The sequence below is a fragment of the Anastrepha obliqua genome, chromosome 1, assembly GCF_027943255.1.
Source record: "Anastrepha obliqua isolate idAnaObli1 chromosome 1, idAnaObli1_1.0, whole genome shotgun sequence".
NCBI classification, from domain to species: domain Eukaryota; kingdom Metazoa; phylum Arthropoda; class Insecta; order Diptera; family Tephritidae; genus Anastrepha; species Anastrepha obliqua.
Window position 1 is genome coordinate 52,794,045 of NC_072892.1, and position 72,089 is coordinate 52,866,133.

Below are 72,089 nucleotides of genomic sequence, written 5' to 3' on the forward strand. Positions count from 1 at the left end.
AGATATAAAAATATATGTATATGTAAATGTCAAAATCATAAAACGCGCCCACTCACTGAAAGACACACTTATGCATGTAATGCGCATATTATGAAAGCTTTAGTACTCATAAAATAATTAAATAAGTAGCTATTTAGATAACTGAAATCTTAAAGTTCAACAATGATTTGAAACACCATATTAAAGCTAAACAAACAAGGGTACAGTATTGTGCAAAATCTTAATATAGCAACTTTTGAATGGATGGAGAATCACGCCAACACATGCCAACAAGATAAGGTGCGGTCGAGCTGTTCAATAATTAACGCAATAGATGCCTCTGTTGCTTACGCTCAGCTGATAACCTGAGCGAAGAAGTTACTATGCGTAGGATGTTATAATTGCACAAGTTGGAAGAGGTAGGGAAAGAAGTGCCTATTTAATAAGAACTTTAATAACTACTGGGATACACAGCCCGCGAAAAAATTTAGCGCTTCAACATTTTGGCCAATTCAGACTACTTTCTTTTTTTGCTTTTGACTGTTTATTAATTTTTTTAATATATAAAATTATAGCTCATTACCTAACAAAAATTATATGAATCCGAATTTTAAACTTTACACAAAAATTATAAAAATTCGACAAATTTTCAATCAAATTTCCAACTTTTTAATCAAATTTAAAACAAAATATGTACATGTAAACTGTAAGTTTCAAGTGGCTCAATAATCCTGCTGATATTTTGCAATTTTTTTCCTTGACGATGTTGAGCAATTCCTCCATATACCACAGAAATTTCTCGCATTCGTTATATGGAGAAAAATTTATATAACCATCAAGGGAAAAAAATTATAAAAACTCAACGGTATTCTTTTGCAACTAAAATTGAATAAGTTATAAAACTGCGTACCAAACCTGTTTTATAAGATTTCGCATTAAAAACTTTGTGTGCTATTGTTGAGGACACAGGTGCGCACATGTTTGAGTTCAAAATGGACTTCCTAAGACCCAGTTACCTATCAATCATCATCATCATAGCATCACAGTTCGGGGTAAACCATTGCTTCCGTTGCAATTCGCTTCTGGGTTACTCGGTCATCAGCTTTTCTTTTGATAACAGATATGTCCATAGCTCCAAGGTCGCCTTCAACGTCATATCTCCACAGTTTTCTCGGCCAGCCTCTTCTTCTGCCGCCTTGTCGATTTGTTTCGAAGATATTTTTTTAGAGTTCTATTGTTGCTCATTCGTAAAATGTGTTCGCACCATCGAATCTCTTGCGCTTTGACGTGCCTGATTACATTTAGACCCCTGATAAATGCGTCTAACTGGTCATTGCACCGAATGCGGTAAGAACCGTCTTCAAGTTATACGGGTCCACATATTTTTCTTAGAATCTTTCACTTTACTGAATTTCAGAACCCGTATGTGAGTGTAGGTCTTATACCGTTGTGTAAATTGAAATTCATCAACTTTGTATGCGCCAAGGAAGACTTATTTGCAGCTTGTATCCTGTCTTGTATGGCACTAGATGTATATTTCTGTGTGATCAGCATAATTTCAAGATACTTAAATTCATTGACCATTTCAAAGCTATTGCTGCCAGTTTGTAAATTATGTGCTGCGTTGTGGGCTGCACCTTCCATATATTTAGTTTTTTCACCGTTAATGATAAGTCCTTTCATCCTAGCAGATGATTCTAGATGCATAAATGTTTCTTGTACAACCTGTTTGTTTCTGGCTATTATTACGATGTCATACGCTTAGGCACAAATTTATGTGGATTTGAAAAAACTTGTGCCTCCGGGATCTATATCAGCTATAACAGCATGAAAGCGCATCTCCCTGTTTTACACCTGGGATCACTTCAAAACGGTCGGTGACATTACTTTGGGTCCTCACTTTTGTCGAAGTGTTTGCTAATGTTATGCCAATCAGTCGTACTATGTAGTTTACAAGGTATGTCTAACATCTTTAAAATTAGCGTTAAAGCCCGTTAGTATGTTTTACACTTTCAACTGACAAGAGTGAGAAGAAATGTATACTGTGAAGTTTTGTTTCACTTCTTCCGGAATACAATATATTAGAATAACAATGTGCGACAGTACTTTTATGGAGACCTAGCACAACTTGTAGGTATAATAAAACTAAGAAAAATGGTATAGGAGAAATTTCCAATACTCCCCCAAAATCTCATTTTATGGCCAAAAAACCGTTTTTCAGTAGGTTGATGTGAACAATACTTCCTAACTTCGCCAATTTCCATCCGATTTCGAATTTGTTTTTTTAGTTCGAAAGAGCAAAAACAAGCCTTTTTGACAGTGTGTTGACAATTTTTCTGAAATGATAACTGACGAGGCTGTAGACGGAAGTATTTGGCATTTTTTTATTTTTTTCTCTATTTTTTCAACTTTGACATAATTTTTACGATATTATCCGATATTGAGGATTTTTTTTAGTATGCTACTTTTATAGTAAATTTAATTTTGCGTCGAAAGAGCTATATTTGACCGTAATTGAATTAAAATTCATAGAGTTGTGTGAGTTTTAAGATTTTTTTTTTTGTTTTACTAATTTGGTATGTAGGTACAACTGACGCTAAATCGGAATAAGGGCGTGTACTTCTATTTCGAATTTGACGCAGCCCCTCTGAGTCTCAAGCGCACCTCATCGAAAACTCGAAACACAGTATTCTCAAATTACATCTTTAATGGCGGCCGAACACAAAACAAATCTTGAACGATTGATTTAAAATTGTGTATCCATAATTGCATTCTGCAAGAAAGAACGAATGGATGTTTACGATATATTACATAGTTTCAAACAATTTCCGAACGTTTTATAATTTTGAATTTTTTTTCGTTTTTTTTTAAGGCGTCGTTGTACTGCCATGACATGTAAAATATGGATGCATTCATACAAGAAGAAGAAGAAACAAGGTTCGCTGAAAAATTAATCGTTGTTAGATTAAATATGAAAATTTTCCACTTATTCAATTTTTTGATAGAACAAAAAGACCCTAACGATTGCACTCTTTGAGGGGCGCAGTCCGCGTGACGTACCATTGACGTATAATTTATATTTTAGCACTAGGCGAAGAAAGGCAGGAATTTGATAAGTGTCGATATTAGAAATTAAGTATATTCCATAATTAGAAAAAAAATTCATTTTATGATTCAAAATTTAGAGGTGTATCGATAATTTTATATCAATCATTTATTTATAGAGGAAAATTTCGTTTTCATATTAGTTCAAAAGTGACAAACGAGTCCGATATATTGAATGTGCGCGAGTGAGAGTTGCCATCCTGGCATAAGAAATGAGAAGGTTCATTAAGCTCATAATTTGTTTCACATTGTTTTAAAATAAGGTATCAAAAAAGTAGTGATACTGAATAGGGAATATTAAAGTTAACTTCCGATAGTAGAAATGGGGTATAAATCTATCCTGCGAGCACTTTAACAATAAATTAATAAATAAATTATTTTTCTATGACCAGAAAGATTGGGCGGATAAATTAACTTAAGATCGCTCGCAGTAACTCAGTTGGCTCACAGCAACATCACTGTGGCTCGCCTTGACTCACTTACAACAAACACTACATTTTTGGGAGAACGGCACGCAAATTGATTACAGCAAACCTTCACCTGTGCTGATGCCGGTTGGCTCGCGTTGGTTCAGTGAAAATAAATGGTATAAAAATCGATCGCCATATATTTACTGCTAGCTGACGTTGGCTCGCAATCGTACAGCTGTAGCAAACTTACGCATGATTATTAATTAATTGCATTAAATACGAGAAAAGCGAGTTTCTCTGTATTGACAAAATATGTCTCTTACTTGTTTGGTTTATAGAAAACTAGCCAACCCGGCCCGCTTCGCTGGGCACACTAAAATAGAATAGATATGGTTTAGAACAGAAAAGATATGGTTTTCATATTATTTATTTCTTTATTCTTTATTCAAGCGCTTTGGCATAAACAATATTTTTTGTTTTTCTATTTGTTTTTGAGTAAATATATAATGTTGTTGGCTTCCCAACACGCGAACAGCCAACGTATAGTTGACCATGGGTGAATACTGGTTCTTCTAAATTCATCCCGTATATTTCTAAAGTTTGCCCTTGTGATTTATTGATAGTTATTGCAAATGCTAAACGAATGGGCAGTTGCAAACGCTTGAATTCAAATGGCAATTCAGGTGGAATCATTGGAATTCTTGGTATTAGAACGTCTTCATTCTTGAATTTGCCAATTAAAATAGTTGCTTGGGTAACATTATTCATCAATCGTTTGACTACTTCATTTTGTTCTTGACGTTCTTCTGATGTCGCGTTATTCCGGGCATTTCTCATGCGCCTATTATTATTTGTCGAACGACCAATATGATTACGTGATTGTCTTGGCATTTGTATTGTAATAAACATGATTGTAATTATGGTATTCTGAGATTTTAAAACATGTTTTTTTCAATTTTGTTGATTATATTTTCGATGCATATGTGTTTAAAAGCACAAGTCCACATGATCAGGATTATTTTATTTTGTTGTGATTTTCTTAAATCATCTCTTTTCTTCTGAAAATTGTTGACAATTTACATGATAAGACTATTAATTTTTTCATCAAAGTTAATAATTTTTCGTGCTCTTCTTTTGCATCCTTTAACAATTTCTTTTGTTTTTTCATTTTTTTTTACCATTTTTTTCACTCATGGTGTATCGTAGCTTATCGCATATGAACCGAAAAAATAAATCTACAAAACATAATTTCATTTGAACATTCGGATTTCACATTAAATTCTCAAATTTCGCATTAAATTCTCAAATTTCGTAAGAAATTATTCACTGTTCCAAAAACCACTCCAAAAAAATTCACAAAAAATGTTTACACTTTGCACTTACGTCTTCTCCTTATGGCGTCCAAAACAGAAAGAAATATTGACACATTGTAACTCACACTGTCAATTTGACAGTTCAGTTCCGCCCCAAGCGTTAAAAAAGTAAACGACATTATGGCTGGTTCAAAAGAACGCTGTATGCGTTGCCGGTGTTCCGAATTACAACCAAACTTTACGAAACCCATTTTCAATACTTACTTAACAATGTGTGTAAGTTTGGTTTAATTCGGTGCAAAGATACGGCGGGTCCACGTTTTGGCATATATTTCGAGACCCTAGTCATCAGTAGGTATGAAAATTACCCCGTATTAAAGCACTTATCAACAGCTTTCATTTGATACCCATATTGTACATAAACCAAAGGTTACCCGAGTCCACGTTTTGTCCTATATCTCGAGACCCTAGTCACGGAACGGTATGAAAAATACTCTATACTATAACTATATACTATAACAGCTTCCATTTGCTACCCATATTGTACAAACACATCCTAGGGTTACCCAGGTCCACGTTTTGGCCTATTTCTCGAGACCCTGGTATCCGATTCTTAAAATTTTAAAACACAAACCTTCTCCACATGTGTCTCTTCAATGTGGCAAAGTTTGGTTAAAATCGGTTGAGCCATTCTCCGTTAAGTTCATCACAACGCGAAAAACGGCTGAATTTTTATATATATAGATTATATTAAATGAATTGCGATATACAGAATGATTTATATGTAACTTCCAGCATCAATTGAAGTTTCTTCTGCGAAGCACGCATTTTAAAAAATTCAATCATTTCATTTCAAAAATCAGTCATTTACTTCAATAGTGTCAAAACTCAATAAAACAAAATGTTGAGAAAAACAACTTCGAAATTTTCAATCTACGAATGCTATGTATGCATCTTTAAGTAACATTGAAGGCATATTTTAATCTATTCAGTTGCTGTTAATAGATGTGACCACAGCATAAAGGGAGAGTTTGTTGTTGTTGAGTTTGTTGAAGTTTGTTGTTGTGGTTGTAGCAGCATAAACATTCCCCATAGATATGCGGATAATGCTGCTGGAGTGACAGTCCTTGGCCGGATATAAATCCGGGTCGTTCCTTCAACGCAGAACCAAGTGCTGTGGGAACGCATGTCATTATTTTCGCATACTTATCTAGAACAATTTTTTATTATAAAACTATTGAAGTAAATTAGCCTTTTAAAAAATAAATACCGAAAAAAGTGTTGCGAAAAAATTTGCTGAATTTGTTAAGAATTGCGCTAGAAGTAGTCAATTTATATAATATTTATTGGTTAACGAAGTTATTTAATATTTTTTCACTAGACATTAACAGTTAATAGTGATTGCGTTTCTAGCGATAATGTCGTATTTAATTCAATCTGCGCCCATTGTACAGATCCAAGTAAAAACACACTCAACTGGTTGCCAAAAAATGTCCACAGCTAAGCGCTCTTTTCTGTAACATTCAGGTGGCATAAACAATTATTAGATTTCATAAGAATTCATATAAAGAGGTCTAAAAAATGTCGTATAAATTTAGGTATTTTTAAATAAAAAAACATTATTGTAGCTAAGAAATATATGAAAACTTTTTTTATTGCAAATTTTCGAAGGCAAAGATATATATTTTGTCTATTATATTACTTTTAATGTTACCATAAAAATTCGAATTTGGCGTAGCAGCCCCGCCAATACGCTCAAGCAAAAAGAACAAGCACTCGCGCCATAACACACCCAGCTGTCAAATTGACACTTAGGTGCCTGTCAAAAATATAGGAAGAAGAAGGGTGTTTTTACTTGTGATTTAGTCAATGCCTACGGCAGAGCTGTAAAATTTTCGTGCTATAGGTACATACAGTGGCCACACAATTTATTCGTACACCCTGCGTAGTACGTAAAAAACCTTTGCTTTGTGCAAAATATTTTCTGTGACAAAATATTTCTTTTGGGTCACTGTAAGAATGTTACGTTCCTAATGAATTGTCGCAAACAAAACTCCCGTTATTTCAAGTTACACTGAAGGGTTCCATGGAAAGCAGGCAGACGTGGCAAAATGCTGCAAAATATTTATTCGTACACTTTCAGCTCATGATATTGTTGTTGCATAAGTAACAGTAAAAATCGTTTGTAGTTTTACTAATATTACTGAAAACGAAATAATATAGGTTTTTTTAGTTTTTCTCGCTGATTCAGTTTCAGTTGCGGGTAATATCTCGATTGAAAGTGGCAAAATGGAACGAAGTGCGGATTTACCATTAGGAATGCGTAAAATTGTTATTAAATTGTACATGGAAAACAAGTCTTTGCGCAAAATCGACAAAAAATTGGCAAATCGCATTATACGGTGCAAAGTGATATTGCTAATTACATTACAACTGGTGTATTGGAAGCTAATCACCACCAAGCCGGAAGGCGAAAAATATGGATTTCACGTGCGGAATGCAACATAGTAGCATCAATCGCGCAAAATCCCAAAATAACCTTCACGATATTATGCCGAAATATTCTATAGTCTTTACATAAAAAAGTAAGCCCATAAACAGTCCGTAATTGTCTGCAAAACGCTGGTTATCATCGCAGAGTGGCACGCCGCAAGCGCTACTTTTCAGATATTAACAGAAAGAAGAGATTGGAGTTCGCCAAACGATATATACCATAAATGAGGCAGATTCTTTTTAGGAAAACGTCCTATTCAACGATAAGTCGAAATTTAAAGTTTTTTGATCACATGTCCCGCCAAAAGTTTGGCGGAAAGAAAATACAGAACTGAATTAAAAAATCGTATTCCTACCATTAAACATGGAGGAGGAGATGCACTATTTTGTGGGTGCATAGTTGTATCTGGTGATAAAATGGACAAACCTATGTATTTAAACATTTTGAAGAATAATTTGCATTATAGTGCTATTAAATTTGGACTGGATGTTAAAGGGTTCTTGTTTCAACAAGCCAATGGCCCAAAACACTCATCTCGTGCAAGAATGGCTTATTTACCACTGTAAGCAGCTTAAAACTCCACCTCAATCACCGAATCTGAACCCAATTGAGCATGTCTGTGAGCTCTTAGAAAGAAGAACCAGAAAGCACAAAATAACATCAAAGGTGTCATTAAAGACAGCTTTAAGTGTTGAGTAGGAGAAAATTGAAGCTAATGAAACCAAAGTATTGGTAAAAAGTACGCATCGACGTTTGGAAGCAGTTATTATAGCTAAGACAGCCCAGCAAAGAAATGAATACTTGTTTTTTCTATTATTTTTTTAATAAAATATGCTGTATATGGCCATGTACGAATAATTTCTTTGCATAAAATTGTGCCTTATTTCGTTATTGCCTTAAGTTCTCTAATTCCACAATAGAATTTGAAAGTTTTTGTTCATTAAATATTGAATAAATATGTTTTTTTTACGAATATGTCGAAATTTTGTTCTTTTATATAAATCGTGCTTAGTATCGGGTATATCTGTTTTTAAACTGTGAGTGTACGAATAAATGGTGTGACCATTGGATATTCCTTTTTTTAAACTGCACTCTGACCAAAGGAATGTGTGGCATTTTCTACTCTCTGTAAAAAGTAAAGGTGAGCATTTTACAGCTAACTTTAGTTCATTATACGTCTGCATATATTGAGAGAGAATTTTGCATTTATTTATTTTTTTAAATTTACATACTTACTAGTTATTTTTTTTAAATGTACGCTGTTCGCTGGTTCTTTTAACTAAACGTGTAAATAAACCACATTTCTAAAAAATACTTTTTTTACTTATTTTTTTTTTTGTTTGCTTGATTCTTCGCTGTCTTTTTTTATTAAAAATGTAAATAACTTTAAAAATAGTTTTTCGGGTATTTCTTAGAACTCTGCAATTCCTATTTAATTTGTATCTAATTCGTGCGGCGGCCGTCGTAGCCGAATGTTTTGGTGCGTAACTACCATTCGGAGTTCATTGAGAATGTAGGTTCGAATCTCGGTGAAAGACTAAATGAAGAAAGAGTTTTTTCTAATAGCGAGTGTATTTCTGTCATGAAAAAGCTCCTCATAACAATATCTGCCGTTCGGAGTCGGCTTGAAACTGTAGGTTCTTCCATTTGTGGAACAACATCAAGACGCACACCACAAATAAGAGGAGGAGCTCGGCTAAACATCCAAAAAGGCTGTAAGCGCCAATTATATACCTATATACATTTATATCTTTTTTAATAGTGCACCTTGACTTACTGGTCAGTATATTGACAGTGTAACTATGATTGAGGTATTCAACTGTCATTGGTTTGCTGCTACTTCAAGTACCAAAATAATTTTGGTTCTAAGCATTTTTTGCCATTGCGTGAACGATGCTTCTGTAATTTTTATTTATATTGTTGTCGTTCGAATCAGCAAGTAAAATTTGTCGGACATTTCTGTTTTAGCTAAATATTGAACGCGATAAGGTCCGTGAAGCATTGAGTTCCATCGAAAACAGGCTAAAAGTAAGGAGTGATCAATTTAGTGATATCGGATTTTAAATGGAAATAAAGTAACGAAAATTGAAATTGATTCGGCGGTCTTTATTATTTTTGTGCAGAACCATCCATGACATTTATTTTTAAATATAATCTCTTTCAAATGTTGGCCGCAACTGCGCCGTGGTTCGACCATTCGTAAACACCAATTTTGAATGACTTGCTCGAAGATTTCGGTCGGTATCTCGTACATCACTTTAGTATTGTTGGTCTCAATCGGGATTTGTGGTTTATCCACAAAGCATAAGACTTTATATACCCCACAAATAAAAGTCCAAAGGTGTGGTATCACACCATCTTGGTGGCCAACCAACTGGTCCGAGACGAGAAATAAATTGACGAAGAAATGACGAAGCAGTAAATTTATTGTTTCAAGGAATTTTGTCAAAAAGCCGTTTATCAGGACGCGATAGCATTCGCCATTCCCTGCTGTATTGGCGCCAGCCTCGTTTTTGAAGAAATAGGGGCCGATGATTCCTTCTGTCCATAGACCGCTCCAAACTGTTGTTTTCAGTGGACGTGCAGGCTGTTCTTGAATGGCTGCGGGATGCTCTTTAGCCCGAATATGGCAATTTTGCTTATTGACATAGCTGTTAAGCCGAAAGTGAATCTCATCGCTGAACACCGCAAGTTAACCTGAGCGGGCGATGAACACTTCTCACAGAGCGTCGAATTTTGTAAAATAATGCGATATGTCGCAGTTAGTCTCTTCATGATGAAATGTCAATGAATACTGAAAAAAAGTATGTATTTAGTTTGAGAGTAGTCACGCATGATCTATCAAAAACCCCTGTTGGAAAAAAGTACCTCCAAGCTGAATACGCTTTACAAACTGCTTTTGAATAGATTGTAGCCTATCTATGTAAATAAATTTTTAATAACCTGAAAACCCCACACAAAAGAAATGCTGTCATTACATAAAACTCTTATTTTTTAATAAATCAATCCCTCACATGCAGTTATTTAATTTTTTTCTTATAGTAAAACTCCAATACTTCTTAACTGGATATCGTAATAATAAATAATTCCCAAATTTTCAAAAAAGTTGTTTTAATTATGCACAGTACTGTACGTACGTATGGAGGACCCTTTACGCTTGAAGTAGCAGATTTCCTCAAGTCGTCTCCACACACAGCAACTAATTCTATATAATAAACGTGTTTGTATTGTATTTAACTGTAGACAAATATTTTTGTTTACTTGTTTTTATTGCGAAAGAATACTTGGTACCTGTGAACTAGTCTAGACTCAATACCTTTTTTTATTTAGTAAAAATGTTACTCGAAAACAAATTCGTTGATTAATTTTGCGCCACTTTGTGTAAGTAAACCAAACAAAAAGAATTTTAATGAAGTAAAAATACGCAGCCTGTGACAAAATGGTAGTACAGAAATATTTTTTTTTAAATATACATTATTTTTGTAGAGCAATACAGCTAATTTTCTAACAAACATTTTGTAAGAAGTAGGAAATTCCACAAGCTTTTCATACCAATTCCATAGTTTTTAATTAGAATTTAAAAAAATAGTTGGATTACAATTTTATGGCGTATCAAATTTTAATATAATTAAGCCAGAAATACTCGTTGATTTGATATTATTTGCTTCCTTATAATTTTCTCCACATTATTTCCATTTTTCTTAATTTTTTATTTCTTTGTATTATTTTCCTAAACTAAAATGTCATACATTCGTTATAACACCGTGCTACAAAATTAAAAAGTTTTAGTCACACAATGAGGAAATCGATGCAATTAGCGTTTTTAGTTTTTTCACAGTTTAGGCAACTTACAATTTCAAGAAAGATGGTGGTTTCAATTAAATAATATGAATCTAAAATTAAATAAGGTACGGAGCACGAGATTCTTAGAATTTTTTCTCAAAGTTAGGATATGGTCAAACATCATAAAAATGTCCATGAATATTTAAGTTCTTCAATATCTTTGACGTTTTTAATGGAAATTCTTTAACAAAAATATAGTTTTGAATGCTATATGTACTACGAGTATCACCAATCCAAATTGCATCATTTTAACTACATACAAAGGGGTTATGGATCTTTCTTACAAGTTTCAGCGTGCCTTATAATTTTTTTCTTGATCACACACAAGTCTATGCGCGCAGCTGCAGGTCAAATATAGCTAATCTGCGATTTTAGTTTCTTCACAGAACGTTAGAATTTTTTTTATGAATCGAACTATTACTTTATGGTTTACAATAACCTGTTTTCTAGCCACTTGGTTAGTATCTTTTGAGCGATTACGCCGTTCCCATGCACATAAAACAAGAAATTTTATAACGTACGAAGTTGCTAATTTACTCACCAATTTAATTTTTTAAAGGACTTTAAGTTTCAAAATACCAAATTTTCAAAAAAATGGTTTTAAATACTTACAGATGTTCATTCTATGAATCATCAAATTATTATTTATGGAATTTGAGTTACTGAGGATGCGTGGGACCCAATCTGGCTCCAGTGTCGTGAACCTGCGCTCCTGAAGTCCTTTAAAGGAATGCCTAACGATTCTTAAGCCATTCACTCAGTGTCAGATGGTGGGAGGATAAGGTATTTTATCCATATCTCAGCAAAAATCATCAGCACAAATCATTCAAACGAACGCCCAATCTGGCTGATTTTAATCAATCAAACGATACTCAGTAAGGACAGCGATTGTAGGGGTTTATCATTAATAGTCGGCCTAAGTATCCAAACAGTTTAGGAGAGGTGACATTTTGAGATTTTTTTTTTCTAATGACGCAGAAGTTGGTTTATTACATAAATTTACATAAAATAATGTAACATTTTCTTATAATTTTCGTTGCAAAATATAAAAAATTAAGTGAGGGACAATGAATCTCCTGAGGCGCCTCGAAAAAAATTTGTTTTGCAGTATTGATCAAAACTGGCAACAGAATTATCTGATTCGAAAAAACCTAAATGAAGTTCTTAGAGAAAGTTTTTCTCGAGATATGGAGAGACTTTTTCGATCTTTCAATTTTGTGTAGCATTTCGAAGCCAGAAAACAAATTTTCGCTCAAAAAATCGGCTAATTTGTTATTGTAAGAAAAATTTAAATTTGCAGTGTTCGTAATCTTTGATAAAGCAGTTTGATAAAAAAGTCCGCAGATGTACATATCGCTCATTTTCTCCAATAGTGTTACAACTGAAGAAAGTAAAATATCGAGAAAAACGGCTTCAATTTTCAATGTATGATAGTTTTCTTTAAATGTAAACCATTTTTTTGTAAAATTTCTTGTCAAAATTTTTTTGGAAATTTTCATGTGACAAATTTTTTTTTGTAAAATTTTGTATAACAAATTATTTTTTTAAAGTTTTATGTAAATTGTTTTTTTTTGTAAAATTTTATGTAAAAAATTGTTTTTTTTTCATTTTTATGTAAAAATTTTTTTTGCAAAAAATTATGTAAAACTTTTGTTGGAATTTTTATTTTACAAATATTTATTTTTAATTGTATGTGAAAATTTTATTTTAGGAAATTTTTTTTAATTTTATGTAGACATTTTCTTGGAAAATTTCATGTAGCAAATTTTTTTTTAATTTGATGTCACAATTTTTTTTTAAATTTGATGTAACAAATTTTTTTTTCAAGTTTTATGTAAAAACTTTTTTTGCAAAATTTTATGTAAAAATTTTTTTTTTTTAATTTGATGAAAAAATTTTTTTGGAAAATTTCATGTGTCAAATTTTTTTTTGTAAAAGTTTGTGTAAAAAGTTATTTTTGTAATTTTTTTTGCTTAAGTTCTATGTAAAAAAAATTTTTTTTTAAGTTTTATGTAAAAACTTTTTTTGCAAAATTTTATGTAAAATTTGGTTTTTTAATTTGATGAAAAAATTTTTTTGGAAAATTTGATGTGACAATTTTTGTTTTGTAACAGTTTAGGTAAAAAATTTGTTTTCTAAGTTTTAAGTAAATTTGTTTTTTGCAAAATTTGATGTAAACAATTGTTTTTTTTTTTAAGTTTTATGCAAAAACTTTTTTGCAAAAAATTACGTAAAATTTTTATTGGAATTTTTGTTTTACAAATATTTATTTTTAATTTCATGTAAGGACATTTTTTTTGGCAAATATTTATTTTTAATTTTATGTAAGGACATTTTTTTTTTAATTTTATGGAGAAATTTTATTGGTAAATTTCATGCAACACATTTTTTTTTAATTTGATGTAACAAGTTTTTGTTGGTAAAGTTTTACGTAAAAAAAATTCTTTTGTTTAAGTTTTACGTAAAAACTTTTTTATTAAATTTTATGTAGAAACTTTTTTTGCAAAATTTTATGTACAAGCTTTTTTTTGCAAAATTTTATGTAAAAGCTGTTTTTGCAAAATTTTGTGTAAAATTTTGATTGGAAAATTTTTTTACAAATATTTATTTTTAAATGTAATTTCACCTGAAAATTTTATGTAAAAATTGGGTTGGGTACAATATGATTTTGGTTCAAAATTCTGTATTTAAAATTCTGTATTCAATATTCTGTATTCAAAAATCTGTAATGCAAAATTCTGTAATGTTAAAATTCTGTATTGCGGAACTCTGTAATTTTAAATTTTGTAAATCAAAATTATGTATTGTCAAAATTCTGCATTGCAAAATTCTGTATTGAAAAATCGGAAAAGCATATGGATAAATAAAAAAGTGCGCACTTTTTTTATTTTTCCATATGCTCTTCCGATTTTTCAATATAGAGTTTTGCAAAACAAAATAGTGCCAATACATGACTTGTCTTGACCCATATGGTTTCCTATATTATCAAAACAAATTTACATAAAGCAAATGTACGTATGTTTGTATGTATTTATAGCTTCAGAAACAAAGTGAAAGAAATTCGAGCAACCGTGCTAAAAAATATTGTGGAATAATTGCAATATTTTCTGTATACTTCGTACTGTTTTAATCAATTCCCATTCTTTCATTGTATACCAAAATACCCACCAAAATTTTGGTCAGTGCACGATGAGTCCAATATCGCTTTCCCCAGAACGCAAAACAGTATTGAGGCTTGGCATCGACGGCTAAAAGTTATTGTTGGGAAACGAAACTCAGGGTTGTACAAAATTAATGATCGAAAAGGCGAGCTGGTTTGTGCGAAAGCACAACTAGCTAAAATTCAAAATGATCACAAAATTAGTGAAACGAAGAAGGCTGTAAAAGCAAAACAACAGAATTAAAAGAATAACAAAAAAAGGCTTATATTATGGCATGTTTCTTTTCTAAAGCGAATTGCTAAAAATTTAATAATATAATAATTGTTTCGCCATTATAATGTAATAACTTTTGTTTTGAATGAATTTTTGAATTTTTCTTTAATTGCAGTATGTATATTATATATACCATTGTTTCTATAAAATCAGAATTGCATTATTCATAAAATAAATGTGCTATTCAGGTAAGCGTGCTTATCAGGTTATCTGCTTATTGGGTTATATTTTTACAGCATTTTGATCGAAAATAATTTTGATTCCAGAATTTTGATATACAGAATTTCAGCTCTCCATCATTTTGATCATACAGAATTTTAAATACAGAATATTGAACCAAAAGAATTTATGCTGGACAGAATTTTTTTTTTGATTTTTACAGAATTTTCATCCAAAAGAATTTTGAAAAGCAGAATTTAGTACCTCTCCCGTAAAAATTGAACTTAAAAATTGTTCTCATTTCGTTTTACATTACTTTTCTAAGTACTGTTAAAATATTTTTATGATTACTTTTTTATGTGAGACACTGTACATAAATCAGAATAAAATGGCGCAGCAAACTTAAACACCGCGAAATGAAGCGAATAGAACTCGTTTAATTAAAAAAAAATTTCCCGCAAATGACTTCGATGTACCCTTGTATTTGTTAGGTGTTAATATGATTAAAAATGTAAAAGTATTCAAATCGCAAATATTGATTTTAATTTTATTTAAAAATAAAAAAATATCGCAATAATAAATAAAATATCTACTCAAAACTCACGAAAAAAAAGAAAAGAAAAATTAATTAACACAACTCTTTATTTGATGCATAGGGGTTTTCATGATATTAACTAAGTACTTATGTATGTATAAATAAAAACAAATAACAAAAAAATCGCACAACATCTCTTCTTCGTAAGTTTTGCACACATCTTTTTAAGCAAAAAATCAAAGAAAGCAAATATATTTAAGTATTAAATACTGAACCTTTTTCTTAACGGAATAATGGTGCACACCTTATTGATGCATACAAGCATTACATGCACACACACACACAGACAAATATAAAAATGAAAACAAAAACATGCATACCTAAACATTTTTACATTCATACATCACTAAGTACAGCCGACCAGCCTTATATGCAAACTCCACGTCACTAGAATTATTTGTAATGTTCCCACATTAATTCACTTAACTGGATAAACTTGACAACATCAATATTAAAACCGTTATAGTATATATTTATGTAATTATATCAACACTTATGTATGTATTTACTGAATAGGCTAAACATTATTTTCAAATTTACAAAACATATTTAATAAGTTTTTAGCCATAAGCCATTCCTATAAAGAAATTACCTTTAAATATACATAACTATCGCTTAAGTAAAAAAATATATAAAATATTGAATTTAAAGCAAACAATTTCACGTAAAATCCCTATTTATTTACTTAAACTTCTACATGTACTATATATTTATCTATATGAGAATTTGTTAAAACTTATATTTGTCTTATTTGTTAAGCCTTCAAATGTGCATTTTCACACTTTTTTCCTTAAAGAAAAAGTTTAAAATAAATTCGAATTAAAGAAAAAATACTGCAAATCATATTTTAAATTACAATTATTTACACTACACAGACGAGGCAAGGGCGGGGAGATCTGCTACCTTGGGAAAGCAGGTAAATAGACGCTAGATACCACATAGTCCATTAAGCAACAGCGTACAAAATAATAACTGTGGCAACTTTTTTTTATAACAACGTTACTCGTATTAATAGCTTTATTTCGTTAAAATAGTACATCATTTATATCGATAGTGAAATCTATACAGATGGTTCTGAGGTGAACTGTGTAGGTCAATCAACTTATTTAAATCATTTCCACATTAAAAATAAACTGGTGCACGAATAGCTATATTCTCAAACATTCAAGCAGCTATCAAGACCTTTTATTCTAATTCCATTTCATACAAAGTGTGGTGTTTTACAGTGTAGAGAGGAGCTAGAAATGCTTTCTCATTGGCTTGGATATGGGTTCCCGGTCATAGGAATATAGAGGGTAATAGCAGATGAGCTATCAAGAAAAGGTAGTTACTACCCTATTCAAGACAATAAAAAGATCCATTGCTTCACACTACTATGTTATGCTTTAGCCGAAAGAAAAACATGGCCGTTCAGAGGACGAACTACCTGTTAGGCTGCTCTCGCCGAAACATTTCACGTATCACTGCAAGCCTTACAGGTCACTGGAAGGTAGGGTGTCATGCAGCGAGACTTAACCTTACTTTCAATCCCATATGCAGAAGCTGTCAGGTGGAGGGGTGAAAGAAAGTCTTTTCCACTATTCAAACTTTCGGAAAACCTTTGCAAGAGCAAATTCAAGAAATTTCAGACATAGAGATACAAATTATACTTGGATCTCACGAAAAGGTTTTGACTCAAAAAAAAAAGACATCACACGAAAACTCTAGTAATGCGGCGCTAGTCACACATCTTCAACCGCAACAAGTTCAGATTTAAATTTAAACGGTCTTTCAATAAAAAGGGGTTTTTCATGTAATTTTTGACATTTTCCAAGTATACAAATTTACAATTTTATATGCTAAAACAAGGCTTTAAAATTATTGAAAACTTATTATGAAAATGGATCGACCAGAACATAAGAACAAATTATCGGAAAATTCATGATTGTTTTGTGTGGAAATAATCGTCCGAATGAGTCGCCAATTCAAATGTTGCTGGCCATTTAAATGATATAATTTTTCATATATGATCGTTAACAGCCGTATTTTGAATAAAAAAATAGTAAAACCTGAAGAATCTAAATTTTTACATATTTTTACAACATCTAGGCATGTCTTTTGAAAGACCCCTTATAAATAATTTAAGACAGATTTTACCCACATAGCCATAGGAAGGCTAGCCGCAAAGAATAGGTTGCATATCTATTGGGTACCTGGTTACAAAGGTATTATGGGGAACGAAATAGTAGATGAGATATGTAGCAATCTAACCACATGCAAAACAATAAAAGTCATGTGTAGAACTAACGACAAAAAAATGACTTAATTCGTACTTACGCTTTCGCGAAAGGACTGCAGAACTATCATAGGTAAGCTAACGGGTCATAATCTATTGGCTGCACATGCGTACAAGATAGGGATTTCTAACACGGACAAATGCAGAGAGGATGTTGAGGAAACTTTAGAACATCTTCTGTGCGTTTGTCCGGCATTATTAAAAACGCGACTAAGATGCCTGGGAGCCCTATTGTTTGAGGGTCTGGAGGACGCCTCAAAAGCGGAGCTCCCAGCTCTACTTAGATTCGCCAAAAGCGCTGACATCCTGGGATCGCTAGGGACCGTGGCTTGTTGCCAACCAGGCTAACCTAACCTAACCTTACCAACATTTTACGACTTCAATTGGTAAATGTTTAACAACTCATTTTGGATAATATTCCCCTTTTATTTTGGCACCTTTATCAATGAAAAGAAATGGAAGCGCGTTACTTTTGTAAATTACACCTCATGCCATTACTGAACAAATTTTTTTGAAAGCGTTCTACACTCTTTTTGGCTCTAGGAACTGTAGCTGCGCGTAACCATGAACTGGACGAACTAATAAAATGAGGAAATATGGTGCGCTTCATCTAAGCCCAAAGAATGAGATGGCTAGTAAAGAAATTCTCATACTTAACAAAAAATAATTGACGTTAAAACATTGACGACGAAAACAAAAAGTAGACCAGGATCATGATGATGAAGGATGACATGAGGAAAATTAAAGTAAACCTTCCGTGGAAAGAAGCAACCAAACATCGGGTGAAATGGAAACATTTTTTTACAGTTGTGGCGTCAAACGATCATGATAATAGTTAGCAATAAGTAGGCAATTCAGCGAGATAAATAAAATTTTACAAGAAAGTGATTCTAAGGAAGCAAGCAAAGTATTGTATTTTTTGTTGTAATTTTATGCGCGGTAGGTTGCTATATCATCTTTCCTTCTCTTCTACTTGACAAGACATTTCCTAGTAATATCAAAGAACGTTGATCCGTAAATGAGGACCCTGCTCTTACCAAATTTTGCCCTAATTTTGTCAGTTTAAGATAGAAAGATATTTATTGGCTTGAAATATGATACTCGAAATTACAATTGCAACTAAATGAGGCATTCGGCCATTTAGACAAAGTTTTGCAAAAGTGAATTCGGACAAAGTTCTAAGTTTGTAGTTAAACGACTAGCATTTCGTTTTTTTTTAAGAATATTTCAAACATAATAAAGTTTTTATGCTACTTATTTATTTGTCTCGTACTCAAGATAAAGCCAACAAGAGATATGTATTCTGCGCTGAATACGTAAGTATGTAGATCACCTTCACCATCCTCCGAGTTTTTCACATCTAATTGATTGTGGAAAGTGTTCTCTAGTTGCTTATCTACAAGGATTTTGCTGATCGCCCTTGTCTTATAGGCTAATTCACAGCCTTCCTCAATATCTCTAGTATATATTGAATATTTATATGAAGTGATTAGTATTCAATAAAATAACATCCAAACAAGTGTTTCCAACGCCGCAGAGTGAAGCTGAGATGTTAAGTTTACAGAATAGACTGGTGGGGGGCCAGCCGAGCCAGGCGCTTCGATGAAGTTGCATTGCACACTTAAACTGAAGTTGTATTCTTTCTACACTTAACCTGAAGTTGTATTCTTTCTAGTACAGTAAAAATAATTGAAAAATTATTGGACTCGGTTTTTATAGCATCTCTAAAAATAAATCAACCGATCGTGCTCGTTTTATATGCGAGCGAACATAAAATATTCCAGAGTACGTGACTTCAAAGTAATATATGTAGCTTCGTGTAAGTACTAGGAATGTAGAATAATTTTTTTCTATGTTTATGACCCCCGTTTTTACAATCCCGAGATACCGGACTTTTGATATACAATATTTTGCAACAACTTGACTAGAAAAAAAATTGCATCAATATGATTTGAGCAACTCTCCTACGATACACTGCGTTGAATAACTTTAGAACAGGCACTTATTTACAGGTTTTGAGAACTTATTTGCTTCTTATTTAAGTGTATTAATTTTTTTATGAAAATTTAGTTTATTTTCCTTAAAAATCCGCATGCATGTATAAAACTATCAAACTGTGTTCAAATTAAAAAAAAAATTCAATAAATTTACGGGAAAATTTCATACTTTTTAATTAGAATTTTTACAAAAATTTGAGTAGTTTATAGCCCATTGAGTTTTAGTATAATAAATGATAAGTCTTGAGTGACACCAAAATGAGATTGATTTTTCACAATTTTTTGTTTGAGGATGTTGTGTGTTTTCGTCTAAATAAAAAAAATTTTGAGCACTCGTTATATGGAGTAAATGCGTAAGACCGCCGCAATACAAAAAAAAATGTATGATTAAAAGTGTGAAATTTTAATGAAACTTGGTTGCGTTGGTTTTTTTAGTTTTCAAAAAGTTTGAAGCTTGGATTTAATTTTCCAATAACTCCGTGATTTCCGGGACTAAAAAAACACGGGATGTCGGAATCTCGGGATTCATATCTCAAGTACGTACAACAAAAGCAAAATACGATTGATTGCCTTCAAAATAAATCTTTTCCCCTTTCGAAAGTCAGCGCCGTCATAAACTGGTGGCAATAAATATCTATGAGTATCTAATATTATGCCAATAAATAATTGAATATCTGTGTTTCTTCCTATTTGTAGCGATAAACTTGAATGTTCGTTGCACAAGTTTCTACTGTCAAATGCTTTAAGCTGAACGTTACCGCTGACGTCCCATCAAAAAATTTGTATACGCAGCCAAACAACCGAGGAACGGCTCGTATTGCAACTTGAGCGATAAGCGGAAAACCAAATTCACAGAAAATCGGCAAACATCGATATAAACCCAAAGCAGTCAATAGGCGGTGTAAGACCGGCCAGCGGAGCTAATAGCGAAGCGTCAACGGCAACTTTAGATTACCTAGCGTTACGCCGCGACACACGCATTTAGCCCGAGCATCAGATTTGATTGGTTTCGTTCGGCGCACACCCGGTTTGTGTGGCGTTGCTGTGGATCGAGCAGGCATTGCTAGCGCCGCAATCAACAACGCTTTAGTTTGAGTTTGAGTGTCGTGCAGTGCCTGTTGGAATTAGCCAACAACGGAAAATTGGAGGCGTGCAAAAAATTGATGCACATATGCATAAATTTTTTAATTTTTTTTAACTTAATTCCAGTAAAATCATATACATACATACCATAATTGTGAAATTGCACGATCATTAGAATAAAGCAGCGTCGCGGCGTCTCATCTTTATAAAATACATAAATTAATGTCTAAAGCAATTTAAACGATTATAAATGCAAATTAATTTGACGTGATTGAAAGTGTATAAAAATTACAAAGCAATCAAAATTGGTTTCAGTTAAAAAGTCATTGATCAGCAAGTTTTACGAAAAACATGCATACTGTATGAAAGTAATTATTTTGGCATAAAAAAGTTAATGTTAATGATTTCACGAGTAGAAAAAAAATTCAAAGAAATAAAAAAATAAAAATAAATTTAAATATGTCAACGTCTTGCCAATTTAAATTTTCGCGTAATACCCCAATCTACTATAGTGGTGAGCAAATAACTGGCAGCATAATATTGAGCACTACAAAACAGCTGCCAGTTGAAGGTGAGTAATGTGAATACACACACATGCGCTTCTACTTGTATATGTGTTGAATATAATACGCTAGCCTTGAGACAAAACAGCTGTTAAGACTTGTCGCAATAATGCCAATGACGAACTCTACAGATTTCAGATGGTCAACCAAGTAAAGCATACATACCAGGGTGAGTTAATATAATAAAGGGTGATCAATTTAGAGGTATCGGTTTTTAAAATGAAATAAACCTACGAAAATTCAAATTGATAGGGCAATCTTTATTAGTTTTGTCTATGATCATTCATGACATTTGTTTTTTAAAGATAACCCCTTTCAAATGTTGGCAATTTTGAATGACTCCCTGGAGGACTTCGATCGGTATCTCGTAAATAACTTTAGTAATGGTCTCAATCGAAGCTGGCTTATGCACAAAGCACTTAGACTTTAAATACCCCCACAAAGAAAAGTTCAAAGGAGTGATATCACACGATATTGGTGGCCAATCCACTGCACCGTCTTGTTGGAACCAAATGTTGTGGAGAGCACGAACTTCAATTTCCGGCATCAAAACGTTGTTTATCATGACCATTCACTGTTACATTGGTGCTAGCCTCGTCTTTGAAGAAATATGAGCCGATGAGTCCTCCAACCCATAAGCCATATAATCGCACCAAATGGTAGCTTTAATGGATGTAATGGCTGTGCTTGAGTGGCTTCGGGTTGCTCTTCAGCCCAAATACGGCAATTTCGCTTATCGAACAGAGCGTCGATTTTTGTAATACAATTGTACGATGTGTAAACGTTGTTGAGGCGTAAGTCTCTCCATAATGAAATGACAATTAATACCGAAAAAAAATTATTTAATTAGATTGACAGTAATTATGCGAGATCTGTCTAAAAAGCCCTATTGAAAAAATGCATCCAATTTGATCTCCCTTTAAGTTAGGGGCACGGCTGAGCTCCTCCCCCATTTGTGTGTGACATACAGTGACTCACAGCTTATTTGATGCAGCCAAAAAAATTTGTTATTAAAATATCACATATATTTTATGGTATTTCCATTACAGAAAAGAATCTTAGGTATAGTTTTTTTTATTTTTAAATAACATGTTTTATTTAATGACGAAAAATGTTTCTTCATAAGAAAGATATGACAAATTAAAATAATTCAGTTACTGTTTTGAGGTCACAGCTTAAATGGTGCACTAAATTAAAAGTATTTAAAAAACATAGACACATTAATATTTCAATTTAATGATTACGGCATGATTTGATTTAGAACAGCTTTTAATCGGGAACTCAGAGATTCTGTAAGTTTTACTGTATAATCGGAACTAATTTTATCCCATTCTTCCTGTAGTCCCCGTTTCAGATTAGAAGCATTAGAAATATTATGGTTTCTTATTTTATTTTCCAGCACTGACCACAAATCCTAAACAACGTTGAGATCTCGACTCTGCGCAGGTGTCTGTAGTACATGTGGGCAGTTCCAGATAAGCCAAGTTTTTACAATACCAGACGTATGCTTGGGCTCGTGGTCTTGGTAGAACCTAAACTAATCCCTAATGTCTATTTTGTCCGCACTTTGTACTAAATTATCTTTTAGCAGTTCCAGATACATCTGTTTATTCATGTTTCCTTCGATAAATGTTTATTTTCCGACGCCTGAATGGGACATGCAACGCCATACTATCACACTGCCCTCGTGGTGTTTAACTGTAGAGCGCAAACTACATGGTTGAAGCGCGGTGTTTGGTTTTCTCCAAACGAAGGACTTCGCATCAGACCTGAAAAGGTTAAATTTGATTTCATCCGCAAAAACAATGCACTTCTAGAAATGTTCTAACGTTGTCTGCAAAACTCTATTCTTTGTTTTCTATTACGAGCATTAATCAACGGCTTATTTCGGGCAGTCCTTCCATGAAAATTTAATCGCGCAGAACTCTACGAACAGTTTCAGAGTGGCAGACCTTGCCTAAGTATTTTTCGACTTCGTTCGTTAATTTGAAGCGCTTAAATCGGGTTTTTCTTTAACTTTGCGAAGAATCCACCTTTTATCTGCATCATTAAATATTTTATTTGGCGCAGATCTGTTCTTATTTTCTATCCTGTTTTCGTGCCGAAACCTTTCTATAATGTGCTGGATAGTTGAGGAACTTATACCAACAATTTCTTCAATTTTTCGTTGGCTTTTGCCCTCTTTATAATGACGAATAACGTCTTCCCTTTTTTAAGAGAGGTTCGTTTTCCCATTATAAAAAAATTATATTTTTTCAACTTTTCTTTACAAAAATTTTTTTGAAAACGACTTAGGACGCTAAGCTAAACAGAAAAAAATACATTTCACCGTTATTGCATTCTCACAGAAAATATAAAATACACTGCATCATTTAAGCTGTGAGCATATTTTGATGAGAAAATTATTTGTTTTTATATTTTTTCGGCAGGCTTTGTTTTTGTTGTGGTTCGTTCTGCAGTGGTAAACAGTACATACATACATATCTCATTAAAAGTCATTTTTTTATTAAATTTAATAAACATCGAGCCATTTTCTCTTTTCTAAAAAAGTATTACCAGCATCAAATAAGCTGTGAGTCACTGTATATATGTATATACGCTATGGTGTAGAATTGAGTTCATGATTGGCAAGTTATCAGCCTACTTTCCTGATTCTGCTGCCAAGATGTCGGCTTTAGCTCGCAGACGTACTGCCAGCTTGCTTGCAACAGCACTTCTTCTGTCACTGATGGTAAGCTTATACCGCCTATGCTCGGACGTCAGAGCCTCGTACGTTCGCGGATGACACTGCCGTACTCACATTTGACCCCCGCTCCATGTGACCTCCCAAAAACTCGAGAAAAGACTTGATAGAATAACTCATTACTTGAAAGAGTGGCGCATTAAGCGAAACGAGACAAAATATTTCCAAGTCACTTTTACACTAAATCGAAAAACTTGCCCACCAGTTAAGCTCAATAATACAATTATCTCCCGAACCCACGTCACAAAATATCTCGGCATGCATCTTGATAGCAAAATCACATGGAAAACCCACATGTTCAACCAACGGAAGGCTCTAGTAATAAAACTCAGAAGCCTAAATTGGCTACTACATAGAAATTCTCATGTTTCTCTCGAAAGTAGGCTCTCACTTTACTCAGCTATCTGTAACCGATATGACATTTAACTTTGGGGCACTGCAGTTAACTCGTATATCGAAATACTTCAAAGATTCCAGTCGAAAACCCTCAGAATGATCTTAAATGCCCCTTATTACATATATCACAAATGCACAAATTCATTGTGATATCAAAGTACACAGTATAACTGAAGAAATACTAAAATATACCACGACACACAACACTCGACTCCAATAGCACTCAAACCTTCCTCACACAGAAATAGTTGCTAGTCCCATAATCTTCACCAGACTCAAGAGGAAGTCTACAAAAGACCTCATTTCATAATAAATTCGTCGAAATTATTATGTATCATAAAATTAGTAAATATTTGCACCACTGGGTGTATTCCATAAATGTCTATTAAATTAATTAAAGGGATTTAAGTTAAACTATTGCTTAATGTTTAAACAACAGATTTCAATAAAGAAATGGATTAAAAAATAATAATAATCATGCAAACTATTACTCAGAGTATTTCAATTAGAAGGTATTTATTGAATGGTGGTGCACTTATTTTTTCAATTCAGAGAGTACGGGAATTGTCTTATAATATAAAGTAAGTAGATACATCTACTTTTCGAATTTTCTTTAGACGAAAGACTGTCAAAAGAGGAACTAATAATAGTTATCTTCCTATATTAGCGTCGAAAAATTACCACTCAGCTATAGTAAATTTCATAATGCTGGAAAAAATGAACCAAGTTGAAGTGGCGTATATTTCGATATGGGAATAAATTGTTTACACAGACGAGTTTGTAAATATCTTGAAGAAAATAAAGAAAATATTAAATGTCGAATTTTAAAACAGCAATTGTTTATCTACCCCTTTCAAAAATTTATTCTTGCGTGTTTTATAAATGTTATATGTAAGTATTTCATTTTAGGTATAGGTAATCGACAACGCGACTACTAGCTACTTGAGTGTTTTTCCAAATTAGCAAATAAAAAAATAAATAATTTGTTTTTCTAATTTTTCGACATATTGTTTTTTAAAAGTAATTTATATGTACTCACTTCTAACGGACACCTCTCTTAAGCGAACACCTCCCATAGGTCAACACTTTTTTTCAGTGTATTCCACAAATCCCTAAGAATTTTTTTTTTAATTTTTTCCTCTTGAGCCAGCAACCCTTTTTTTAAATTTTTCTCGTAAGCGGAACACTGAATAATGTAATAATAATTTGACTTATATTATTGACCTCCAGTGAGGTCAATAATAATATACTTATGTAAATATGTGCATTTACATATTGTTTAATTTAATTAATTAATTTCTAAAGGGTAGATCTAGAACATGATGTCTTTTAAGTCGAATGATTTCATTGGTTTCGTCCAATAGAGTAATTGCCAGTAAGTTTTCATGATAACTAATTCTGCGTAAGTATGTCGTACTGAATCGATTAATTTCATTTTTAATAAAAGGAATATTTAGATCTGAATGTATGGCTTTATTCGTAATGTACCAGGGAGCATTTGTAATTAGTCTTAAAGTTTTCGACTAAAATCTTTGCAATATTTCAATGTTTGAATTCGAGGCTATGCCCCAGAGCTGAATGCCATAAGTCCAAACTGGCTTCAATAAAGCTTTATATAATAGGAGTTTAGTCTCAAGATATAGAGTTGATTTAGGCCCAAGTAGCCAATACAGTTTTTTGGTTTTCATTTTTTACAGTTTATTTTTGGCTTGAATGTGACATTTCCATGTTAGGCGCTTGTCTAAATGTAATCCTAAGTATTTGACGCTATTAAGTTTCGAAATCGTACTGCCATACATGTGGCAAGGAGAAGAGTCGTTTCGCACGTGTACAGATTTATTTGTATTGACCTTTATTTTCCAACAATCTAGCCATGACTGTATCTCATCCAGTTGCTTCTGAACTAAGTTGGAAGCTTCAATCGGAGATTGATTTGATGCCATTATAGCAGTGTCATCAGCATATGTAGCAATAAATACGTTTTCAGTTTGTGGCATGTCTGATGTGAAAATTGTGTATAGGACTGGTCCGAGGACATTTCCTTGAGGTACACCAGCTTTGATATATGTTATTGTGGAGGTTTCATCATTTACTTTAACATAATAGGATCTGTTAGCAAGATAAGACTTAAGAATTAAATAAATTGGTGAAGGGAAGATTTTTTTTCATTTTATATAGCAGACCGTGGTGCCAAACTTTATCAAATGCTTGCTGTATATCCAAAAACACAGCGGAACAATATTCTCTTCGCTCAATGGAGTTAATAATGAAATTCACAACTCGATGGCATTGTTCAGGTGTACCATGATGTCGGCGAAAACCAAATTGGTGTTCAGGTATTATGTTATTTTCTTTGAGTATTGGTGAGATTCTACGTAAAAATATTCTCTCAAATATTTTTGAGAATAGCGCCAGTAGGCTGATTCTGTATTAAAATATAATGTTAACAATGTTAAAGAGGGAATGTAATTATTTAATTGTATTATTATTATTATTTTTTATTATTATTCGAGATATTAAATAAAAAAAAAAAAAATAATAATAATAATTGTTTCTTCAGTTTCGACAGAATCCACAGTATTTTTGCGTAGAACTTCTTTTCGCGTGGGTGGACTTCGCCCGCGCTTCAAAAAAATAACCCTCATCAGTCCAACTCCGGCTACGCAATCCACCGTATTTTTGCGTAGAACTCCTTTTCGCGTGGGCGGCCTTCGGCCGCGCTTCAAATAAATAACCCTCATCAGTCCAACTCCGGCTACACAATCCACAGCATTTTTGCGTAGAACTCTTCTAAAAAAAACGAACAGCTGCGAAGAATTATTAAGAAAAGAAATGAATTAAGTCACACTACATATTTAAAAAAAAAATTCCAAAAAATATTGTAATTGGCTAAACTAAAATATTGTTATCGCTTAAACATATACATATGTATATTTATGGAATAAATGTTTATTTTGTTACTTCTTGTATGACGAAAATCACAAAATTCGAATAAAGCAGAATTTTTCGCATTAAACATGCAGAATTTTGAAAAAGCAGAATTTTAGAAAGCAGAATTTTAAAAAGCAAAATTTTAAAAAAGCAGAATTTTAAAAAGCAGAATTTTTTTGCAATTTACAGAATTTTGTCAATCAGAATTTTGTAATACAGAATAATGACACGCTCCTAATTATTACATAAGTGAATATATTTTTAATTCCTACACTTGAGGGAAAAATATACTTATGTACGTATGTTGTGAAGATATGAAAGGTGAAGTAAAAAGTCCCCATCGCGTGCTTGTTTTATTTCGACGATAAATTTAACGTAGTTATACATAAAAACAGAAAAAGTGTGTACGCGCCAATTATGTATACCTATAAAATGATATTTTTTTTCAATTTCAAACGTTTATTAACAAAAAAGGGTTACAAATTTAGTCTTCAAAATAATAGCCATCGCTAGTGACATTTTTCCCATCTCTCAGGCAGTTTGAGGATGCTGCGCCAAAAAAATTGGCCGTCTTCGGCCGCAAACCAATAATCGAGCCATTCTTTGGCTTCTTCGTGAGAATTGAAGCGCTGCACCAGCGGTTCCCAAACGAACGTCTCCATCAAATACCGGGCCCTCTTGTTCGATGTGGCGGTGCATTGTCATCAAGAAAAATTACTTTGTGACGCCGATCGGCATATTCTGGGCGTTTTCGGTGTATAACGCTGTTCAAATCGGCCAATTGTCGTTGGTAGCGTTTCACCTGGTTTTAATAGGTCGTACCAAATCATACCACGCTGATCCCAAAAAACACACAGCATTGCCTTGCGGCCGAAGTGATTTGGTTTGGCCGTTGTTTTTGGCAATCATACGATCGTTTACGCTTGGAATTGGAGAAATACACCCATTTTTCATTACCCGTAACGATTCGATGCAAAAAAGACTTCCTTTAGAACTGGAGGAGCAGCATTTCACAAGTGGTTTTTCGGTTCTCTTGTTGCCTTTCAGTCAGTTCATGCGGCACCCATCTTTCGACCTTTAAAATCATGTCCATGCCTTTCAAACGTTTGGAAATGGTTTTTTGGGTCACTCTCAACTGCTCTGCCATCATTTCTTGCGTTTGACCATCACCTTCATCCAACAATGCTTGCAACTCGGCGTCGTCAAACTTTTTCGGTGGCCGGCCACGGTCCTCGTTCTCCACGCTAAAATCACCACTTCGAATTTTTCAAACCACCTGAAGCATTGTGCTCTAGTTAGAGCATGTCCACCATAAGCTTTTATAAGCATTTGATGAGCTTGAGAAGCGTTTTTCTTCAATTTACAACAGAAAATCGACGATGTTCGCAAATCGTAGTCTGAAGGCACGGAATTTGACATTTTTAAGAGCGACAAAAATGCATTGTTGTATGAAACGTAACAAACAATGAACTAAATATTGTTGACAGATGACAGACGAAAAAAAACAAGACATTTGGGAAGGTTTAAAAATACTACTAGCGACATCTATGGACTAATAGCTGAACGTCTCATTTTTTAGGTATACTCGTACATAAAAATTGTATGGTTTTGTGCCTAATCTGCAATTTCTGAACCAGCATTTAAGGTTCGACTAAATTTTTCTTATGTAGTTTATTATTCGAACCAATTTTTTCTCCAGATTACAGAAAAACAAAATTTTTCATGATTTTTAAATTAAAAAAAAAATTAATTTTGCCGATAAATTTTTTAATTTTTTTAGGGTAAACTTTTTTTAAAATTTTTTTCTAATGTTTTTGTTTTTTAAATTGCAAGTTGTTTCTCCAGATTACTAAAAAATTTTATATTTTTTAACTTTTTTTATTTATATGTGACCTGGTCTATGAAAAGGTACCTCACGTGTCAAAAAATCATTGTTCACTTTTTTGTTGATTCGAATAGTGTGTGAGAGGCTCTTTAAAATGGTGAAAACCAGAAAGTCATAATTTGTTTAAAAGTTTGTTAAAAGTAAAAAAAAGAAAAGTACAAATACGAAAAAGACTGATTTTTTTGTCATGATACAAATTAGAATAACGAAGACAATAATTTGTGCAAATTAAAAACTGAACCATTTCTGGACAGTCTGGGGTGTAATGAATACGATACTGAAGTCTGTTTTCAAAAAATTTGTTACAAAAAATGTATTAATAACTTTATAAATGGTGGTTTTTAAGGATTTGTCAAAATTTTTGTCACGAATTGTGGCATTGTTTCAACATCAAAAGTTATATTAATTAAAATATTTAAAAACTGTTATTCAGGGGTTTGCGAGTTCGCTGAATATGAATATGAAGTGAGATTATTTAAAATCAAAATGGCGGATCCAATATGTCGGACAAGGTTTTTTAAAATTTAACGGATCCTCTTAAGATTCAATACACGGGTTTTTTTTGCGTTGCTGATTACGAATCCGATATGCGATGAATTTTGGAAGCCGTCCCGGCAAGGGAAGTGCCAATAGATCGGCTGTATACTCGATAAATTTGGCAGCTTTTTGAATGTCAGCTGACTTCAACGCCTTCGGATTTGTAGATGGTTTATTTGCTAGTCCATGCACTCGTAATGTTGCACCGTGTATTCGAAAATGATTCACTAAGTTTTTGTAACGTCTTATCCCACATGCATGCTCAAAAAGGAAAAACGAAAAGCAGGTACGTTGTAAAAGGTAAATTCGATCTTATGTCTCCTTACTTCTACATCCTTTCTTTGATCATATTTCTTCCGTTGGGCAAGATTGGAATAAACACTTTCTAATTCTTCATTACACATCATTCCGGCTTCGATATGACTTAGTATTAATAAATCGAGCTCATTTTTTGATAACTCTAAACAGTTGTTTCGCACACTCTCGATCATTTTTCGTGGTACAATTGTTTGGCATTTGTTAGTACAACAATTGTTAGAGAAAAATTTGGTTACCATCTCCTGTTCCTCTTCATCCACAGTAGATAAATCTATCTTAACGAAAGCTTTTTCCATATCATGTTCTGAATGAGTCAAATATAGTTCACCATCATCATCGCTATTCGAACTAACATCATCGTCTTCATCGTTTTTAGGAAAATATTTACTGTAAATGGCACTAAACTCCTCGTCAACACTCATTTTTCACTATTTTGTGAACAAAAGACTAACAGAAATGATTACATAAACGTAGTAGTAGAATAAGGAGACGTAACGCAGCTGTCAACTGTAAAATTGTCAATTTGACATCATATTCGTAGTCAGTGGCTTTAAAAACCTTTACAAACATGTGTCACTGATTTATGGTTATTGTTGCTATTTGGAAAACTTAAATTATTTTTTCTATGTTTGGAGCGCCATCTTGGATATGCCATTTACAATTTTTCAAATTTGACACCAGAATCGTATTCAGTACTTCGAAAAATTTTTGGCATGGATGTCGGTACAAAAGCTAACTTATTTTTTAAAACGATTTCTGCGATTAATGCTTTTTCTTATTTATTTATATATAAAAAAAATATTTTTCACTGCTTCTGTGATTTTATTGATACTGTGATCTATGCTGAAGAAAATAAGCCAACCGGATTGAAAAATATTAATATTTAAAAAAGTTACAAGGGTTTTTAGAAGTTTAAACTTTAACTGCTTTTTTCTCGAAAACTTGTTTTCGCACGGAAGGTACCTTTTCGTAGACCAGGTCACATATGTTTTAAATTTTTTTTAATACTTTTTCAAATTTGTTTTTAAGGTATGCAATAAGAATGAACCGCCATTTTTTCAAAATGTTTCTTTCTTTGTTGCCACTCTTTCCACGATATTTGACCTGCTGAGTTTTACCAAAGTCGCATTTTTTGTGCTTTTAAAAATTATAATTAGAATTATACTGAAAATAGCTACGTACTGATTTTCATTGCGAAATCTCAACTTTTATCTCGACAAAATAAATTTTTTTTAAAGGTGGATAAGATCCCAGTACTTTTCATAATTTTATTACGGTTAGGTAAGTTTTCTTAACAGAGGAAACTCTGCATATGCAAATATTTATTATATATGCATTTTTAGCCAACTTCCACATTTTGTATTTTTTTGACAAACATTTGAAAATTCGACAAACTATTGCCTATTTCAGTTAAAACTATTCATGTGGGAAAAGTTTCTAACTCATGAATTGAAGACGGTTGTGGATCAACGTATTAGTGTCTTAAGTTATGCGGACTGTTTTCTAAGAAAATGGAAAAAACTGTACTATATTTAAAAAAAATTCAAAAACCATTGAACACATTTTCGAAGCATTTTATAGGCTTAGATATCGCAACTCGGGATGAAGTTTTGTTTCATATAAAATTTGTCAAAATCTAAATAAAAAGTTGGCCCAAGGCACATGTAACAGGTATAAGTAGTAGCATAAAGCAGTTTATCTAATTTTTTCCATTTATTTGCAATCTTTGTTTATTGATTTTAGCCATTCTAGGTACCAGAAGCATAAACAAAATGAATTTGTATTGATATTCTTGCTCTTCTTGCTGTTTAATGTTCCTTGGTTGGTCCGCGGCTGGTTTCAGTTCCAATTAGTTATTAAATATCAACTCATTCAAATAGCCGCGCATTAGCTCATAATGCAACCCATATTTTGCAGCACACTACCTAGGGTTTCACACCCTATTTCAGCCAAACAATATTGTATGAATCATTCTTTAACGTCACTCTACAAAAAATCATGTTCAATGGTGTCAAATCACAGCTCCGAAGAGGCAAACTGACACATACGAAAATGACTAATTAAATAAAAAAATAAATAATATGTTCGAACAAAAATGGGAAACATAAGATCAGGATGCGTTGGCTTCTCTATCACTACGCGTGTATATTCAGAGCTATGAATGCAATCCTTCCGCGTTGTTGACGGCGTATATCGCAGGCAGGGATGGAAGAAAGGATGAAACGATCAGCTGTACGCAGACATGGATATAGGCCAGCGAATTAAGTGGAACGGCTAGGTCTTGTCATACGATTCGACGCAAACCCGCCGGCTGAGAAAATATTCGATACTATGCCCGAAGGTGGTAGCAGAGGAAGAAGAAGGCCTCCCTTGCTTTGAAAGGGCTATGTGGTGAAGAACTTGGCTTCACTTGGCATTTCTAATTGGCGTCAGCAAGTGAAAGAAACGACTGGTACGCCTGGTCGAACTCGGCCAAAATCACTTCGGCGTCAACTGCGCCAATCAAGAAGATGAAGAAATACAGCAACGTTTGTTTATCAAGGTCGCTGCTGAGATGAAAATCCGTCTTATACGAAAATATAATTTTTTGGGTAAAATGGGCATCATTCCACTGTTGCTCCAAATCCATATACTCGTAGAGTTGCAATATTTTAGCTGGTCTTCCGCTCCCAATTTTTGTGTTGAATGTCTCTTGTAGGTCGAGGTCTTTGTGCAGAATTATGTTGAGGTCTGGGTGGCTATTGTTCAGTTGCTGAATTGTGATTGGGTTGACCTAACCTAGCCTAACGCTGGAAAGATAATCATATTGACATACTGACATACATACGTAAAAGATAATCATGAGTAGAACTGGCGTATGATTTTTAACCAGTCATATTGTCCTGTTTTATTGATTCATTTGGGAAAAAACTAAATTCTATACATATATGATATTATAATATATTATTAATTATATGAAATTTAACAAAGCCTTCCGCTGATAAACTAATATGGATTTGCATTATATGCATTTTCTTAATTTTGTATTATTAAAATTTTTTTATATACAAATCAGTCAGATATATGTAGCTTAGGCACATGTCAATGCTGCGCTCACGGCGAATAACTTTGTGGCATTTACTGCACTTTGCATTTGCCTTGCGCTTTCTTGTAGGGGGTACGTTTTGTTTGGCGCTGGTGAGTAAGAAATTTAAAACATTTATTAGAAGATCAAAAATATACTGGCATTTAGTAGTTTAAGTCTATTAAAATCGCTCCGAGAGTGAAACCGGAGCTTGGTATTGCGCTCAAAATGTGTGGTCATCGTAGTAGAGAAATTGGCAATCAATCTGGCGCTGGTGAATGAAAATCCAACCCATGACGTAAATATAACAAGGGAAGAAGAATGCGATACCTATGATGAGAATGAAGATGCTGCAAATGGCTAAATTTTCGATAAGGACATCAACGAATGTCTCAACTTGACAGATTCATTAAATGATACAATAAATTTGAATAGCCTATATAATTTTGAAACAAATTCAACTGCAACTCTTTCATCCGAGGAAAAAACAGCAGCCGCTTCCGATCAAATTGGTCCAATTTCAATCGATGCTTCTGCTGCTCTTCGGTCTCAATCAAGCAAACGCCGACGTAAACCTTAGCCATGAGTTGGATTTCAGGATGGCGAATCTGCTGTTCCACCGAGTGGTGATTTTCTTGGTAATTCAAATGAATTAAAAAATAATTCACCCACTCTCAATTAAATTACTTGGAAGAAGAAGCATTTGTGCTTACATGCAAGTGAGCTCGTGTTCCAAGACCACAAGAAAATACCAGCAGAATTCAAAGTATTGAAGACACTTTTTGATTGATTCAAATATTTATTGGCAGATTGGTTTCTAAATGTATGGTTAGTTTAGTAATCCCTCATTTGTTTGAAAACTTTATATACATTTTTTCGTGTTTAGTACTTGACCGAGAAAATGAATTTACTTGTACTATATGCTGCTCAAAATGATATCGAAAAACGGAACGAAAAAGATGGAGCTTTTTATTTCCATTCTTTATGCCAGTCTATCGATATACCAATGTTCCTTCGTATTGGGGAAATCATTCCTCTGATATAATAAGAAATACGACGACTCGAAATCGATTTAATGAATTTCGTAAACGACAGCATTTTAACGTTGATGAGCAAATGTGTTCAAAAGGAAAAATGCAAGGCAACCCGATCAATATGTACCAGCTAACTCTCATAAATGGGGAACAAAACTTTTCTCTATATACGATTGAGATTTACTTAGGCGCTTCAGATAACATCATTCTGACCTTGGCGCTGCATCAAATCTCGTTGTAAGACTTTCTCAAAAAGTTCCGGACAACGTCAATCATATTATCTAATTTGATAATCTTTACACTTCGTTCGGCCTGATTGTCTACCTTCGGAGTCGCGGTACTTACAGTTTGGGCACTGTACGAGTTAATCGTGTGCCAAACTGCAAGTTGCCTTCTGATGCTGCACTTGCTACAAGAAATGTTTGACATCTCTAATGTTGACGAAAGAAAGATACTCAGTTGCAAAAAGTAACTTGATGGAATCGAAAAAATAAAGAAAATATCGAGATAAATTACGCAAATGTTATATAAGAATATAATTACCATATGGGCGGCGTGGATTTGATGGGCAGGCTTCAAATAAGAATTAATATCCAATACAAAAAAATTATTAATTTCAAAAATTTAAGCGTAAATGCCCGATTCCGCCAAAGGGCGGGAGAGATATTATTAGCTGTACCACGTAAAGTAAGAGTCTAATAAAAAACGGATTTAAAATTCGTTCATTTTGACTAAAAATTTGGCTAAAATGATTTTTTGAGCCCTATACTTCATAAAAATCAGGCATTGGAGGATTAACAACTGAAAGTTGACAACAGGTGGAAATTTTTCAAAATTTCTTACAAAACTTAAGCATACACGGCTCGTTTGGTGCATCAAGTCGACGGAGAAATTAATATGTCCATAAACTTTTCAAAGCGTACAGCGGTTCATTTCATTACGTGCTTGATTTTCGGCCACATCTTTGGGTGCGAAATATCTGATATAATACAAAAGCACAAAATTTAACAAGCGACCTATGTACATATATAAATTACACCTTATTAAAATAACTAATATACTAAAATTATGTGATTAGCTGATTTGTGAGGAACACAATTTACTGCTTTATCACATCCCAATGAAATAACAAAAACCAAAAATTCATACTAATTCGTTTATGATAAGGGCGCGCCTGGTTTAGATAAACGATAGCTGCTCTCAAAAGCATTTATCTTAACAATTAGCAAACATTTGCAACATTTGCACACGCCACCAAAAAAAAAAGCAAAAAAAAAAGCGAGCAAGTCATAAAACTGATAAAAAATAATACTCCAAAATTATGTATGTAAATAAGCTGAGTTGCGAGTTTTACAATTTTAAAAAGTTGCAATAAAATGCTAACACAACTGTTTATCTTTACCATTCGTATGTCTGTTTTATTTATAATTTTCATATTTATTTAATTTGTTTGTTCTGCTGTTTTGTTTTCACACTTCGACAGCAATACAACTCTCATTGGTTGGGACTGAGCGCGTACAATGGCTAGAGAAGAGTAGAGGTGCATCCCTTTTGCATAACGACAGCATTGAGAGGGATAATAAGGAGCTCTATAGTGGCAAGCAGGAGCATTTATGTGAGTCATATACGCTTGCGAAGTGCATGCGATTGCAAGCGGGTGAGGTGCGTGTGGAAGAGTTTTGCTTTACGTTGCCACACGATGCGCCAGCAAGCTGTGAAATGTTGCATGGCGAAGTTGGTTACTGCGTGCGATTGGTGTTGCAGCGGAAATCGGTTTTCAACAAAGTATTCACAGCGCGTATAGTTGTCAAAAATCGTTTGGACTTGAGTGATGCAGCGGAGTTAGTTGAGGTGAGTAAATAATGAAAAATTTAATATTGGAAAAAAAAAAATAATAATGGCCCTTATTATGAGCAACATTCGATCTTCGACTGTAGTCGAAAGTGCTGATCGAACGAATTTTAATTTGGTATTATGGTGCTCATTCGTTGAAGAATAGGACTATTGTGAATTTCGATCGCTCGACGCATTTAAAATAGATAATTTTTTCTCAGCTGATACAGCAAATCAAAATAAAAGAAAAACCGATTGTATTGAAACTCTTTGCTAACAACATTTTTAAAAGTTAAAAAAAGTATTTTTTGTGAAAATGAGTACAACGGAGTTGTGGTTCGACTATTTATCGGCCGATAAAAGATTAGCGGAACTAGCTAGAAGTAGAAAACAGTTGAGGGGCGCATCCAACCCCCTAGAAATGGCTTCCACTGAGTACGTTTAGAATTTTCAAAATGTGTTGACGTACTTAATATTACAGAAATTTCCTTACAGATTTTTAAAGAACTTTAGATCATCTAAAGAGCCGTTTATGAAACAGATAATAAACAAAGATATACAGAAAACCAGTTGCAGCAGTGCACCCGAGCCAAGAGCTCTTTACTATTATCCAAAAAAAGCAACACAAATTATTAATGTGTGTGCAGCTTTGCACAACATTTGCTTGTTTTATAATGTTCAACTTCCGGATGAAGAGTTATCCGATGAGACCCTCAACGATGATGCTGAAGATATTGAAGTGGAGCCAAATAACGGAGAAGCAGAAAACATAAAAAATGAAATTCTTAGAATATTATAGAAAAATCTAAAAAGTATTAAATAGAAACCTTTACGCCACAGTTTCTGTTTTATTTTTGCTATAAATTTTCTTTGTTCAATTATTCGTCATTCGAAAAAAATATGTATTTCAGTTCCTCTACGTATTTCAGACCATACCTGCCAAGGGAAAATAAAAATGTATTTCTATAAACATCACAAAAAAAACCATTATTAACCTTAATCCATTTTGCTGCCGTTCTAACTGGTGGTCCCAAGCAATTCAGCTCCGTTGTAAATTCCTCCCATTTTTTTGCTGCTTGTACTTTGGTGGAAATCCCTTTTGCGAATTGTGGATTCTCTTCCATTAATGCAACTAGCCTTTCTAATTGCTGTTTGGTACTCACGAGTTTCGACCTGCATAATATTAACAAAATTAGTATATATTTATTATTTGGTTACTATAAAACAATAAATAATCGCAAACAACTTACATTTTAACAAGTTTTCCCACAATACGCTACACAATCGAAAGCAAAATTGCATTCGACTCTAAATTCGGTATACAACGAAAATTTCGACAGCGTTGCACCGCTCATAATACCAAATTGACATTCGATTTTCGATATTCGACAACCAACGAATATCGAAGATCGAATGCAACTCATAATAGGGGCCAATGTGAATTGAAAGAGAAAGAAAAAGTATTAAAATGGCCTGCACATTAGAGTGGGCCGAAAAAAAAAATTTTTTTAGGATCAAGTTCTAATAGTGCGGAAAAGTTGCACTATTAGACTAATAAAGTGTGTGCCAAATTTCAGCCCAATCGAACGATATCTTCTGTCGCCAGCAGAGGCCTCAAATATTGAAATTTCAGTTGATATTCTGAAAAATTTTATTTTTTCAGGATATTTTTTTTTCTCTATGCATAGATTTCGGAGCACATTTCATACCAAAAATAAGGACTGTAAACTAATTAGACATATATTTATCCAAGATTAAGCACCTGTACACTATAAAATAATAATAAAATTGCAGCCGAACGTAGAGCAAGAGGCATAGTTTTCTCATCTCATATCATCGCTGCGTCGTTGTCTTTCTATAAGTTTCTTTGTTTCAGGTATGCCCACTATTCCGATACGGCCGATACGCGCACCTCTTTGGTCTGACAGAAAAGTCTTGCTCTTTTTGAGAAACTTTTTTTCCATTTGGACATGATCAAGTTGTAAAATTTTGACACATACAGGCTGAAATATCAAAAAGTCGGGAAGCATTCGCCTTAAAGTCATCAGCACGTTTTTTCAGAGCAGGACTTCTATGTGCAGAATACAAACCCTTTTTAATTTCTCTGTACTTTTTATGATACTCATTTATCATGTACATTGCGCGGTAATGTGAAACTGTTGGAATACTCGTAGAAGCCTTGTTATAAATATACATGATTTTCTTGGCAACTTCGCCCTTTACAGGGGCGTTAGAGAGTTAGAAAGGTTTAATTTGCATATCTAAAAGACTCCAATTCAAAATATAATAACTTTTTTTATATTAATCGTTAAAATATTTTTAAAAAAGAAGCTTAAAGCTAAAGAGTAGTACTTTGCGCTGCCGTTGTGGAAAATTAAAAAAAAACTTTACCTTGCTCAAAAAAAAATTTAAAAAATGGCCTAAATCTGCATTTTTTGTCTATTTAACCTCAAATTGCCAAAAATCCTGACATGCTGAAGCATTTTCAAGGTCATATTCGTTTTCAGCATAAAAAACTTTCAGGAAACACCCATAGCGGTTTTAGAAACTGTAAAAAAGCGAGATTTCGCAGGCCTGTGTTATTCTAGTTATCAGCTGAGTTGGGATTGGCCGCCTGGAGTTTACCCTTTCTGTTGATGGGAGTTGTCGCATGTCAGTATTTGTATGGTTCATTAAACGGACAATATGATTTGCGCTGCGTTGCGGATGATTTCTGTTACTGTATAGATGTTGAGGTCGCGATGAATATCTTCGTTTTGGACGTACCAGGATGCATAAGGTTATAGTTCTGAGTATTTTTGATTGTAGTCGTTGAAAAATGTCAATGTCACTTTTACTTGCAGTTCCCCAGATTTCTATGCCGTATGCCCAGATTGGCACAATCACAGTTTTGTATATAAGGGTTTTATTCAGGAAGCACAGTTTCGAGCGCCTGCCAAGTAGCCAGTATAGTTGTCGGAATCTGTTTTTCTACCTCATTTATTTTCAACGTAATATGTTTTTTCCACAGAAGTTTGGAGTCAATAGTCATTCCAAGGTATCTTGCTTTGGTGTCTATCGGGATTTGTGAAATGTTTATTGTCAGATTCTTGTGTCCAAGGAAATATCAGCTGTGTACAGCACATATAGTACAAGCCCTAGTACACTACCGTGAGGTACACCGGCTTCCATGCGTTGAATGTTAGAGTATTTGTCTCTATATTTCACATAAAAGTATCTGTTTGCTAAATGTTTTTCATTAACAAATAGTAGTCGAGTGGAAGATATTGTTTAAGTTTAAATATTAAACCCTTGTGCCACACGCTGTCGAAAGCTTTCGCTACATCAAGATACACAGCAACGCATGTATTTCTTTTATCAATTTCGGACAATATTTTATTTATTACTCTATGTACCTGTTCTATTGTTAAATGTTTTCTACGAAATCCGAATTAGTGTGAAGGAAATAAGTTTCTCACCTGTACTATTGGGTCAAGGCGGTCAAGTATAAGCTTTTCAAAAAGTTTAGATAATGATGGTACATAATAAACTAATTGGTCTACTATATATGAAGAAGCCTCAGAGGTGTCTTTGTTAGGTTTGGGTGTTGCGATGATTTCAACAACCTTCCAAGGCAGTGGAAAATACTTCATTCGTAATGCTGAGTTAAATATATTATATTTTTTAAGTAGAGAGTGGCTTTGTCGCGTAACTCCTTTAGAATTCAGCAGCATGAAATTCGGAATTGTCAATGTCTTGGTTATTATGTTGATTTGTAAATGTTTTTTTTTAAATGATCAGCTAGTATTTTTGCTTTTTCTTTTGGTGTTTTCGCTCAAGAATTTGTCTTAGTCCTTAGAGGGGGTTGGTGCATAACTGTGTTGTCGAATTTTTTTGCAGGCCTTTCATAGTGTATAGTTTGTAGCTCTAGTAGCTCCCAGTGATGCGATATATTTTTCAAATTTATCCTCCACTTTTAATATATCTTTAATTTCTTTTGTTGCTATATTCAGCCTTTTTTTAATATCTGGTGAACGTGTAGATTGCCATTGTTGCCTTAGTTTTCGTTTTTCTCTGATTTTTTCCAAGATCTTATGGGATAATTTGTGTTTGTTGTTACTCATCTTGACTATAGGTGCGGAAGTTGTTGTTGCATACACTATACTGTCATGGAAGTATGCGATTGCGGAGTCTATTTTTTCGCTCTTTAGAAGGACTTTAATGTTAAGGCTTTGCTTCATAATTTCACGAAAATAGTTCCAGTTCGTATAATTATTGTAAAATTTATGTGTCTTATAGTTTAGGATAGTAAGGTCAAAGCTTGGAGATATTTCCTTTTGCTCACTTTTAATATCTTTCGTAATGTAAAAGTTAATTAAATCAGGTTGCTTCTGTTCTTTGCATTGTAATCTCCGCCTGCAATAAAACGGCCTTCAAGAGTTTTAAGAAAGCCAAAGTATAGTATCTTATAATTTTTATGTTAAAGAGGGCAGTATAAGGCAGAAAGGGTTAAATGTCCACTAAAGTCCTCGATTTGTATAGATGTCGCTTGCAAGTAGTCCTGCCTATAGTGGTTCACATCAATGTCTTTGTTTATAATTACTGCCGTTCTACCATGTGCCTTGTCATCAGTATGATTGGTGTGATAAATATCATAGTATAGTTAGGAAAATTGTAAATTCATAAATATCATAAATATTATAAGCAGCTGAACATTTTCTGAAAGTTTTAAATTCCATAAAAATTATAAATTTCATAAAAACTGCAAGTTTCATTAAAATCGCAAATTTTATAAAAATTTTATATTCCAAAAAAATAGTAAATCTCATAAAAATTTTAACTTTTAATAAATTTTGAATTACAGAAAAATTGTATACATCATAAAAATCTTAAATTTTATAAAAATTAGTTAGAACTTCATAAAATTTTAAATTTCATAAAAATTTAATATTTCATAAGTATTTTATATTTCATAAAAATTTTAAATTTCCAGCCTCAAAAACTAACCATCACCAGTGCGCCGTCGAACATTCATGAGCCGCTCCACTTCAGCCTACCCACTGGCACTGGCTATGTGCCGGGGCAAACTATCTCCTACACGCTACATGGTCGACACATATTTGCATCATGCACAAAATTACGTGTGAATTTATACGAAGCAAGTAGTTTTCGTGCAACCAGTCCCCAGAAGAAAACAAAAGAATTTCTCAAATTGCTAAAAAGTGATGCTCACAAAATATGTTCCTCATATGTGATGGTGTGCGGTCGACTAAATATACCGCTAATGGTGCACATTTCATTGAGAAGTAATGAAAATAGTCTCATACAAATAAGTCATTATGTTGAAGCTGTGCTGATTAATAAGAAACGTATTCTACATAAGTTTATTATACCGATTGTGATTGGCACAGTGCCGCCTAAAAGAAAGCAACTAATGGCGTTGGAAAAGAGCGTGGAGGAGGTGGACAATTTTTACTGTTACGATAATTTGGGTGAGTATGAACGTGAAATAGACTCTGTTCTATTAAAAAATATATTACATATGTATACCTATGTATAAATAAAAGTGTACAAGTATACTTGTACAGCGGCAACAAGCGATAGCACACCAATATTTCAACCAGCTTTGACAAATTTTCCTGTTTATTTTTTAATTTTAATTATTTTTATATATAAAGGTGGCTCAATTTCTAATGAAAATCGAATGAATTCAAGTTACGGACTGAAGCAAAAATTAGAAAAATTCCACAAACTTTTCATCCCAATTCTATAGTTTTTAATTAGAGCTTCTATGCAAATTTTATTGCTTATTAAAATTTGTTTAGAAAAACCTCCGTATGTAAATTTTAATGCTTTTTAAAATTATTTAGAAAAACCTTCGTATGCATATTTTATTGCTTATTAAATTTTGGTATAATAAAGTGTAAGTTTGAGGTGTCGCAAAAATTCTGTTCATTTTTTATAATTTTTTTTCTTGACGGTGATGAGTATTTCCTCCATATAAAAAAGAAATCTTCATGCATTCGTTACATGAAGAAAATGACCACCAGCAAAACAAATTTCCAAAAATCATTAGAATGTTTGAGTCACTTGAAACTAGCATTTGATTATAAAACCGAAGGCTAAATTTTTTTTAAATTCTAATTAAAAAGTGTGAAATATTAAAGCAATTCTTTTTTAATTTTTTAACTTCGCAGTAAGTTTGAAACATGAATTTATATGGTTCGAATTGACTTTGTATTCATAAAAAAATTATTAAAATTAAATATGATACAAATAAATTGGACAAAGGTGTTAATAAGTCCTAGTGCTATAGCTATTTAGCGCAGTTTATATATGTATACTTAGATGCGAATAACTACTAAAACCAATAGAAATATTTTGTTATAAGCCATTTCCATTTATTAAACTTTTTTGTTTTTCTTTTAGCTACTGATGCAGTTTGTGATAGATCAACAGAAAATAGCTACCTAATAACTGATTACCATACATTCCTGCCAAAATTATCCTCTGCTCTGCTATGCGATACTTGGGCAACACCGGAAACAATGTTGCAGCAACATGTTGCTACGCGCTGTAGCTAGTTGGCGCATTGCAAAGCAGTCGCTTGTGATAGTTTGCAACCGCTGTCAATACAAAACTTATGTTTTACGTAAGGTGCAGATAGATTTGGCACCGAAGCAAAAAAAGGATTTATATAATATGTAGATGCATTTAGTATACACTCTTCTTTCTAATTATTATTATTAACAGATAGTATTATTACAATAAAAAATATCTAGCAAAAACCAAAATAAATTAATGAAATTGTGAATTCTCTGGTTTTCTTAACGTGAACATTTCATCATCTGTAGTGTTCGTGAAAAATTTGAGACATTTGTCTGCTTCGACTGAGTCTTATGAGAAACATGCGGATGCCAGAAGCTTGTAACACTTGTCGGTCTTGTAGGAAGTATCTTAAGCCGTATAATACAATCTAGGATATAACTGACATTGGAATGTGCTGAAAATCAATCGGAAGTTGAATCGGATTTTGTGGTATCTTTAAAATCTTTTCAGCAATTTGGCGCATTTCGAGCTTTATGCTTACCTGGTAGGAAAAGAGTCTTGGTCGAACACTCGAGATCCCGATACATCCTAAAAAGGCCAAATTCGGTACCATTAGTAGGCGGCGCAGCTGATACTAGGTCAAAACATTCTGCGCTTCGCTAAAGCTCGGCGGCTGAAGGCAGTAGTCTGCTTTAGAAGCCGAAGAAAAGCGTTTTTTAGCAATTTTTTTTTGAAAGGGAAGGAAATGATTGCGGTAAACGGAATTTTAAGACGATAGTGTACTATATTTAAGGTTTAAAAAACAATATTTATTTTAAAAAAATATTGAAATTTTTTAAAGTTGTAAGTATTTTTCTGGAGCGCCTGGAGTCTGCACTTGTAAATCGGTGCCGGAGGTCGTGCGATGCATCTGAAACAGTCTAACCAAATTTTTTTTTAATTTTTATAAGTTTCTTTTCTTTGTGAACTAAAAAAATACCGAAGAAGTTATAAAATTCCAAATTTTTTCGAAGTTTGAAAAAAAAATTCACTTTTTTAAGAAAAAAAATTGACTTTAAGTTGCAAAACAAGTAGTTTAAATAATACTTTTGTCCAACTTTTTTAGTTCAAATAGAAGATAATTTAATACTGAAGCTAGATCACTTTGGTTTTTTTCGATCGGACATATATTCTTTTTGCTATCGCCGGCACCGTTTTCTAACACTTGTGAAAATGAAAACTCGAGAAAACGCGCTTTAAAGTTCTGCCTGAGCATTCGCACCTGCTCGACGCTCGGCCACCAAAACTGCTCTAGCTTCGAAAATATGTCGAATTGGCCTCTGGAATTTTAAAGACATATTCTTGGATAGTTTTGGAAGAGATTTAAAACAAAACAAAAAAATCGATTTTTTGAAGCCTGTAAAGCAGACTACTGCCTGAAATGATTTGGGCACCTACTCAGAATGGACGACAGCAGGATTATAAAAAATACTTCCAATTATCTTACTATGGGCAAGAAAAAGCGTGGAAGACCAACAAGAAGATGGGCTGTCGATGTTGATGCAGATTTTTATGCCTTACACATGGTAAAAGAAGCAATGCAATGAATCAAGCACATTTTTGAAAGAACCATTGGGTCACCTCGAGCTGTAGTTGCTATCATGATTACGAGTATGCGGCGCATCTAACTGATTGATTTTATCAAGTGATTCAAATTTTTGTCACATTAACGTAAATTTGTCAAAAAATCGGTTTATTTGTAGGCTTGAGTATAATAAGAACTCAACAGAGACAGTTTGGAAATTACCCTTTTGAAAAAGTTAAATTTGGCCCTAAATGGATTTTTCTTATTTTTTCTTGATGATTAGTTAGACTCCTTTACTTATTGCGAACTATGATTTGTAGAATACAAATCTTTTATTTGTAAGCATAGCAGAGGTATTATTGAAGCGGCAATGTTGTTCACATAAGGTTATTTGGAGATATAGTTATTCATATCTCTGACCATAAGCAATAACTGAGTAAGTAAAAAATTACGCTTTTGAGAAAAGTGATTTTAATGTATTTTAAAAATATTACTTGAAAATAGAGTTTTGTTACCAAAATAAAGCCCAGTTCTTTCTTAAGTCGGCATAGGCGATGCTTTGTTGTGATGACAAATATATATGCCAAATTGTTCAGAATTGCGAGAGTATATGATTTAGCCCGGCTGTCTTTCAGTATCATCAGTTCATCCATACACACCATCAATCGAGTGCAAATTGAGATGTACCTATAACGGAAACTTGCGATGATTTTTAAAATTTCAGAAAATACGATATTTCAGTATTTAGAAATGTAAGTTATAGTCGGAATGATACCAAGCAAAGCAAGAAATTTATTTCAAAATTAAAAAAAAAAAATTTTATACCACTTACTTTTGATCGAACATGTATGTGCTGCCCTATCGGTAGATTCATAATTTTTGCAAATGGCATCGTATATCAACATCAAACTCATTTGAAAAATATACAGCTTTATGTACTTCAAACAAACACGCAATTGAATGCGTAAAGGTAAAAAAAATATTTCATCACTTAAAATCATTTGTTTTTATTTAGTAAAAATGTTGGATGCTTAATTTTGAGCCACCTTGTATAAGCTAACAAAACAAAACGAATTGGGATGTAGTAAAAATACAGAACACGCGATAAAATGGTAGCATATTAACATTTAGACAAATTTTCGCAATTTCAATTTAGTATTCATTTCATTTTTGTATAAAAATATAGCAAATTTTCTAGCAAAAATTTTGCAAAATTTTTAAAAATACCACAAACTTTTCAAACCAATTCCACTTTTTTTTAATTAGAATTAAAAAAAATTGGATTGCAGTTTTATATGGATTATTAAATTTTAATATCGAGTATAAAGTGCAATTTTGAAGTTGCCGAAAAGTTTCGTTGATTATTATAACTTTGCTCCTTATTTTCCGTAAAGGTAAAAGTAAAGATTTCTATCGCCCGAAATAATTTTTTTTATTTAGTAAAAAAATATTCAAAAACGAAATAGGATGTTAATTTTGGCGCCACCTTGTATATATAATAACTATAGTAGGGAAAATCTATACTAACTAAGATGAGGCCGATTTCATTCGACGTCAAATATGCCGCACAACCAACGAAATATTAATTTATGGTGTAAACGAAACTCTTATAAATATAGCGCACAAATATAGTGAAAAATCCTACAACAGTTGGGCTGGCAAGATTTCTAGATTTAATGAGCTTAGAATATTTTTTGTGACGTCATCTCAAAGACAGAAAAAGACAATAAATTGAAGCTTTGGAAAATAACATTCAGAACGAAATTGCCGAGAAAAAGCTCAAATTATACACAAATTTCTTCGAAAAAAAACCAATGAATTTAACATTCCTAAAAAGCCTAAAACTCTAGGGTTACAAAATAGGCCTTTCACAATAGATCAGCTCTGGTCGCAGTGCGTAATGGCCTTCTAATAATAATAATAATAACATGCCTATAATCGAGCATTAGGAGAATCCTCATTTAGTACTCCTTAATTATAAACTCTTTGTTGTGTATGCCAATAAACAATTAATGATTTCCCATTCAAAAATGCTTTTAATGCTTATCAAAAAAAAAAAACATTCTTGAGCTTGAAAGACTCTGCAATTTTTCCCATTTTTGCGGGATGTGAAACGATTTCATAAGCTGCTATTCACATTTTAAATCAGATGAATACTGGTCATTGTATGAAGTCCAAGAAGAATTAGCATGTTTTCTAAACATTTTCCTCACTCATGCATAAGCATGTTTATACATGTTTATACCCTTCGTCATAGCTTTGTTTTGAAGCTGGGCAAACAACATTAATAAAAAAAGATAAGATAACTCAAATTTCATGCTAATGATTTTCAAATAAATATATTGCGATTATAATTAGCGCACATAACTACGCGATAAATATTGACAACCGCTGCCATCACATAAACAAACACAAAACATATTAGATAAATAATAACTTAAATCATTAACAAACAGTAATTGACTATAATTCGAGATGGCAAGCAAATAAGAGAAAAATATGAAACCCGCAGAGCTATGAATATCTGCATATGTATGTATGTGTGCACGAGTATACACTAAATTGCACCCTCTATCTATGCTTTTCGGACGGCACAGTTGGTTGGACTGTGACATCATGTAGCGCCTAAAAGTAGGCCATAACTTGTTCTAAACGCGTTACGGCACCGCACTAAGCACAACACAAATGTTTACGCAAATTTGAGTGCATGCCTATACATTAGGGTGGTTAAAATTTCATGACGCAATAAAATGCGTTAAGGCCAAAAAACAAAGGTTTTCATCACTCAAAATTATTTGTTTTTATTTAGTAAAAAAGCTGGATGCTTCATTTTTAGCCACCTTGTATAAGTAAACAAAACAATATTACAGTATTGTTCAAATATTGTTATAATCTTCGAAATCGAATTTGGAAGCGACTCAAACGGCAGTTACTTAAAAACGTGTTATTTTTATAACTGTCTGGACGCCTAAGCTACATAAGCAACTCTTATCGTTTTTGGCAGCTAACACGTATTTTTAATTATTTTCGAAACGATGTTAATCTTGTAAACCCGAGTTAACTGATGATATAAAATGTATTAATAATAAAGCTTTTGTAAGTTAGGGCTTCCAATTAAGGCGGTTGAAATGAGATCAACCCAGCTGTGTGTGATATATTAACGAAATGCGAAATGTTTTATTTGCATGCGCGATTTCATGTAAAGTCATCCAATTATTTTGGTCACGGACTTAAATTTTTCAGAAAATTGATTGATATTGAAATTTTTTTATATATAAATTTTGAATTTGAATTGATTCATCATTCTGTTATGCTTTTTTCATATTTACGAAAGAAGTTCCGGTCACGAAGATTTTTGTATGACAGTGAGATGAAACCCATTTTGCAGATAAATCGAAATAATACTTTTCTGGTGGCATACAAAAATAAATAAATAATTAGCGCGAAGACTTCTGTTAGGTGTTTGGTCGTGCTTCTCCTCCTATTTGTGACGTGCGCCTTGTTGTTGTTCCACAAATGGAGGTACTTTCAGTTTCCAGCCGACTCCGAATGGAAAATGGTTTTTTATGAGTACCCATTTTGTGGTAGTAGTAACACACTCGGAGGTTTGCCATAGCCTGCCGAGAGGCGACCGCTATTCGTTATTTTTTACAGGGTGACAAAAAGTGTAAGTGTATACAACATTTTTTAATGAAAAAAATTTATCATTGATAGAAGCTCAAAACAAATTGTAAATTTTAGTAGACAATGTTTGTGTAACACTATATTCAGCCAGTTTCGAAGTAGGCATCTTTAGCACGAATACACAAGCTCAAGCATTTCAAAAAATTTTGGCCTATAGGCCGTAGTTCGTCTACCGTTATGAGATCCCACTCTCGACGCAACGCTTGCTTCAGGGACTCCAAAGCTTTTTTGGCGTTTTGCACTGGCCATTGCTTCCAAAATCGACCATATGCTGTAATCTAGCGGATTCAGATCCGGTGAGTAGGTGGGCCATTTTTGGGAAGTAATAAAAGAGGGGAAATTGGCTTTGCACCACTCTTGGGTTGTTTTTGCTCTGTGGGCTGTTGCCGGGTCCTGTTGAAATGTCCACTTATCGTCACCAAAGTGCTGCTGGGACCAGGGAAGAACAACTGCTTCTAATATGTCTTGACGGTAAACTTCTTTATTGATTTTGACTCCTTGGTCTATGAAAATCAGAGGAGTCTTGCCACTGGCGCAAACTCCACCCCATACCACATCGCGAATTTTGACGATGTTCAACAACGGACGAAGGTCCAGGGACTTCTATAAACCAATTTCTGTCGTTTTGATGATTGTGAGCTTGTTCAATGGTAAACAGCTTCTCATCCGTAAAGACGATTTTTTCCCAGCCCGTACCTGCGGCCCGGCGTTGGAGCGAGCGACAACTTTCGAGTCTTACTTTCTTACTTTCATCCGTGAGCAGTTGGCATTTTTTGTTTTAGTTTATAAGGCTTAAGTCCAAGTTCTTTTTTTGCTATAAGGCGAACTGATTCACGATTGATGCCTGTCTCACGAGCAATTTTCCTCATCGAGGAACTCTTTTGAACTCTTTTTTTGATAATTTTTCGGTTGTTGGAAGTGTTAACAGTTTGATTTCTTCCTCGTCCAGGACGGTCACCTGCATTAACAAGCTCCTTAAATCGTTTGATTGGGAAACCAATGAACGTGCAATTCCAAGCTTCCGTGCTATCTCACAATTGCGTGCTCCTAGCTGATGCAGGGCTATAATAGCTGAGCGACTACTTGACATCGTTACACAAATCATTTAAAAAGAGCTGGAACAGAAACGAATACTTTTTTTGTACTTCAGAACACCCACAAAAATCACAAAATAAGAGCATTCGCTAAAAAAAAAATTACATTCATCTAATTACACAGAGAAGGTTGTATACAGTTATTTTTTGTCACCCTGTAACATAAAGGCGTTAAATTAACGATGCATTTCAATTGGAAGGGCCTATATTGAAAAATAAAATGGGGAATCGAGCTGTGTAGCCACTGGTTGTATGTATATCGCAGGCTTAATAATACACAGAAGTATTTAAAATTTTTTATTTTTTTGGAAAAAAATAACACAATTAAAATTTTATAATTTAGAAAAATTCAAGTCCGAAAGATTCACGTCAATTTGGAAAGCAAAAAAACAAAATATAATTATTACAAAAAAACATTCGTATTTATTAAGAGAGAATACTTTACTTCAGCTTAAAATTTTTTATTCAGAACGAATTCATTTTATTATTTTAGCTTGTACTAGCAATGCCTTTACATGGAGTACTTCATAATTTACGTTTTTTTTTAAATAATTTGAATGTATTTATATGCCTAAACAGAATTTCATGCTACAATAATAATTTTTAATTACTCCTGTCATGAAAACAAAAATTAATTAAAATTTAAATTTAATTACTCCTGCCTGTCATGAAAAATATATTTATTTCGCATTGATGCACTTTAGTTTTAAAAAGCAAACACTTTTTGTTGAGCGGAGCCGGTGGAACCTTGAATTTGAGTGCTTTATCAGTATCAACTTGGCGTCGGGTGTTTATAAAAAAAGGATGAAAAGGCGTCTATTTCGGTTATTTTCTTATTACGGAATATTTCACAGGGCTGAGCATATTTGTGCCAGCCGGATATTTTAGTCTACAATAAAATATCAAAAAAACCAAAATTTTGAGTTATTTCTCTATATTATTAACGCCGACCGCTATTAGAAAAAGCTGTTTCTATTATATAATTTTGGAAACTACAGAATGATTGTTATGCTCCAAGCTATTCGGCCAAGGATTATATTATATTATATTGAATTTATATATTACAGGGTGCGTATTGTATTTGAGAATAACTTGAGATAATTTTTACATAACATTATTTTATTATATAAAAATAAAATTGCCCTTAGCTGGTTCTGGAAACGACCATAACGGTATCAAATTGACCATAACGGCATTAATTGCAGCCTTCAGAGAAGGAATGGTGTTGTGAGGGTGCTTATTGGTTTTACGATCAACTACGCTCCATATGTATTAATCTAGGAAAGTCTGCAGAGTTGGGCGGCCATAAATTCGATGTTATGTGGTTCTGCATATTTTCAACCATTCAATCTCGTATCGCCATCGTTTTGTTGGAAGGAGCAGATTCTCATTGAAAGATGCCGCGTACACTATCAATCCAGGGTTTCACTACTTTCTCTAGAACCTCGACATATGCAGTCGATTTTACTCAAAATCCTTGAGTAAAAAAGTGCGGTGGCATGACATGTCCTTTGTTGCTCACAACAACTAAACCATAACAGTGGCTGGAAAGTTCTTCTGCATGACAATAGGAGCTTCTGTAGGTAGGAAAATAACCATTTGTCATTTCTGCGGTTAGTATTTTGCTCTTGGTTAAAATTTTTGTTCGTCAGACATAGCATCTCAGTCGCTTCAGGGTGTTTAATTTTGTTTAGAAGGCGTTTTGATTGGATAACTCGCTGTTCTTGTGTTTGCTTTGACGTAAGCTGTCTTTTGAGCATAACGTGGGGTTTATACCTGTGATCTTCATGCACAACTCGACGCATAGGAACCTCAAAAATATTAAGCTCCCTCCCAAGTGCTTTCACTATCTTTGAAGCGTGCTCGTCAATGGTCGCTTGCACTTGGTGAATAAATTCTGCAGATCGCAACAGATTCCTAACCTATACCTCACCCATACACTCTAAATAAGTGGACAAACACGGATTATGGTCACGGCAAAATCCTGGCGGACGGGTGGACTATGCACTTCCGCCTATACTTGCCATTACATCGTTTACGACCCTCAAGGGAAGAATGGGAACGGGACGATGTAAGACAGGGCGAGTCAGTTTTCGGCACCCCGACTACTGTAGTGTCTTTCAGGCTGAACTGATGGCAATAATAAAAGCCGTGACACTGATACAGTATGATGCGATATGCGGAAATGATATCTACATTTTCACTGATAGCCAAGCGGTGATAAAATCACTCACAAAATAGTCGATAACTTTCAAGGTATCCATGAAATGCCGCACACCTCTTAACGAGATGGCTGAGTCATTTCACCTAAAGGTAACATGGGTTCCTGGCCATCGCGACATTGAGGGTAACTGTAGGAGCTGATGAACTAGCGATACTTGGCACTAAATTGACTGATGAGCACATAGATAATGACATAGGGATACCCTTACAAACATGTAAGCTACTCATCCTTGAAGAAATTGTAAAGAAAGCAAACGAAAGATGGCGCAATGAAGCCACCAGCAAAATCGCCCGTCAACTGTGGTCGACTCTAAATGTTAAATGCACAGAATCTCTGCTAAGCTAAAATAAACACAGTCTTAGCGCATTGATCTCAGTCATAACGGGGCACTGCCTAATCGGCAGGTACGCCCAGAGGAAGGGTGTGTAAACACATGACTTCTGTAGAAGTTGTCTAGATGAGGACGAAGAAGAGACAATCTCGCACCTACTGTGCCACTGTCCTGCTATATCCAGACGCAGGTTTACTATTCTGGGTGAACAATTTTTTGATGAGTTGGAAGATCTCAGTTCTACAGAAATCAGAGATATTTTAAAATTTTTGAAAAGCACACACTGATTTTAGGAGAGATAGGGACAATCTCCCCACACCGCATCACAATGGGCTATGAGCCTGAGTGTGTCCCACAGGGCAACCGCTTCAACCTAACCTAACCTAACCTAATCTAATCTAAAATAGTTATTAATTATGCTGTATTTATTATCAAATATTTATTTATTTATTTTATTTATTTTTACAAGAGTAACAATTATAAATAACTGTCACACGGAAGTACTAAGCGCTGGCTGCCAGGACCTTCGGCTTATGATAATATAATATAAGGTTGGCCAAAAAGTCTTGCGGTATTTCCGCAAGCTTGTCTTTGCAAGCGCGTAGTTCTAGTTGTATTCGTCGCATCGGTTCACGCTAGAACTTTTTGGAAAGCTCTTTTCACGTGCTAACACGTGTTTGATTAATTGTTGTTTGCTTTTAGTCATTCGTGAGTTATAGCGTCGCAAACATGGAGCAAAATAAAGAGAAAATACGCCATATTTTACAGTACTACTACGATAAAGGCAAACATGAATCTCATGCTGCCAATAAAATTTGTGCAGTTTATGAACCCGATACAGTTTCCATTTCCACTGCACAACGATGGTTTAAACGTTTTCGTTCTGGTGCAGAGGTGATCGAAGATGCGCCACGGTCCTGTCGTCGAAAATTGCGATAAAATCGCTGAATTGATCGAAAGAGACCGGCATAGTAGCAGCCGTAACATCGGCCAAGAGCTGGGCATGAGTCATCAAACCGTTATAAACCATTTTTGCCCGTATGGATGCATGCGAATCGCTTCTGAATCGCAACAAAATCGACCCGCTTTTGAAGCGGACGGTGACTGGCGATGAAAAGTAGGTCACTTACGACAACGTGAAGCGCAAACGGTCGTGGTCGAAAAGCGGTGAAGCTGCCCAGACGGTGGCCAAGCCTGGATTGACGGCCAGGAAGGTTCTTCTGTGTGTTTGGTGGGATTGGCAGGGAATCATCCACTATGAGCTGCTCCCCTATGGCCAAACGCTCAATTCGGACCTGTACTGCCAACAACTGGACCGCTTGAATGCAGCACTCATGCAGAAGAGGCCATTTTGGATCAACAGAGGCCGAATTGTCTTCCATCAGGACAACGCCAGGCCACACACATCTTTGGTGACGCGCCAGAAGCTCCGGGAGCTCGGATGGGAGGTTCTTTTGCATCCACCGTATAGTCCGGATCTCGCACCAAGTGATTACCACCTATCTCTGTCCATGGCGAACGAGCTTGGTAGTCGGAAGTTGTCCACAAGAGAGTCCTGTGAAAATTGGCTATCCGAGTTTTTTGACAATAGGGAAGCGAGCTTCTATAAGAGGGGCATTATGAAGTTAGCATCTCGTTGGGAACTCGTCATCAAACAAAACGGCGCATATTTGACTTAAATCGCATTATTATAACCAATTTTATGAACAATTGAAAATTCAATAAAAATACCGCAAGACTTTTTTGACAACCTTATATAAACTTAAGTAGCTATATATTATATTAATATGAGGTTAAAGTTAAGGGAGGAGGAACTATGGTGGAGGAGAAGGATAGTTTTTGGGGTGAGTGTTAGGGATAGCTGTTATGGATTGTATGGCTGGTTCAGAGCTTAATGATCTATATACTTAATCTAGTTTGTGAAATGAATTTACAAATTAAGGTAATACTACAATATTAATATCTGTGTTTCTTAATAATCAGTGGGCTTGCAGTTAGGAAACATCGCATTTCTACATTCCTCCCATTTTTGGCAGTAGTCAAGAGTATGTAGGCTTGAGTAATCGATGGAGTTGCAGTGAGGACAGAGTGGTTTGGGCGAACCATTTAGCAAATGAGCATGAGTAGATATTGAATGGCCAATCCTGAGTCGCGTGAATTTTTTTAGAGTTTCACAGGCTATATTAGAGGGATATAAAGGTTTCACTCCAGTGGGATTGCATTTCTTATAAGGGTGCTGAAAGGTATTCCAATTACTTGCGTAAAATTTATGCAAATGCTCTTGTACCAGCTTTCGAATGTCTTTGTTAGTAATATCATCACTAAAATGTAATGGTTCATGACCGGCTTCTTTAGCCCTGTTGTCAGCATACTCATTTCCTGGTATCCTAGAATGGCCAGGAACCCACATGATTCGTATAACGTTTTTATTGAGAAGTAATATGTTTCGAATGGTTGTAACTAGTGATGTTTCGTTTCTCTGGTTCTTAATAGCATCCAAAGTAGATTTGCTATCGCTGCAAATTATAAATTTTCTCCTTTTCTGGGAAGCGTATTTAACTGATACAAGTAATGCAGCTGCTTCGGCTGTGAATACTGAGCAGTATATTGGCAATAAACCGACAGCAATGGTGACACCAAGCTGATTTGTTACTGCAAACGTAGTATTGGTGTCCGTTTTGGATCCGTCTGTATAAATAGTCTCCCAATCACTCTCCAATTGAGCTAATGTTTGGTTGAAGTGATAAAGATATACCTCTGAAGAAATAGATTCCTTTGGTAAGTTAGACAGGTCTGTTAACAGGGACTCATCAGGTTTAATGTTTGGAGGAAAGGCTGGAAGTGGTATCAACCTCGGTTTTGAAATTATACTCAATTGTTGGTATAATTCAGCGCGGCGTTGAATGGCGGAAGCTTATTGTTTTTTTTTCCTGACGTAAGCAGAGCTGAGTTGACTTGTGAGAAAAGAATTTCATTTCTACAGAGCAGAAGCTTTGGCAAGGGAATCGTTGTATTACGCATAGCTCTGAGGGTTATATCCGGTAATCCAGTTTCAGTGAGAACAATTTTCGTTGGGGACGTCGGAAAAGATCAAATATTTATATTTTAATTTCTTTAGGTCATCAAATACTTACATTTACAAACATTCCCCACCCTAATGGAAGCAATTTGTTATTAATATTATAATAATTTCATTATATTTATATTAAATTATCAAATATTCATATTTAAATTCATTAAATAATTTAAAACATCAACTACTTTTATCGGACAAGTTGATCCACCCTAATGCAAATAATTTATTCAAATTTTGAATGAAAGTAGGATCTATTTACACATATATGTACTAGAAAATGTAAAATACACCTCCATTCACACATCGAAGTGTGAGTGTAAATATGACCTCACAACAACGCCAATTGTGGAAACTGTAATTACAGGAACAACAAAGCCACGACACTATACAGCAGTCGCAACAACCATTATCCAGTCATCATGAATGGCAGTCAGTGGGAATGGCATTGAACGCATTAAAATTGGCAGACTACTACAAGCGTCTACGTTGTCAAACTCTGTCGCCCGACTGTTAACTATGCAATATTTTCCTGGCGCTACGCACAGTACTAAACAAAAGGCGATTTTGCCTTGGCTGCAGTGCCATCAGCACCAGATCGAAGGTGGATCATAGTGTGAAGTCGAACGAAGTGAATTTATTTTGAAATTTTATTATACTCGAGCAAGTACACACGAATATGCGCTTTCGAATTGATGCTGAGCTGTTAATAGAGTATTGTTGTTGTTGCCATATATGTTTTATTATTATGTTGTATGTGTTTTCGGATTAATGTTGTTGTTGTTGTTCTTAACAAATTCAAAGGCATAATGGCGCCAACTTATTGATTCGCTAGTGGCCAGAGCCAGAATTGAGACTGTAAACAAGCAGACACAATGCGTGCGACTAAGAGTGTAGTGGTTGACTGGCTAGTAGAAGCTGTGCTGTGTGTGAAATGCTTTAGTCGCGAGTTAGTGATGTAGCAACTATGTCGCCACTTAGCAAGGATAACAATAACGGAATTGTGGCTTAGTCGTTGTATACGTTGAGGAAACGGTTTGGATTTTGCAAGTTTTGTATGGGCAATTTTTGTTTGCGCTGCGAGTAGTAAGGGAAAGTGCTGGAAAAGTTATTAAAAAAATTATAAAAAACAAAGTCACTGCATGAGTCGCAAAGTTTGAAAAATTTACTTTCGTCAAAAATGCCTACGATGTGCTCCTTTCAACTGGACCGCATGGATGCGGTCTACAACAGTGGCGAATACATACATGGACGTATAATATTGAAAACAGACAAAATGAAGCGTGTAAATGGTAATTGGTGGAATTGTGTACATTTTTTGAAATCAAGAAAAAAATGTCCGAGGTTGAAAAAAATAAATTTTGGACACATTAATTAAAAAGCGAGGGACAATAAGCAGAGAATTAATTCCTCTAAATTAGTAGTTGCTTAGTTTTATGTAAAAAATACGGCATATGAAAACAAATTCGAAAAAATTGTCACTTGCCTCTTCGAAAAAAAGGGCAACAAAATAAGACAAATGATATAAAAATTTACTATATCTGTGTTGAAAATCAATTAGATTTCTGTGAAAATGCCTTTCGCACTTTGTATGACATAATAACTTTAGGCGCTTTTCTGCCTACTTTGATACGTGCGATAATACAACCCCCAAAATTGTTATAAAGGCAACGTATATTGACAGATTTTGACTAATTACTTTCCTTTTTTTTTAATTTGACCTCTTTTTATGAAACTATTATTTTTTCTATAATAAAGACCATGGTAAACTAAGTTGCAAACTTTGTTCAAGATTTAAAAAAATTCGACCAATCATCATTAAAATTTTACATTTTCTAGACAGATTTTTTTGAAAAATTGTGGCTTCGCAATTTAATGCCCTATAAATTTTAGTGTAAAAAAGTGTAAGTTGAAGTGCTTCAAGGATCTTCTTGATTTTTGGTAATTTTTTCTCTTAGGAGTTTTTGAATTTTATCCGTATAAAGAAACAAATTGAATCCATTTGTTATAAGAAAAAAGCGCATCACTTTCAGCAGCAGGTTTTATACTTGGTTTATTATGTTCCTTATTATAGAAATAACTAAAACTTTATAAATGAAAAGTGAAAGTAAAAAATTAGCAAGTAGCCAATATCTCGTGCTTTAACAACAATTTCGGGGTGTGTTAGATGATATTATATAAAAAGTTTTGAACTTTTTTTACTTTTTTTGGCGATAAAATTAATATTGTCAGGACTTTGTACGTTATGATCACAAATTATTTTAAGCGCACGCTCCAACTTCTCACCTTGGCCATAAGTAGGTAGGTAAGTAGGTAGGTATAGTGGTGTGCCAATTGACATACCTAGGCCTGCTGTAGGTCCTTTGAGATATCACCTGGGCTGTCCCCTCTCCTCACTCTACATTGTCGCCATTGAACCAACCTGTGGCTTTAATAATATATATCTAACAAGTCTTGTTATATTTATGGTATATTGGCTACTTCTGTCAAATTATTCAAGGAACTTTTTTCCTAAAATATTGAACTTTCTTCTACCCAGCGCCTTGCACCCGCATAGAAAGTGCTCCATAGTTTCTTCTTCTTCAATGTCATTACAGCTTCTGCAATAGTCGTTATAGGGTGCTCCCAATGTGCTGGCATGCCTGCTTTAAAGACAGTGCCCACGAAGATTTCTCATGACCTTTTTGCTGAGTTTCAACAACTTGTTGCACAGGTCCGGGACTGAGTCCATAGCACGTCGGCAGCTTTGATCGTGTGTTTGTTTTTAACAGCTTACAAGTTGCTGGAGGTACAGGTATGTTCGCTTTATCTGGTTGGATTGGTAATGTGGTACCCAATCTCTCTAGATCATTTGCTTTGCGTTGCTTTCTATGTCTCTATGATCCGGCACCCAGAGCAAGTTTATTGAAAAAAACTGCGATAGTTCTGTCAAAACGTCGATACATTATTTTTCGGTCTTCGAGTTAATATTAGGTGATTGTAAAGATTTCAGGACCGAATGGCTATCTGAATATATATTTATTTCTCTTGTGGTAAGAACACTTTTCAGTACGACCAACATACTTTCCTTGATAGCCAGAATTTCAGCTTGAAATATCTCAGTGATTCGGTAGCCGGAAGGAAATGTTAACATTCATTTCCTCAGAGTGCAGGCCTCCGCTTACTTGTTCCTTGAGTTTGCAACCATCTGTATAAATATTGATTCCACATCTATATTCCATTACCCCATTGACCCAATCTTCTCTCGTTGTGAACGTCGTGGTAAATGATGTATTTAAGTTCTGCTCTACTGAGTTACAAAAAAAATCTGTCGTTTGATGTAAGAAGGGGTATTCGTCTAGTATACTTGCATGACCCTTCTTGTTAGTGACTAAATAAGAAGATTCTCTTAACCCAAGTGCCGATTTCGCTGCCAGTTGTGTGCTGTAGGCCTCAATCGGTAATAAATGCAGCATGAATTCATCGTTGCTGTGTGCGTAGTCTTTAATGCCCCGCTTATGCAGAGACTAGCACCGTTTTGAATACTTTCTAAGCATTTTACGATAGTTTCTTCTCAAGTGATGGCCACCAATCTAAGGCACCGTATATCATGATTGGTCTTACCACTGATATGTACTATTTTTGGGGAGCAAACCCACAATTCTTTTACATGTATATAGCGCTGTGGCTGCTTTTTTTACTCTATCATTTATCGTTTCTTTCCATAAAAGCTTCCTATCTAATACTAGTCCTAAGTAGCTTGCTTCTTTCCCGACTGACAGTGTGATTGGTTGGGAGGGGTTTACAACAAGTATCCAATGTTTTCTAATAAACATGATTAGTTCTGTTTTGTTTTAGGACTTACCCCAATACCACTCGATGCAGCCCACCGGCTTACATCGCTCAAAGCGTTCTGCATTACATTGCAGTGGGTGTTTGGGAATTTTCCTCTTACCAATATTGCAACATCATCTGCGTAGGCCACTACGCGTATCCTCCTCTCCTCTAGATCTTTTAACAATCGATTCATTGCCAGTATCTACAGCAGATGAGAAAGTACACCGCCTGAGGGGTAGCCCTCCTAACGGATCTGCGTATCGTCGAGAGACCCAACGTCGAAATTACGAACCTGCCTAGTAGCGACTGTTCTATAAATTTTATAAGTCCCTCGGTGACACCCAAATCAATTATGGCGCTTGTTATAGCCCCCGGTAAAGTGTTGTTGAAAGCGCCCTCTATATTTAAGAAGGCTACCAGAGAATACTCCTTATTCTCTATTGATTTTTCTACCTCTGTACACCTTGGCCGTAGTGGTGGGGAAAAATATTTAGAATTCTCGCTTTTTTACCTATATTTTGAGGCGCTGTGGCTTTGCCAAGAACAAAACACTCAAACAATTTTTTTAAGCGCAATATCCTCTTTTTTCTCGAAATGTATTCGTACTACCAAATTTAATTTAGCTGTTCTATTTGTTTCAATAGATTTTTCAAAACTTACACATCTCATCAGCCGATACCTCTCAAGGAATCTGGAGCTTAAAACTGTCCACTCAGGCCGATATAAATATATGGGGTTTCAGTAATTTTAATGATAACTGATATTTAATAAATAAATACATATTATTAACAATAAATGGTTACAAATTTAATCTTCAAAATAATAGCCATCGCTAACGACATATTTATGTCATTTCCCAGGCAATTTGTGGATGCCGCGCCAAAAAAATTGGCCGTCTTTGGCCGCAAACCAATCATCGAGCCATTTTTTTGCTTCTTCGTGAGAATCGAAGCGCTGCTCGGAAAGTGGGTGGCCCATCGAAGTGAACAAATGATAATCGGAAGGTGCCAAGTCTGGTGAGTAAGCCGCATGCACCGGCTCCCAATCGTACGCCTCTACCAATTCCCGGGTCGCTCTTGTTCGATGTGGCGGTGCATTGTCATCAAGAAAAATTACTTTGTGACGCCGATCGGCATATTCTGAGCGTTTTCGGTGTATAGCGCTATTCAAATCGGCCAATTGTCGTTGGTAGCGTCCACCGTCAACTGTTTCACCTGGTTTTAATAGCTCGTACCAAATCATACCACGCTGATCCCAGAAAACACACAGCATTGCCTTGCGGCCGAAGCGGTTTGGTTTGGCCGTTGTTTTTGGTTGTGGCCGGGCGGACCATACGATCGTTTACGCTTGGGATTGGAGAAATACACCCATTTTTCATCACCCGTAACGATTCGATGCAAAAAAGACTTCCGTTTGAAACGGGAGAGCAGCATTTCACAAGTGGTTTTTTGATGTCCGCAAATCGTAGTTTGAAGGCATGAAATTCGACATTTTTAAGAGCGACAAAAATGCATTGTTGTATGAAACGTAACAAACAATGAACTGAATATTCTTGACAGATGACAGACGAAAACAACAAGATATTTGGGAAGGTTTAAAAATACTCCTAGCGACATCTATGGACTAATAGCTGAAAGTCTCATTTCATAGGTATATAGTATATCTGGTATAGCTGAGTGGAAGCTGAAAATTTTCTCCCTTTTTTTAAGTGGCAAAAAAAAAAAACGATTTCGAAGTTGTCGACTTTCTCCATTTGTTTGAAAGCATAAGCAAAGCGAAAATGTATTGTGCAACCAAGAGTCTTACTTCATTCCCAGATTCCAGTCATTCCACAGTTTCTATTCTAGAAGCGAATACAGCTAAGGCTAATTCAAGCTGATAGCATATACAGCCGTTGAAAAATACTTAAGAACGATTCGTTGTGAACCATATACGCGCACCTTTTATCGAGTAGGGTACAGTAACGGCACTTGAATATATTGGCTTCATCACATCTATTGAAATGAGTTCATTATATATTTCTCTTGAAGGGTTCGCGTTGACGTTTTGCGTTTTACCAACAGCACAGATATTTTTGTGAGAAATATACTTAAGAACGATTCGCTCTTCGTCCAAAATTTTGTGAATTGTTTTCTGTTTTATATTGCAACTGGTAAGTAAGCAAAGCATAAAGTAACTGGAGTATTCCTACAGTACTTTACTTTAGTTGAAACGATTCAATAATGTCGAAAGAGAAAAATTGCACCCCAGCTCCTTTCCAAGAAAATTAAAAATCTTTGTGCTATTTTTTGTTTATCAGTTTGCTGTAGAGAGTCCTGGATGTGTAAGGAAGATGTTTCTGATGTTTGCTTTTTGATATTTAAGATTTCCTAATCCCATACCGTCTTGCAACTCGCGTCAACTCAATCTTTTGTAACGAGAAGAAGAATTAATTCTCTCTACACAATGTCGGGACTATTTATGTCGGGAATATTACTTTAGCGCGTGCATTTTGGGTATTTTGTATCGAATTCTGTCTTTCTTGATTTTTAACTATCTCAAGTGTCTTTCCTTCAGCTGCAACAATTTCACTATGTAAAATCTATAGTTTCATGTACATATGAAATTTTCCGTGAATAACAAAGAAATTTTATTTTAGTCGCCCAATATTAAACATTTTTCACTTTTTTAGCTGTATATGTAACACTCGAAGGCGAGGCGCGTGTGCAGTGGTCTCTCAGCGGTAAAAGTGATTCGGCGAACTATTGTGGCCATCAGCAATATTTGTACACCCGCACCAATGTCTACGATAGTGCTGAATTTCGCCCCGGCACTCACGTCTATGTCTTAAGATTACGCATACCGTCCGGTTGTCCGTCCTCATGCAAAGGCCCATACGGTTTTATTGCTTACAATATATCACTAACCATCGCCAAGCCATGGACCTTCGATGAGATCTTTCGCAAACCCATAACCGTGGTGCAGGCATTGAACTTGAACCATAATCCAGAGTATGGAGTGAGTACTGAAATTTTATAAAATTTGATTTCATGTACGAGTATATAAAAGAAACTTTATTGAAACTATTATTAACTATCTTTTGCAACTTCCGCTTACCAGCTACCCATACGCGATGAAAACGTGAAGTATCTTTGCAATTGGCCCTGCACCTCCGGCCCCATTATGTACACCTTACTACTGCCTTACAATGGTTTCGTCGCACGCCAACAGATACCATTTTTCCTCGAAGTCGATAACCAGTCACCACATTACGATATTGCCAGCGTTGAGGCTTCACTAAAACAACATTTCATATTCCTCGCACGTCAACCATATAAACGAAATTTCTATACGAAAACTCTAGCGAAGAGCATCATTACGGAACGCACACTTCGGCTGACGAAGCGCATGTATCAGGGCACTGTTTGTGTGCCCACCGATACGCCACGATCGACACTGAATCCGAATTATATTGTTTTTGTTCACTATACGTTGCAAGTGAAATTGAAAACTGGTTATTTTCACTATGACACAGATCTATCGATGCCGGTGGTAATCGGCACTGTGCCCATACAGCACCGGGGCATGCAATTAGTGACCACAACTCAGCCACGTAGAATCAGTACACGTGATATGTCTACACTGGAGGAGGAAGATGGTGATGTGGCGGGCGAACAGTGGAGTGTGCAGGCGGAAATTAATCAGACCGAAGAGGATGGTGAGAACGATGAGGATGACGATGGTGGCGATGTGATCGAAGAAGCTGCTGGTAGGAGTGTGAGAACAAGAGGGGCGCGTGCGCAAGATATATCCAACAACAATGATGACGATGAGCCGCCTTCGTATGATAGTTGTTGTAAGTGAATAATAATATATAATAATGCATCTTATGTATAGTGACTTCAGCCATATTTGGGGAAGGATTAAGTGGAATTTCAGAAAAAATCAAGTGGAAGGGCCTCCCAATTTTATATAATAGAAGTTCTAAAGGGCTATACCACAATGCATAACTTTTCTTCATCTCAGAGTTTAGGCCAAAAGCTCTTCGAAAAAAATGTAACAATGGTAGAACTGCACCCAAAAATAACGACGTATTCCGCTAAAACTATGTAAATATAAAAGTTAAAAAGAAATCTAAGGGAGTGTTTACCAAAAATTACAAAAATATCTAACTTTCTTGCCAAACATTTCTAACAAGTAAGTTAATTTTTTACTCAAAAACATCGATGTTTCCAAAAATTCTATGTATTCTGTTAATAAGGGCGTCGAAGAGGATGCCTATTGCAGTAAGCTAATCGGCGAAAACTGTCGATAAAATTATGGTAATCGTCGAGTCAGACAGGCATGTGAGCAGTTACTCCATTGCCTGGAAACTGAATATTAATCAGAAAACCATTCGGAAGTATTTACGCAAGGTGCTTTCCAGAAAAAGGTAGATGTAGAGCGGGTGTTACATGAATTTAAACTTGCGATTCTTTGCGGAGACGTAATGAAGCCGAACCATTTTTGAAGTGCGTGGTAGAAGAAGTAGAAGTGACATTCGGTCACTAAGCCAACTTACTTAGACCATTGGGAAGAGAAACATCGAGTCCGAACACCACGAAGATTTTTCATTAAATGTCTTGGTCTTTGAAATATTTTCTTTGCAGTAATTGCTATCTATAGAGATCATCATTAAGGCTAGTTGTTAAAACTCCAGCAAACCACATACATAGATCGGGGATATCCACCTGTGTTCTCAATACTAAAAGTGCGTCATATTGCAAAGTTTTGACCATTTTTTGTTTTATTTTTTTTATAAAACTATAGTTAATACTAAAACAAAAACCAAATAGCTACAAATTGAAAACTTTGTACAAAAATTCAAAAAAATCCCACAAAAGTTTAAGAAAATTTCAAACTTTTTTACGAAAATTTGAAACATTTTACTCAGGATTTTTATAAAAATTCTGTGTTTGCACTTTTGTAGCTCATTAAATTTTGGTAGAGTTGTAAGTGTCAGTTTACAGCGGCTCGAAACTCACATTGTTTTGTAATAATTGGACACTTGGACAAATATTGAAAATCCGCCCGTTGTGATGCCATACATGGGAGAGGAGAAAGGAGAAGGGAAGGAAAAAGGAGCCTTGGAATTAGAGACAATAATGACCATGCATTTTACGACGACGCCGACGGTGGCTGATTTGCTTTCGTAGTTAGCCGCCACAAGCTACTGATGAGCTTCGCCAAATTTACGATATTTTGACCCGCTATATCCGCAGGCGCAGCGAAAAAATGAGAGCCCAAATGTCTAAATCTTTGCCAGACGAGAGCAGGGCAGCTGAGAAGAAGGTGTTGAGATCATTCCACTTCGTCCTCAGGACAGCTTCTGCAGAACGGACTTGAGGCAATCCCAAGTCTCACCGCATGAACACCTAACGGACAGTGTCCGGTAAGGACACCCACCATATTCGAGAGCTGGGGCTTTGTTAGCCTAAGGAGTTTCCTCGAGCTTCCCCGACCTACCCGTGACCAGAAGGATCTCGCGACCTTGCACGTTTGCGCACTAGCCCAGCGCTCGCTGAGTTGACTCGAGACCCATCTTTCCAAGAGCAGACCACAGGTTCTTAAGGGAACCCCAATCCTCTCATTTCGCGATGAAACCGTCTCCAAAGTTCCCTGTCTAGCCAGCTCATCAGCCCAGCAGTTTCCATCTATGCCGCTGTGACCGGGAAACCCAAATGAGCCTGATGTCGAAGTATTCGGATACAATCGAGAGAGAAGCCAAATATTCCCCGACCAATTTCGAACGCACAAACAACGAGCCCAAGGCCCTAATTGCCGCTTGGCTATCAGGGTAAATATTTATTTCCTTAACGGTAATTACCGAGGTAAGCAACGAGTCCACTGCTTCCTTAATTGCGGATACCTCCGCTTGGAAAACACTACAGTGGTCCGGAAGCCTAAATTTAAGCTTGATGGGAGGCTCCTTACAGAATACTCCCCCACCAACCCTTCCGTCCAACTTCGAGCCATCCGTGAACATGTTTGCCATGCCTTGCCTTGCCGCCAAACGTTGCACCCCGCCCACTCATCCCTTGAGGGAATGTGAGTACAAAAGCGTGGGTGTACAGTGGTCCAGCACCATGGGGATGAACTCAGAGTTTTTAAGAATGCTAGAGTGTCCGTAACTTAAGTCTAGCCTATGGCCCGAACACCTTAATCTGATTGCGGCGCGTGCAGCGGTAGTTTTTCCTACAATGTCCACGGGTACCACATTCAGCATAGCGTTAAGCGATAGAGTGGGAGTGGTACGGAGCACCCCACTGATTCCAATGAGGGCAGACCTTTGTACCCTCTCCAGCTTTTTAACTGATACCATCCTTTCTAGCGAGTTCCACCAGACAAGGACTCCGTATAGCAAGATTGGTTTTATAATCGTGTTATAAAGCCAAAAAGTGACTTTAGGCGAGAGGCCCCATCTTTTGCCGATAGCGCCCTTGCAACCATACAAGGCGACTGTTGCCTTTCTGATTCTTTCCTCAATGTTTGGCTTCCACGTAAGACCTCTGTCAAGATGAGTCCCAGGTACTTCACCTTGTCAGAGAGCACCAATGGAGCGCTCGCTATTGAGGGTAGAAACACTTTAGGTATATTGTATTTCCTCGTAGATAAGACGAGCTCCGTCTTCAGGGGATTTATCGAAAGGCCGCAATTTGCGGTCCAATTCATAATAGATAAATGAGAAGCCTAATACCGTCAGTAAAAAAAAAACTTTAAACTGGCATTTTATGAAACTGTTATTAAATAGGCTATAAATCTGCATACCTAATTTTTTGCGTTGAATTCTGCCGGTGTTGTGCGCTTTCTCAATATACAATAAATTGCAGTATTCGTTTAAACTGACACAATTTTCTACTAAAATGTAATGGGCCATAAAAATGTATACTAGAAAATGTTCCAAAGATTTTGATTAAAAGTTTGAAACTGTGATAGAGTTTATTAGATTTTTGAAAATTGTATATAGACACAAAATACATAAAACAAATAAATAATCAAAACTTGGCAATATGTCGCGCTGCTATTATTGTGAATATATCCGAGGTATATACCCGATAGTGATCGTCTTAAAGATAAAGCGATGAATGCGGTCCATACTACAAAATATCATTCATGAAAATGTAAAAAAAAAATATCCGCAATATCCAGTTTAAGTATAAGCTGAATATCTGCAAAAGAGTCACAAGAGAATAACAGGGTTGCAGTGTAGCAACAATTACTGAACAAGCCTTTATTTCCATATTATCTCATTCGTTTTATATTTATTTAACAACTTGCTTTCCTTCCCCTTTTCAGTACCACCATCTTTCAGTTTTGCCACACTCAGCAGCCAACAGACCCTAGACAGTGTGGGTCAGTCGTCGGATTCCAAAATACGCGCACAACATCAACAGCGTGCCATTAAGCTGCCCAAGTTCCCCGGATATGATATCATCGCTGCCTCCACACAGGCCATCAATATGTCTGCAGACTCAGCATTGAGCTTGAATTATTATCATTCTTATGGTTCGTTGGGCACTGGACACACTGGACGCAGCTTGGACACTTTTGCATCGAGTTGTGGTGTACTCAGCGAAACAGATGAGCATGTGCGGGAAGCCAATGAAGATGATGATGACGATGATGATGAGGACATTTTCTAAGAAAAATTCTAATACTTATTAGTATTTATGTAAAACTGATTTAAGTGCCAAAAACAGAAAAACAAAAAAAAAAAAAGAAACAACAAAGCATTAAGTGCCAAAGAACAAACAGAAGCAACTTGCCACTCGCCAATATGCCAATACCTCATTTTGTAGTTTGTAAATTGTTCAAGTGCTAATAAATATTATACATTGTATCCGTTCGATGCTTTAGGATTAGTGTAAAAACGTTATAAGATTTAATATATTTTTTTCGGTTGTAAATGCTTTGAAATTGTTTTCGACAATAAAAGTAAGATGAAGGAGAAGACTGGAATCACTAATGGTATTCTAATTGTGCTATCTAAATATTAGCTTGAAGTTAGTACCAATAAGGTTTGAAACTTGGACTTATATGGTTTTTATCAGCCGATGAGTTGCACTTTCATAAAAAAATATAATGAGTACTCAAATACAAAACAAACAAAAAATGATTAAAATGTTAATGTGCTATACATATATCGTTTGATGTGCGCTGTATGTACATACGAGGGGACTAAAATAAGTTCTCTAAATTGAATTAAAAAAGGACACATTTTTTTTATTTCTAATCCTCAATATTTTTTATTTTCTTCTTATAATTAATTTTAATCAATTTCAATAAATTTCTTAATCTGCACATGCACTGTTCGAAACAGTACTCAAAATCGCATTTATGCAGCTTTATAAGTTCAGCATTAATCGCATTTACTACCCGACTAGAATTACAGTGAGGCATGCCGAAGAATCAGTTAGGCCCGAATTAGGCAGGCCTTACTTAGGCACGCCTCACTACTACCTTACCAGGCCCACGTTAGGCAAGCAAAGATTGGCATGCCAGAACAATACCAAATTTGGTTGTGTTCACGAAAGTCTGTGCCAGTGTCTCACTTAGGCATAAATTGGAATCCCTAACTGATTTGTAGAAGGGCACCCGGAGTATTACCGAAGTTCGGTTTTTCGAACCTGCGCCTAATGAGGCAGATGTGTGGCGATACCTTTCGGGACTTGGGCCTAGTTTGGCTGCCTTATGAGGCGCAAATTTGGAATGCGGTTTGCCTTATTTGCACATAATCACCGCCTTACCAAAATTTCTAGTCGGGTATCTCTTCATTGTTACCAAAGACTTTTCCTCTAAAATTTTTCTGAATTTTTGGAAATAACCAGAAATCACTCGGCGCCACATCTGGAGAATATTGCGATGGACAAATTTCTTCAATGCCAAAAAGCGCAGCAGTGTGAGTTGGCGTAATATCGCGGCCAAAGAAGTAACGACGCAGTTCCTCGTTTTTCCTATTTTCAAATAAATTTTTGAGCACTTTTGGTAAGCAGTTTTCAGTATAGTATTTTGCAGTTACTGTCTGAGAAGAATCTAATGGAATAGCAGCAAAAATTTTAGCTATGGTGAAGTAACACTTTTGTTGCTGATATTTACTGTGCGACTTTCATAGGTGCATTTTATCCTTTCGGGCTGCATGGCAAGGGCTACTATTTAGTTTCCGGCTCATATTAAAAAAAAAGATTAGTTACCTATTACCTCATTACGTATAGAACAAAATATCGGCCAAATGACAGCCGCGGCCTCGGCGGCACACCTCTATCCGATGGTCCAAATTTTCGATGATGCTGAGGCATAATTGAGGTTCTATGCCGTTAATGTGCCGAATTATCTTATTGACGTACACCTTTTCTTTTAAATAACCCCAAAGAAAGAATTTCAACGGTGTCAAATCACATGATCTTGGCGGTCAATTGACATCGCCGCGACGTGAGATTACTCGGCCATCAAATTTTTCGCCCAAAAGAGACATTGTTTCGTTAGCTGTGTGGCAAGTGGCACCGTCCTGTTGAAACCACATATCGTTCACATCCATATCTTCTAATTCGGGCCCTAAAAAGTTCGGTATCGTCTCACGATAGCGAACACTATTCACAGTAACTGCCTGACCGGCCTCATTTTGGAAAAAATACGGCCGAATGATGCCGCCGGCCTATAAACCGCACCAAGCAGTCACTCTTTGTGGGTGCATTGGTTTTTCGGCAATCACTCTTATCATTCGCCCAAATGCGGCAATTCTGCTTATTGACGAATCCACTGAGGTGAAAATGTGCCTCATCACTGAAGATGATTTTCTTCACGAAGTGCGCGATATGCATTTTGATTTGAATGCCTGAATAACTTTAACGTGTTTCTCGATTGTGTTCCTTGGTTTAAATTGAGTTAGTCTGGAATTGAAAAATGTCAAATAAAATGCAGAAAAAAACTTGACGTTTAGGTGTTGTTCATATTCAACATTGGTCCAACACCACCCTTTTTATAGCAAACCATTATGCGATATTCGCCATCAACCCTAATTCAGTACATATCATTTACTGTCTCATTCGTAAGACTCTGGTAATTTTTTGCTTCACCAGGGTTACATTTATCTCGTCGGCTGACAGTTTTGGCCGTCCGAAAGCCGTAAAGTATTGCGTAATGTATTTCCCGCTGCTTTGGTTGCTAAATTTCTACTGACACTGCATCTATTGTATTATTTTACGTTTTTTGTATCTATTCAAATCGATTTTTTGAAATTTTAAATAAAATATTGTAAAACTATAAAAAACTAATGGCATTTTAAAATTTTTCAAAAAGATAAAAACTACCATCGGCTTACTGAACTTTTGTTAGTCCCCTCATATATGCATAGTCGATGCTTTTGCTTCAGTCAAAATCTCTTGTCGATTTGGACATTAAAACTATCCGAATTCAATCTCACATATTGCTTCTTGTGAGTAAAAATGCCGACATATTAGCATAAATGCAGTTACGAATTTTTTTGCCAAGTTGGTCACACTTGCCACTAGCTCCAATTGACCCTAATGAAAATCCAGCACAGCTTTTATTTATGTACATATATTCAATTCTATTGCAAAAGTTGTAATATTAACTTTTTGTGATAAGCACAAATGCAGTTAAGGTAAAAGTGGAGTACCTTCATAATCAGCGTAAAGCGATGAGTAAAAGCCGTTATCTAATGTAACAAGAGTTATAAATGTGCCTATCAACGAGCCATATGTTTGACGATAAGATAATTAAAATACAATTAAGTACGAAAATCGATTCGGTAATTTTGCTGGTGATCGAAAAATCACAGTCTATTATTTATTGTCAAAGTGAAAAGTAGATATTTTAAAGCGGTTGTAAGTGAAAGTAAGCGATTTGGAATATGTCAGTGTTGGATTGCAAAGTGCAGTTGGATAATCAAAAAGATATATATGAGCCGGGCGATAAGCTTACAGGGCATGTAACCTTAACTTTGGAAGTGCGGCTGCTACTCAAAGGTACGGTTTAAATTTTCTATGTATGAGGCGATTAGTCATAGTGAGTAACCATCTCCGCGCACGTTTTTTTTTTGGTGAAGTAAAAAGCCTGTGTTTTTTTCTTTGTTTCGCTTTATTGATAATTAATAAGAACCAAATAAATTTTTTCACGCAGCGGCAGCTATAAAATACACAGGTTTTGCTGAAGTGCAATGGCAAACGCTCCTGCCACCGAAGAAAACTAAAAAATCAAAGAGAAAAAAGAAGCAACAACAGGAAACATCGTCCGATGCGGAAGTACCAGAGCAGCGTTTAGAGGTTTACACAAACCGTGAGGATTTTCTATCCAGCGTGAATTATTTTATTGGCTCAGAGGAAGGTAAATTGCATTTTAACTTTTTTTTTCTTAGTCATCTATTTCAAATATCTACACATACAAACACATGCAGCGACTGCACGAATCGTTAATCGCGGCACCTACACCTACCCATTCAGCCTGACGTTGCCAGAGAGTTGTCCATGCAGCTTTGAGGGCCGTAATGGACACATTCGCTATATGATTGAAGTTTTTGTCGATCACAAGAATAAACGTGAAATCTGGTATACACAACAATTACGTGTAGTCAAACCACTCGATCTCCGCCATTGTCCAGAAGTGACCGAACAGAATTGTGATGTGCATGTCAAGGAGCAGAAGTTTTGCAGAATCTTTAAAAAATCATTAGAAATGGTTGTAAATTTACAACAAATTGGCTTCGTGCCTGGCGAAGCGCTCTCGGCACATGTCAAAATACAAAATCACGGCAAATTGAGCTTAAAACAAGTAACCTACGAATTACATCAAATTTGTCGCATAACTGCTTCGCATGGACACAAAAATACCAAAACACAATATTTCCTCACCAATCTGGCTAAAGCAGTGCACAACTTTGGCGGCACTCAAAAGTGTATGGAGGAACATTTGCAGATGTTGTTAGTACCTCAAACAGTGCCAAGTTCTGATGAGAATGACTGCCGCTGCCTGCATATTAGCTACGAGTTAAGTGTGTGGCTGAGCACGAATAAGGCAAAACGTTGGCTCCAAGCAAAAATACCTATCACAGTGGGTACTGTGCCATTGAATAGTGTAGAAGAAGCGCGCCCCTGGCTAGGAACAGAGCAGGAGAAAATTTCCGAAGAACATTATGGGGATTATTTGAGTAAGAGTAATTTATTATCAAGTGGGGTGGAGGTGAATAGCTTTGTGGAGCCCACAGCTCCCGATCCGCCTGAGACACCCGAACTGAGCATGTCAATGATGTCGTTAGGTGAGTGGAAGCAAATAATTTTAAATGAGTAATTATCATTCTATCAGAAAAGTTAAGTTAAGTTAAGTTAAGTTAAGTTAAGTTAAGTTAAGTTAAGTTAAGTTAAGTTAAGTTAAGTTAAGTTAAGTTAAGTTAAGTTAAGTTAAGTTAAGTTAAGTTAAGTTAAGTTAAGTTAAGTTAAGTTAAGTTAAGTTAAGTTAAGTTAAGTTAAGTTAAGTTAAGTTAAGTTAAGTTAAGTTAAGTTAAGTTAAGTTAAGTTAAGTTAAGTTAAGTTAAGTTAAGTTAAGTTAAGTTAAGTTAAGTTAAGTTAAGTTAAGTTAAGTTAAGTTAAGTTAAGTTAAGTTAAGTTAAGTTAAGTTAAGTTAAGTTAAGTTAAGTTAAGTTAAGTTAAGTTAAGTTAAGTTAAGTTAAGTTAAGTTAAGTTAAGTTAAGTTAAGTTAAGTTAAGTTAAGTTAAGTTAAGTTAAGTTAAGTTAAGTTAAGTTAAGTTAAGTTAAGTTAAGTTAAGTTAAGTTAAGTTAAGTTAAGTTAAGTTAAGTTAAGTTAAGTTAAGTTAAGTTAAGTTAAGTTAAGTTGGTATAAGCCAAGTTGAGATAATCTTAGTCGTATTAAGTTAAAATAATTCGAATTAAGTTAAGTTGGTTTTATTATAGTTAAGTTATGTTGAAAAAAGTTTGGTTAAGTTTAATTACGATAAGTTGAATTAAGTAAAACTTAAGTTAGGCTCCGTTAAATTTCATTAAACAGTTTATAAATTGTTTTAAATCCACTCTGTATGTTGAAGAACAAAGAAGGTCATTATTTTCTAAAAGCATCGAACCTAATCCATCGAATACGGGCACAACCTGAAGTTTTATTTTTCTTACGACAGACAATCCATACAGGTTTGTCACACATTAAGATGTTTGAACTATACAAAATTTACCAATTAACGCTAGTTGTCTGTATTTCTACCTACAGGTATTGGGCGAAATTTTCATGCACTAAAGTTGACATTTTTCGCACAATCGCCTTATCGCCTCCGAAAAGTTGTTACAGATTTTTAAAAAGTCAAGTTTTCAAACGTTTAAGTTTTTCAACTTTTTTTTTACTAATTATAAATGCATCAGATTTGATTATATTTGGAAGAGTTAGCCGGTTTTAAGTCCTGAGAAGGAGGAACGTGGCAATGCAGTCAGTTTTATGTCAACCGCTAAGCATGAAGGTCCCAGTGTTATCGTTAAGCAGTTTTAATCTTTGGAAAGATGGCTTTTACTTATGGCTACGTAGAAATGTTTGCATACCCCTGCGCTGGACATATTTATTAGAAACCGCATGATGTTTTCCACTAGTTTTGGAGCACTTTCAGGGTTACTCTGGTTTTGATTGGCTTCTGCCAATAAGGAGCTCGCATCTCTTCGGGACAGTGCTTTTGGATGACCTAAACGCTTTTTGTTTTCAGATGCACCAAAGTTGTTGTAGATTTTTGTTATATGCTGAACTATTCTATGACTAAG

The 72,089-nt window shown here is 34.9% G+C and overlaps 3 protein-coding genes across 3 annotated transcripts in view; all 3 read left to right on the forward strand.

Moving 5' to 3' along the window:
• Window positions 1-20,293: 20,293 nt before the first annotated feature.
• On the forward strand, window positions 20,294-42,784 carry LOC129235341 (arrestin domain-containing protein 3). Its single transcript, XM_054869136.1, has 4 exons — window positions 20,294-21,258; window positions 35,642-36,009; window positions 40,964-41,462; window positions 42,400-42,784. Exons 1-4 carry the CDS (start codon window positions 21,147-21,149, stop codon window positions 42,552-42,554), a joined length of 1,134 nt encoding a protein of 377 aa, XP_054725111.1. The 5' UTR covers window positions 20,294-21,146; the 3' UTR covers window positions 42,555-42,784.
• A 12,885-nt stretch (window positions 42,785-55,669) lies between these two features.
• Window positions 55,670-65,966, forward strand: LOC129236056 (arrestin domain-containing protein 3). The gene is made up of 4 exons (XM_054870246.1): window positions 55,670-55,781; window positions 60,977-61,302; window positions 61,405-62,140; window positions 65,620-65,966. Exons 1-4 carry the CDS (start codon window positions 55,670-55,672, stop codon window positions 65,964-65,966), a joined length of 1,521 nt encoding a protein of 506 aa, XP_054726221.1.
• A 3,227-nt stretch (window positions 65,967-69,193) lies between these two features.
• Window positions 69,194-72,089, forward strand: part of LOC129252710 (arrestin domain-containing protein 17) — an 8,927-nt gene continuing 6,031 nt past the window's right edge. The window contains exons 1-3 of the mRNA XM_054890957.1: window positions 69,194-69,308; window positions 69,463-69,666; window positions 69,737-70,594. Of these exons, the coding sequence (XP_054746932.1) occupies window positions 69,194-69,308; window positions 69,463-69,666; window positions 69,737-70,594 (1,177 nt within the window). The remainder of the gene's footprint in view (window positions 69,309-69,462; window positions 69,667-69,736; window positions 70,595-72,089) is intronic.

Excerpts from the sequence above, each read along its gene's own strand:
- LOC129235341 (XM_054869136.1), top strand. The coding sequence starts at position 21,147 with ATGTCAACGTCTTGCCAATTTAAATTTTCGCGTAATACCCCAATCTAC. Across the intron at positions 21,259-35,641 it reads AAAACAGCTGCCAGTTGAAG|CAATACAACTCTCATTGGTT; the intron begins GTGAGTAATGTG and ends ACACTTCGACAG. Across the intron at positions 41,463-42,399 it reads TTACTGTTACGATAATTTGG|CTACTGATGCAGTTTGTGAT; the intron begins GTGAGTATGAAC and ends TTTTTCTTTTAG.
- LOC129236056 (XM_054870246.1), top strand. The coding sequence starts at position 55,670 with ATGCCTACGATGTGCTCCTTTCAACTGGACCGCATGGATGCGGTCTAC. Across the intron at positions 55,782-60,976 it reads CAAAATGAAGCGTGTAAATG|CTGTATATGTAACACTCGAA; the intron begins GTAATTGGTGGA and ends TCACTTTTTTAG. Across the intron at positions 62,141-65,619 it reads GCCTTCGTATGATAGTTGTT|TACCACCATCTTTCAGTTTT; the intron begins GTAAGTGAATAA and ends TCCCCTTTTCAG.